The 66,064-nt window shown below is 36.3% G+C and overlaps 1 protein-coding gene and 3 non-coding genes across 5 annotated transcripts; 1 reads left to right on the top strand and 3 right to left on the bottom strand.

Moving 5' to 3' along the window:
• The first annotated feature begins 22,474 nt into the window (after positions 1 to 22,474).
• On the top strand, positions 22,475 to 63,670 carry LOC129273580 (uncharacterized). Of its 2 annotated transcripts, XM_064099034.1 has the most exons (4): positions 22,475 to 22,621; positions 25,108 to 25,189; positions 34,480 to 34,599; positions 57,021 to 63,670. In XM_064099034.1, the coding sequence occupies exon 4, from the start codon at positions 57,077 to 57,079 to the stop codon at positions 58,562 to 58,564; it is 1,488 nt and encodes a 495-aa protein (XP_063955104.1). In that variant the 5' UTR covers positions 22,475 to 22,621; positions 25,108 to 25,189; positions 34,480 to 34,599; positions 57,021 to 57,076; the 3' UTR covers positions 58,565 to 63,670. The 2 variants fall into 2 exon arrangements, with proteins under 2 accessions (XP_063955104.1, XP_063955103.1); XM_064099033.1 differs by lacking the exon at positions 22,475 to 22,621 and having other exon boundaries at positions 24,931 to 25,189.
• TRNAV-CAC (transfer RNA valine (anticodon CAC)) lies at positions 27,477 to 27,549 on the bottom strand. Its single transcript has one exon. It is a non-coding gene; the product is annotated as a tRNA-Val (tRNA).
• Positions 27,736 to 27,808, bottom strand: TRNAV-CAC (transfer RNA valine (anticodon CAC)). The gene has a single exon. It is a non-coding gene; the product is annotated as a tRNA-Val (tRNA).
• On the bottom strand, positions 27,902 to 27,974 carry TRNAV-CAC (transfer RNA valine (anticodon CAC)). Its single transcript has one exon. It is a non-coding gene; the product is annotated as a tRNA-Val (tRNA).
• Positions 63,671 to 66,064: the final 2,394 nt, after the last annotated feature.

The following is a 66,064-nucleotide window of genomic DNA, read 5'->3' as shown; positions in this document are numbered from 1 at the left end:
TGATGTGATGAATATCTCATTTACCATACCTTCAAGGCAATGAGACGTCATGCCATGTAATTTGAGAAAACTCGAAGCTGCGAGATTAAAGGGACTGAAAAGGAACTTCACGTTGAACTGGAAAGTTTCTGGGAATGTCCAACTCTAATTCAGGCGAGCATTCGCCTACAGGTAATGTAGGAATATAAAATGCATTTTATTTTTCCGGTCCGCACGCAAGGCATGTTTACAAGGTTTGTGTCGCCCAGCTCGTTCTCTTCGCTATTCTCGCTAAAAAAAGGCCATGAAAATGGCGTTGCAGCGTGCACGAGTCGGTTAATAATTGTCAGACTCAATTTAAATTGTTCTCAAATGATCAGTAATAAAAGTTCATTTATGCAAATTCTTATTGGTAATCTATGCATATATCAAAAACAAAGTCGGTCCCAAAGCAAAGCCCTGTGGTTCTTTATTGCTGGCCGGGGGCAAAGAGACTAGTTAGTAGTTCCATTCTGAGCATGAGCAGAAGAAGGTAATTTGAACTCAGATGGCATGGTGGCTTAGTGTTCATTGGGATTAGCAGTAACTTTAATGTCTTGATACATTCTTTTGAATTGTGCTTTTCTGGAAATCAACAATACTTCCATTAAGCAATATGTATTTAACAGATGGTCAAGTATATTGTCATTGCAATAAGCCATTGCATTCAAGGTAGAAACGCAACAAATACATTCATAAGTGTTCGTTGATGTGTTATTCTGGTTACTTTGTTCTGCATCCTGCTATGTCAGGCATGCTTACGTTATATATCTTGCATTGAAATTCACCGATCCTAGTAAAAGAAAGGAAAGGTCAACACACTTGCCCATGAGGGAACTCCGAACTGGTCTATTGCACTCAGTGTCCGTAGTTGCACAGATAATTCCTGAACCAGGCAAGTGGCAAACCAACTATACCATAAGTCTGCATAATAAAAGAAGTTTAAAATCTTCCCATTCGATAAAATAAAAGTTTAATCAAACTGGCCATTCCTATCCAACTGAATATTTCATCTTACAAACGCCAAATTATCAATTACCTCGAAATCCACACGAATTCATTGTACAGGCATTTAGAATAATATGTCTCATTAACCATATAGGCCTAGCCTTATTCCATTAAATCTTATTCATCCGATACTCCAAATTAGCACGTTTCTCACGTCAAATATTTATTCAGATATTAATTGCAATTCATTACTCTTCTTTTACTCAGCTGCTATATATTGCATCGATCCATACCTGCATTGCACCTCCTTGATCAGTATTGAATAAAACATGTCACGAATTACTTTAATGAGGCCGCCATCGAATTCAAGCTTATAAGGCGGTCACCTATACTAACTTACATCCATGTTTTGTGCTCTAAAAGAAAACTGACTCACACGTACGCGCGTGAGTGTGTGTGTGTATGTGTGGGGTGAGGGCGGGTGCGTGTATGAAGGTGCAGTGGCCGAGTTGTTTAAGGCTCCTGACGAAACCACTGATCTCCAGTGGGGTTCGATACCCGGCCACCGCTCCGAAGACCTTTTACTGATCAGTACAGCTCTTTTATCCAACATTCAAATAAATTGAAATGTTATATTAGCATTCTTTGTTATATGTATGCGTTTGTGAAAAAAAAGTATTTATCTGTCAGGGTGTTTTTTTTTTTAAACAGAATCGTGAAAATATATATGTAATTTAGCGAATTCCATCCAATTTTTTCTTGAATGCCTCGGGTTTCTTCATCGGTATAGTACACGCTGCATCGTCATGACCGTCGAACTGCAGTTCGATGGAATAACGAACTTTCACACAAATACGTGGTCCGATTACTCGGTCGGTTAAGATTTCATGTTTACCGAAACATGTCATTATGCAGCAAGGAACGGTGTTGAGTAGAAATGGGAGACTGGGTGAACGCCTGGGAAAGAACAAACAGGAATGAAAGATTTGTCTTTCGTATAGGATGTGTATGTAGTATCAAGTGTCTCTGTATAATGAACCGTGCTCCCAGCCGCTATAAAAGGTTGGAATACCTTTCCAGCATAGAATTCACAAAATATATTCATTGTTTTTCCTATTTACTGGGTAAGATAATATGAAAATTAATATTCTTTTGTGAAAAATTCAAGATGTCTAGGAAGATTGTCAATTTACGATCTGAGAATGGTCAATGGGAACACTGAAATTCATTAACTAGACGCTTTTGGTAATAGAATAAAACTCTATAGTGTACTCCAGTGGTGCACAGTACAGGGACCCAGTATTTCCCATTAAACTATTTTGGCTTATAAACACGTACACTGAAATCTCAATGCACGTTCATAGATTCCATTGAAACTATGAATTACTACAATGATTGCAGAATGCACAGAATCTGAAAGAATAGTCCAGGATAGAAGAGGCATAACCTTGTTTTTTTTATATATACAATATTTTTTGATGGTTTCTTGTCAATTCGAGGGTGCTGATTACGAATCTGAATGATGCCACTCGTGTAACCTTGAGCATTTTCCGCAAATTGGCAAAATCCAATATGGCCGCCAAAATATGCAAATTACCCATGAAAATCATAAAATTGTCCGCACATTGGCTGTGAAATGCATGAAATTGTAAGGCAGGAGTGAAATACTCTCTGAAAAAAATAACTTTTAACAAAATATTTATTTTCCTGATATTCAAAATGGCCGCCATAGGCCATTATATACCCTATTATGTATACAATATGAATAGGAAAAACTAATTTTCATAAAAATGAGCACTAAACTGCAAAAAAATCAATGTATGAACGAAGTAATATATGCAAATCATCATTACTAACGAGATATATCATTTATAATGTCATATATGGGTACATTGCTGTATTTTGATATCTCAAATAGCCGCCATTGGCCCAAACACTATTGCGTACAATGGCAATGGGTGCCAAAAAATTCACAATAGTGATCACTAAAATGCTTATTATGAAGATTAAACAGGTGGAATACTGACTATAAACATAATTATTAACGAAATGTATTATTAATATGCCATGTATGTGATGAATGTTGTATTTTGATATTCAAAATGGCTGCCAAAGGCCCTAAAAGTATTATGCACAATGAGAAATGGGAGAAAAGAAATCACAAGAGTGAGTGCTAATATATATATATATGTAAATATAAATTAATTGGATACTGTCTAAAAACGTATTTTCCTAACGAAATATATCACTCAGGTTTCATGTTTGTGTTAAATACTGTATTTCGACTTTCAAAATGGCCGACATCGACATTAACTGTATTATGTACAATGCAAAGTGGGAAACCAATATTCACAGGGGTGAGCACCATAAATGCACGTAATAGTGATCTATTAGTAAAATATTGTCTGAAAGCATAATTTCCATTAAGATATAATTTATCCTGCCATTTAGGTGATAAATACGGTTATTTTCAAGTCAAAATGGCCGCTACAGTCCCTTACGGTATTATGCACAATATGAATGGGAACAAATCATTTCAACAGAATTTGGCTTTGCTTGGTCAAATGGTGATGTATAAGTGGAATGTTGTCTGAAAACATGATCATATCACATGTAATTTAGGTGATAAATACTGTATTTCAACATTCAAAATGGCTGCCATATGCCCTTTTTGTGAACATTATTTGTCTCCACCCAAATTGTATATTATACGATAAGTGCCTATGGTGGCCATTTTCAATTTAAAAATGCAGCATTTATCACCTTAATTACACAACATTATGATATATCTCGTTAGAAACCATAGTTATAGACAATAATTCACCCTTACATCACAATGATATGCAATATTTAGAGTCAAGCAAAGCCAAATTCTGTCAAATTTATATGTCCCATGTTACAATGTACACAATACTTTTAGGCCTATGGCAGCCATTTTTTATTTCAAAGTAAAGCATTTATTACCTCCACCATGTCCACGACCAGTATGTGATGTGTCTAGTTAGAAATAATGTTTAAGACACTATCTTTACTCGTACATCACAGTTATATGCATTTTATGACACTCACTCTTGTGAAAATTAGTTTTCCTGTTCGCATGTTACACACTTTAGTTAGGGCTTGTAGAGGTTATTTTGAATGTCAAAATACAGTATTTATCACCTATATGGAAGAAGAAATGCGATGATTAAAAAAAAATGTTTTCAAATAACGTTTTACTCTTACAACAGGATTATATGGATGTCATAGTCAAGCAAATCCAAATTCTTACAAAATTATATGTCCCAATTTACATTGTAGATAATACTGTTAGGGCCTATAGGGGCCATTTTGAATTTCATAATACAGTATTTATCTCATGCATGACAAAATAAATGATATGTCTTGCAATAAAACATGTTATCGGACAATATTTTACTCGTAGATCACAATTACATGCATTTTATCTTTCTTACTCGTGTGAAAATTAGTTTCTCCATTCGCATTGTACATGATGAATATAGGGACTATGGCGGCCATTTTGAATTTCAAAATACAGCATTTATCACATAAATGGCATATTTACAATTATGTTTTAGTCAGTATTCCACTCATTTATCTTAATAATATGCATTTTAATGCTCAATCTTGTCATTGTTTTTTTGCCCCGGCCATTGCCATTGTACGCAATACTATTTGGGCCAGTGGCGGCTATTTTAGATATCAAAATACAGCAATGTTCCCATATATGACATTATAAATGATATATCTCGTTAGTAATGATGATTTGCATATATTACTCCGTTCATACATCGCGATTTTTTGCAGTTTAGTGCTCATTTTTGTGAAAATTAGTTTTCCCTATTCATATTGTACATAATACGGTATACAATGGCCTATGGCGGCCATTTTGAATATCAGGAAAATAAATATTTTGCTAAAAGTTATTTTTTCAGAGAGTATTTCACTCCTGCCACACAATTTCATGCATTTCACAGCCAATGTGCGGACAATTTTATGATTTTCCATGGGCAATTTGCCTATTTTGGCGGCCATATTGGATTTTGCCAATTTGCGGAAAATGCTCAAGTTTACACGAGTGGCATTATCCAGATTCGTAATCAGCACCCTCGAATTGACAAGAAACCATCAAAAAATATTGTATATATAAAAAAACAAGGTTTGGTCAATTTTCTATGGGGCCTATCCTGGACTAATACGGTGAATAACCCTGGATCACTGCTGCATTTATCTGTGTATTTGTTATTATTGTGTAAGAACACCCCTGCTTAATAACAAAAGTGAATATTAATTCAGATCGGGAGCAAGATCCTTGGGTACCAACCGTAGGTAATAAAGTTCGATCGAACTATCAATATTGATCCTGTTGTTGTGTTGTTCTTGTTCTTTACCACATGTGCTCCCTCCAATTTGATTTAATTATATTTTTAATGGAATAGACTTTTCATCTTGTCACCAGGCAAAAGAGCCCATTTTAACAAAGACACCCCCCCCCCTCCGCTACTTTATAATACATATTAGACGGAAGTATTTAAATACTATCTGAACATGTTATATTTTTCATTTGCTTTCATGTTTAAGGTTTAAAATCAGGTTTATAAAAGTTCAGGTTAATTTGTTTCCCTTAACCCCATTTTTGCCATCGCTCCTGAGTTATCTTCATTTTAGATTATTTTTGTTATGTTATTTTTTTCTCCCCAGCGAAGGGGTAAACAGCGAACCCATGAATCCCCCGAGTCACAATCCTGGAAGTAGACTATCTGTAATCGTCAAGAGAAGTCATTTGACGATAATTGCGATTTGCAATTGATATCATTGCCAGTAGCATCCAGATACTTCTTTATATTAGGGTTCACTGCCATTAAGGAATATATTTGCTTCTATTTCTCTATCTCTCTCTCCCTCTCTCTCTCTTTCCCTTCCCCCCCTCTCTCTCTCCCCCCCCCCCCCCCCCCCCCCTCTGTCTGTCTCTTTCTTTTTCCCTCTCTCGTTCCATTTCTTGATTAAATGGGACAATCATTGGTTTGTAATCGATATTCTATCCTTTCCAATATCCAGGGAAATAAACATTTTGATCCAGCACAGTTCTTCACCCTCCTAAGCATGCTACTTCAAATATTGCACGTTTAACTGTATTTCTTTTCGAAGGAGTAAAAGTATATGGGAAAATGACAGTCATTTGTTAGATCAAAACGAAGAAGTAAAGGGAGAAAATGAAAAGAGAGAGAGACAAATCCTAAATTAAAAAAATACAAAACATAAGGGGGTGCTCCCCCCCCCCCTTAATAAAAAGAAATAACGTCCAAGAAACAAAAGAGAGAAGGGTGAAATATGATATTTCTTTATGTTATGTTCAAATTTGGATTTTTGTCATAAAAAATGTTGAAATTTTTACTCACTCGATTTGCCTTCTCGCAACGTTTATAGATTCTGCCCGATGCGCCATATTTGTCCCCCTCAATTTTTTTTTTGCTTCTACTTTTAAATAGTTTCTTATATTTTGTATTATGATTATGTACACTGTAAAAATATTGGGTAAAATTATAACCAGCACGATGGTAATTATGTGTCCAACCAATTTTTGACAGTATTTTACCCAATGCGGGAAGCATATTAACCAGTAAGGTTAAAAAATAAGCAGCAATTACTTAAGAATGGGCAACATTTTCATCACACTGAATGAATAAAAATTACCCTCATGGATCATTTTTACCCAATAATCTTTTAGAGTGTACTTTTTAAATTTGAGAATGAAAATATAAATGAAAATTGAATTTGAGTGAATTGCTTTAAGCGAGAATGGTTGCTTGGACAATTTTTTTTTCAACAAAGAACGATCTGAAGCCCGTTTCATAAAACTTGTTATAATGACAAATTGCAATATTAGGTCAAAGCTACGAAAATCATTAAATTTGATTAGCTGATTGTAAACTTGTGTACGAAATCTTTTATTTTTCTAATAATATAAAGAAAAATATTCTTTAAGAAAAGGACCCACGTTGTCCTACCAAAATGACATAGGTAGATAAATCTATATCACTGCTCATATATGACGAACAAACCGGCGAAATTAAGTTGCAAAATTAATGAACAATAGTGACAGAAACAAAGCAATAGACTTTTCAATCGTTCGAATCACTGGTTTGAGTTATGTCTGTAGATTATTATTTGTGTTGCAATGAATTTCACATGAAAATCATGTGCATATGTGCAAAATCATTTTTTTTTGGAACACGATGTAGTAGTACCGGTGAAAGAAGTAACATTGACACCAGTATGTAAAGATTAGCTCTAACTATAATCCCAATTATGATGCTCATTATTAGTATTATAATTGTTATTATGATTATTGTAATCTTTATCATCATGATTCCCATCACACACTATACATATATATATATCTATTTTGTTATGATTAATACTGAGAAAAAAAAATCATAATTTAGATATGAATATCAGATGCTTTAATCTTGAAATATAATACAACAAAAACCACCTTCGGGAAGGTAAAGTATGCTTTTATTATTCCATTTGTTATATAAACTTCCGTTATCTTCATCTACGAAGTTGGACATCTCGTGGACACGCAACATCTTCTCTCAATCTCAATGATGATCTACCTTGTGATAATGGAAATGTCATTCGAAATCAGATGATTTGCAATCTCACTCATGGAAAAAAAAAATCGTTGGAGGTCAGTTCAGCAAACATAATTACTTTTAGTGTAAAAACATATTTCTGCAAATTTCATCAACTCTTTTGAGAAGTCAGCGCGATTTGCAGCGATAAAAAAAAACAACCTGATATGAGTAGTCGCCGTATTTGGGGAGGGACCCTATTATCAATTTACTTTGACAAACATCCAGGGGCAGATCCAGGATTTTCCAAAAGGGGGGGCACATTTTTCCGAGGAAAATTTTGACAAACCAAAAAAAAATGTTTTCAACCAAAAATTAAAAGGAAAATGTCTTTACTTTCAAAGGGGGTGGGCACACTTTTGTTTCAACGGCATTTTTACATTACAAATTTTAATTTTGCTTCTCTTTTTTTGTGTGCATGAGTGACAAGAGTGACAAGGTTTTTTTTTGTCTCGCCTGCACAGCAGAGCGAGACTATAGGCGCCGCTTTTCGGACGGCAGCGGCGGCGGTTGTGCCGTCAACATTAAATCTTAACCTAAGGTTAAGTTTTTGAAATGACGTCATAACTTAGAAAGAATATAGTTCATGAAACTTGGACATAGGGGTAATCAAATATTACTCAACATCCTGCCTTGGTTTCAGGTCACATGACAATGTCAAAAGTCATTTAGGGTCAACGAACTATGGGAATGTTTGGGGGTAATTGTTGATTTTCCATCGTAACTTTGAATTTTTATGGAGCTAGTTCATAAAACTTGGACATAAGAGTATTCAAGTATCACTAAACATCCTGTGCGAGGTTCAGGTCACATGACTAAGTTAAAAGGTAATTTAAGGTCGATGAACTTTGGCCACATTGTGGGTAATAGTTGAATTGCCATCATAACTTTGAAAGTTTTTGGATAGAGTTAATGAAATGTGGACATAGGGGTAATCCAGTATCATTGCTCATCTTTCCATAAGTCGTAGGTCACTTGATCAAGGTCAATTGTCATTTAGGGCCAATGAACGTATATATTATGAACGGTGTATTTCGTGGATATTTAATTAATAGTAATATTTCAAAGTCAGCACTGCTGCTACATTGAATCACGAAATGCAGGCGAGACTGCCAGAGGCACTCCACTTGTTTCTTCTTATTTTTCTCATAATTAGATAATGACTGAATGCTATAAAGGAAAAGAGTCTTGTTGTGTAATTGTTCATTTGCCTATTCTCTCGTTTTCAGAGAGTTTTGCAGAGATAGAGAGTTGTGGTTGTTGTGGGCGCGAGGGGGCTGGAGGGGAAAGATACAGTTTGTGCTGAGATGTGTGGATGCGTTTTTTTTTTCTTATTCTTATTTTCCTCTATTTCATTTAATTTTTTTAAATCTTTTTTTAAGTGAAAGAGAACAAGGAAAGACCAATTATGATCATCTTTATGTATATATAAATCTATCGTTCTTTGAATTCACGGGTATACGTCGACCGTCTCACTATGGTGTGCGAGGGAAGGCCTTGGAGTGGTTCAGGAGTTACTTATTCAACAGACAACAATACGTGTTTGTTAAAGATCATAACTCCAATTTAAAATATGTTAACTGTGGAGTCCCTCAGGGTAGCTTATTAGGCCCACTTCTTTTCACAATTTATATAAATGATTTCTGTAGATCATCCAAAATATTGTCCCTTATCTTGTTTGCAGATGATTCGACCTTATTTTTTTCTCATCAGAATCCACAAACTTTAGTTGATGTTATCAATTCTGAACTTATTAATGTTACTGAATGGATAAGAGCCAATCGATTATCTTTGAACCTTAACAAAACAAAATACATGTTATTTAGTAATTCCATAGACAAGTTACCGATGAACATTATGTTTGATAATACCTTATTACAAATGGTACCTTACACCAAATTTCTTGGTATAACAGTTGACAGTAAACTTTCTTGGAAAAATCATATTGAAAATATATCCAAAATAATTTCACGAAATATAGGTATTATTAATAGGCTAAAATTTTGCATTCCCTCCACATCACTAATCATGCTCTACTCATCCTTAATCTTGCCTTATTTAAACTACGGGATTCTTATTTGGGGTGATACCCATCAATACTTATTAGACAAATTGTTGCTTTTGCAAAAGAAAGCACTTCGTGTTATTTATAGTACATGTTTCCGTTCTCATACGGACCCACTTTTTCTAGAAAGTAAACTGTTGAAAGTCAAAGACCTGTATTTACTACAGTTAGGGCACTTCATGTATAGTTATAATAATAATGCACTTCCCCATATTTTTGATGCCATGTTCCCTAAAAATCAATTTTATCATAACTACCCCACGAGACACTCTGACGAACTTCACATTCCACTTTACAGAACTTTACTGGCCAAAAATACATTCCTTTTCAACGGTCCTAAATTCTGGAACTCACTAGCTAATAATATTAAAGACAGTGTCTCCTTAAATTCATTCAAACATAAACTCAAACTTATCCTGCTTAATTCCTATAATTCTTCGCAACGGAACTAACACTTCATTATCTTGATTTTAATCATTACATTTTTCACTTTTATTGTTTTATCTTTTTTCATCTGATATTGTCCAGTTATATCATCTTTTGTCATTTCACCAGATCAAGCTGGTTCGTGGTCAGCCCTTTCCCATTCTTAGTATTCCTCCTTTTATAAAGTAGTTATCTTGTCTTGTACTGTCCTGTCTTTTGTTTTGTCTTGTCTTCTATGTCTTGTCATCCCCTCTCTCTCTTTCTGTTTTTTTTTTCTTTCTTTCCTTTCTTCTGTCTTGCGCAACACATCCTTTACTACGAAGACCTCTTTGTGTGAAAAGCTTTGCATTAGTTCAGTAATTATATTTGCATCCGTATGATTTCTTTTGTTCTCTTTTTCTTTCCTGTAATACATATAATTATGTACGCATATCAGAATAAGTCTACTATACTTTTTTCATTTCCAAGGGGGATCCACACTTTACAAGCTTTGCTTTTTAGTGGATCCCCCTCATTTCCATTTATGCTCTATATTATACTGTTTTTTTCTGTTTTGTTTTTTTTACGAAGTAAGAATGCCCTTCTGTAAAATTGTACTTGATTTGTATTACTTTATATTACTTTGTATTATGTTTTTTGAATGGAAATGAAATAAAAAGAATTGAATTGAATTGATATGTCAAAACTTAAACTTTCTCAGAAATTTTGTTACAGTGCTCATCTCTTCTTCCATGTTCATGGTATCCCATGATATATCAAGAAGATTCGAAAATACATAAACACATGCAAATTCATGGTTGATTAAAGATTGCGTTATCATAACCGCCATCATATAGATAGAAGGGTTACAAAGTGTTATATCTTATCGTAGGTCCATGGTTAAATGAACTTGTAAGAATAGAGGCATATTTACCAACTATCTCTTCGATTATAGTTTAGGTCTTATGCGATATTTGTTTCTCGGACGATCTTTTGTGATCTTTTCTGACATAAAATTACAAATAGGCCTAGTTCAAGCATGAGACATTGCAGTTATAGTTAGTTTGAAGACGCAGTAATATCAATGCGCGAACGAATATCTTACTCATGGCGTGGTATATGTGACGTCCAATAACGTCTTTTCAGCATGTTTGATAGGGTGTGAGGATGGCAGATCGGAAATATCCTGATGTAATTAGTGATTGCTAGTGATTTACACAAATATGTTCTCAGTCGTTTCAAGGACGAAGATTGGCACCTCTCAAGAACGAAAGTGACAGTTATGATTAATAATAATAATAATAATAATAAACAGTTCTTGTATAGCGCATATCAAAGGACTTGGATATTATTACCCCAGCTGTAGCTTGGCAGCCGTAATTACTAAGATTACAGCGCACACGCATTTCAAGGAATAAATTCCTGCCAGGTACCCATTCACCTCACCTGGGTTGAGTGCAGCACAATGTGGATAAATTTCTTGCCGAAGGAAATTACGCCATGGCTGGGATTCGAACCCACAACCCTCTGTTTCAAAGTCCGGAGACTAATCCACTGGGCCACAACGCTCCACTCCATTAAGAAAGTAAAAGGAACAAAATCAAAGTGTTATATCATAAGGAGCAAAATGAGGATGACATATTCACTGGTAAGCATGGTGAGAGATGACATGAGAATAGAAAAAGTGAAGAGCGTATGAAAAAAGAGCAAGTCGAAAAGGCCAAATGACCACAGGTGCAGGAAGCGCCGGAGGAGGGTGATGGGCAGGGGAAAAACTTGTATTTGTGCATACGGGGCCAAATATGCAATACTGTTTTCATAAAAATGTGGAAGCATATGGCATTAAGACCTTATATTATTCAAATGATTCGGAAATGTGGAGGGACCTTCATGTTAATACACAGTGTTGATAGCGGAGAGGGCAGTTTTCCTTCTTAAAATATAATGTTAATTGTTAATGAAATTGAAATCTTATTTTCTGGAAAAGTGTGTGCTGCGAAGTTCAAATTCTTTGTAAAAAAGGGACTCCTAAGTGCAAAACCCATAGAGAGCACTCGCTCTTTACACGACTTCATGCTAGCTCTATCGCATTATAAGAAGGGTGTAAATCATTGATTTTGTTTTCGATTACTTCACAATGAAGATAATCAGCGCTTCCAAGATTTCAGTCCTCAGGCTGCTTCAACCAAGTAAACACACTTTTTTTCCTCACTTTACTCTGGTTGGTTCAATCACCAGGAACTACGCCATTATGGACCGGATGGTGGAGAGATAAAGACTACCTGCTGTTTCCATGGCAACCGTGCAAGGATGAAGAAAGGGAGAGAGAGAGACGAGAGCGGCATCCTCCAGCAAGATCTCATTCATTATATGAATTCAATCGGCAAGAGAGGAGGCCCATACCGTGGACGGAGGGTGGCGGTTATACGGCTTGTTTTGCAAGACGAAAGTTGAGGCAGAGCGCTGATAACAATCGTAAGTTCTTTTCATTCCATTCAGAGATCTTCCAAACATTGCCACCTTTTATTGTTATGTCATGGGAATTAATTTCATCTGAATGGTTGTCAGATCAGAGGATGGGGACGTGCGACATGGTTACCCAGTGTTGGATGTTGTCACATCGACCTTAAACCGATCAAAGCCATTATACGTTATTACCCGGTGAAAGACTAATTAATGTTTTTACTCTTGAGATGGGCGATCAAATCTTACATTATTTTAACAGAAAAATATACAAGTACACTCATTGTAATTCAATTGTTTTAGCATATCACAGTATGTTGAGACACTCCGGCCCAATCGCATCCATCTATTTATTTCTATAATAGCACACTTCCATCAATATCTATTATCGTATTTGGGCATTGTGGCATTACAAGAAATTTTGATCGATCGATGACCAATTTGCAGGGCCCGCTTGATAATCAGCAAACAGTCATAGAGGTTACCCTGGGTATGAATAAGAGTGATTATTATTGTTAGTTTTATTACTAGAAACATTTCAATGAATACACTCTGTCAGTGGGTCAAAGGGAATATGTGACCGAATGATAAAATGGACAATATTGTTTTGTCATCACTCACTGGTCTGACTGGCTTCCTATGGGGGCTCGTGCCCTTATATGCTAGAGCTCCTGTGAGTTCTGAGCTGACCGGGCTTCATGGGCGGAAATCCCAGGGGGACGTGTCCCTCCTACTCAAAATAGTAGGGGGAACACGTATGTATTTTGGACGAGATGAACCTTACTTATTGGGTGTTAACCTTTTTTTTTTCAATTTCAATTGGTCGAAATGACCTTACATTTGGGGTGATAACCCTTTTTTTTTTTTGCTTGTCAAATTTTCCAGCCCCTGGTCCCCCTACCTTTGGAGACAGATTTCCGCCCTTGCCGAGCTTAAATTGTCGTTGTACAGAGCAGCAAGTAAAAGGGCACCAGCCCCTACCAGGATGTAGCTAGGAATTCCGGTGGGTGATGCAAAACTGTTCTTTTTAAAATTATATACTCGGTTGTATTAATTGTTGTTAAATTTTTTTACTTCGTTTACATTTATATTTGTAGTTGTTTCTTTATATCCAAAGGATTTGTTGCTGGGCTAGCGCCAAGATAGTCTCTAGACGGTGTGTGCGCTCAATAAGATATCAAAATTATTATTATTAATTTCAAGAATGCTGGTAGATTCTAACGAGTAAATTGGTTCATTTTGAAACATTTGTGTCGGTTGGACATACTTTTCCTTTATCACAAGGCACTTTATTTACTTTGATCATGTTGACAATATTGATCAAGATTATAGGGCATGAAATTAAACGGGAAGAAAAATAAATTATATTTGATTAAAAATATCAAACAAAGTAACTTCAAATTATTATTATTATTTTTTTAATCGGGTGAAAGAAATCACACAGAACAATTTGAATTGTGATACCCTTTCTTTCCGTGCTTATTGTCAGGAGAAGCGCTACAGAGTTTAAAAGAGAGACACGGGTCGTAACTCTATATTTACCATGCTATTTGATTTAAATTTAAAGAAATGACGTTGGATTTATAGGTCCCCTACCCCCTTCAAAAGACCTTGATATCTCCCTTTGTGTTAGCATTATGATGAACACCGTCATTTCGATCAATGTGTCACAAAACGGAGTTCCAAAGTAACACCCACCCCATCCATATATTATAACAGATGACTCCATATCCTATAAAGCATGTGTGTATGTGGATGATGGTGAGTGTGTGAGAGAGAGAGTGGATAGGGGTGTGTTGGTGTGGGGGGGGGGTAGATGAAAAGAAATAAGCTGATTAGCTCCATTGCTTTATACCATCTTCGTTATTGCAAGATCCACCGTAGCAGGTTCATTACTGTGCACCACATCTGATTCTGTAAAGCAAAAAAAGACTTAGTTTGTATATTGTATGTTTCTTATAGCGGTTTAAATTTAAATCATTATGGGTCTAATGCTTTCATTTCATCTCAATGCAAATAGATGCTTTTTTTGAAAAACGAAAAATTTTCTAATCAATACAATTTCAGAGTGAAAAACCGCGGACTATTATTACACTATATCTTAGCCATCAGAAATAAAAATGGTTTTCTAGATAACGTGGTTTTGCGTCATCAGATCGCTTGATTTATTTCATTTTAAAACACCCAATAATCCCCATGACAATAGATGATTAAAGCGTGTGTAATGCTCTCATGCTTTTTATCATGTTTACTGAAACATTTTTTAATGCTAGCGGAGTGGAATAACAGTGCTATTGCCGAATCTTCTGGTAGTATGTCCTTGAAATAAGGGCAAGGTTTCAGTACATTTATATCATTATTGTTTGAATGAATAATGATGAAACGATCTTCTTATTACTTAAAACTTTGGCACGCAAAGTTGCAAGCTTTTTTATGAGCATTACAGTCATTTCATAATTCTTGCCATGGTGGGTGTTTCAAAAAGTTGTTTGTGCCTTGTACGTTACGAGCGACTTTATGAACGGCTTATGATCCTTTCTTATGGTAAATGATATAAATCTTGATTGATTTAGCTCCTAAAAAAGGAATTACCAGTCGTTCGTAAAGTCTCTCATAACTTACGAACAACTTGATAAATACCAAGGTTAATGTTCCTCACCAGTAAGAAAAGTATTTACCGATGCAACTCAATATTGTAAAACAGATATCAACCCATACTCCTGTGGTCCGTGTCCAAAGATTTAAGAGAATTTAATTTTAAACATGAAACGCAATCATTCTGAATCTAATGTATTTAATGAACACAGTTATGATGATTTTATTAACTAAATATTGTTTAGTGGTTTAATATCTACCGTAGACGGAATGTTAGATCGATTTGTAAAGTTGGACAATCGAAAATAATTTAGCTCAACGAAGGGTGTGAAGATATTAATGGTGTAGAGATTGTTTGCGGGCGGGTGTCTCTGGAAGAGGGATTTTATCCTTCATCATTTTCTCATTAACGAAATACACTCAGCATTTCATCCGGAAATCATTTTATGTGGTTTCTGAATTTTTTTATTTGTATTTTTATCGGTTTAAAAAGACATCTTTATTTCATAATTCTTTTTTTTTCTCTCTCTTTCTCTCTCTCTCTATCACGCACACTCTCACACACGCCCATACGCTTACCTCACACACGCACACACGTACAATCTCTCCCTCTCACCATGGCAACGCTTTGTACTTCTCTTTCCCCCGCATTTCTAACAACTATAAGACTCTGAATTGTAAGGCGCTATGAAATAGGTCGATGTGAGCAATTTTATCTCCATCGAAGGACATGCATGCTTTTCAAGCTTTTAGAATACTGAACTTCATTGATTGTGTTGATATTTCTTTTTGGCAAAAATAAAACTATTACCGCTTGCTAGCATGCTTTTATGAAACGCTGATCGGGTAAACTAACATTAAATATGAGATGTAGCTGCTGTGATCTTCTGTCCTCGTCTCTTCTTTTCTGGCATCATTTCTTAGATAATCCTGTTTTTTCAACTTCCTACTTCCATACAATTGTATACAGTGCGTCCAAGAAAAAGGGTAAATTGGGATTCACCGGGAAGGGGGGGGGGGGAGGGTGCCTAGCATAGACCAGCGATATTATGGTATTTCATTTACATCAGCATAAACTTCATACTTTCTTCTTGTATCTATTATATATATATATATATATATATATATAATATCAAATATAAAAATAAAATTTTACATGAAGATTAGCAAAAAGGGTTTACAAAAATCAATATCCCAAGCAAGTTAAGATGAAATCTTGTCATAATTCGTAAAGATTATATACATATATAATGACCATTCATATGAAAGAATGGCTCATTAACATTTCCTCAGTGTGATCTTTCATTCAATCTATATATACAGATTCATACGTGCGCTTCTGCGCAAATTGTTTCTCCGGGGGGGGGGTCAGAAAGATTTAAGTACGACTACGCACGCAACTAGACATTTAAGTGCGATTCTAAGTCAAACTTGAACATTATTTTGTGAAACACCCCTAGATCTTCTCTTTGCTGTTTGCAACCTTAAAATGCGAATGATTGATTACTTTGAGATTTATAACACATTTCATTATCTCTTGAAACGGGGGAGGGGGCTGTTTCTTAAAGCTTTTTCGTAAGTTGCACATAACTTTACGCATGACTGGTGATCCTTTCTTGTGGTTCATGATATATCCCTATGAATCTGACTTACCACGTAAGAACAGGTTCCAGTCGAGCGAAAAAGGAAGCGGAAAAACAGGCCTGGTATTTTGTTTTATTATTATTTCTGGGACACACTGTATCATCATTCTTCTTAGTATATACTCAGAGCCACAAACTATACCTGAGGGATGAGTTGATATCAACCAGTATAGGTCTATGAGTTAGGTAAACACTTAACGATTACTCTATCAATCTCATCACGATATACATCCCAAGGGCATTCCTTTTTTACCCATAAGATGGAAGAGTAGAGATGAGGCGCCTAATGGCTAATAACGCACTTCAAATCCGAAATGAAAACTCAACATGCCGCAATAGAATGGGGAGACTTCAGACAGGAGGTGGAGCCCTACTGCTTGGAAAGAACACAGTATCACAGAGTATGTGCAACAGTGTGGTCACAGTGTGGCACACAAAGTGAAATCACCTTCACGCGGGTAAATTTTGTCATTTCAACAGTGTGAATCACATTTTCACATATAGTCCACCATGTGAACACGTTGTGAACAGTCACACCCTCGAGGTGTCCACAGTGTGAAAATATCTTCACACTGTTGAATTTGAACAGTGTAAATGATATTTTCCCATTATTTAGTGCACTATGTGAACACACTGTGTGGCATTGTGTTATTTCCAGCAAGGAGGTTTACGATGTTCCTTTCTCAGCATGGTAACATATTTGATATTTCCATGTATTTTCAATGTTCTGCCATACACTTACAGTTATGTGCTTCATTGTACATTATCAGTGATTGTATATTTCATGTCACAGGACCCAGATGAGAAATTCCATGTTTGTTAATATGGACAATATTAATACCTTACATTATTTGTTTTATACATTTTCATCGATTTTCTAAAGGCTAGGATGAATATACTAGATATTTTGGCAACGTGTGACTTTAGTTCACTTTGTATTACCTTGCATGTTTTTACTTACTTTATTTAAGTTTTTAACTTACATTATATTTTTTTCACTTTTATTCTAAAGTAATTATTTTCCTTTAGTAGTGAGTCAAGTTCTTAGACTTGATTAGTAGATTGATAAAGGTGTTTGTCTGCAAGAATATCATTCTCTTCCAAACAGGCAAAGTGAGAGTAAATTGTTTTCTTGAAAACCTGGCAATTCTTCTTCTTGCTGCGTGCATAAATGCATCCATGCGATGATCAATTTCTTGCAAATCTTGCTCGAGGCATTGAATCTATTTCTCTAAAGGAAATGCTCTCTTCTTGCTTTTCTTTTCTCTTCAGGAAAAAAATGTTCTATTCAAATTTCCAGTTTATCATCGATCAACGAGCTCACTTCAATAGCTCACTTCAAGATTACTTCGTTTCCAACACGTTCTCGTTTTTTTACAGCTTCACGCGTTTAAAGTAGAAAATGAGGAAAACTGTTTTGAATAAACATTGGCAATGTGAATGCATTTAGAAAATCAAATTATTGCTTTAGGTGTTCCTACGAACGCGTAAATATTCATACAATCATGTTTTATAAAGAATAACTTATAAACAAGAATGCTGAACCCCTTTCCCTGACAGGGTTGAAGGAATTATAGTCTGTACTTTCTTTGTGTATTGACCCTTCCAGACATGAATAAGAAGATAAGGGCGATGATGATGATGATGATGATGATGATAATTATGATTATCATTATTTTCATTATCATTATCATTATCATTATTATTATTAGTTTTGTTATTATCATTACTATTATTACGATGATGATGATTGTTATTATTATTATCATTATTATTAATATTATGACTATTACGACGATTAGTATGCTTTTATGGTAGTTGCCATTATGGAAAAGTTTCAATAGTTGTAACCCTTTATGAAATAGGCCACTGAACTTGTAATGACACTTGTTACTTATACAATCTAGCAGTCAGCAAATGTAGCATCTCAGCGGGCACAATTATAAAGAGCAAGATTGTATGCGATCCATTATTTAAATCAGAGATAGCGGGATCCATTATTGTTCTTTTGTATCGTGTTTCTCCTTTATTATAGCCCTATACCACATGTCCTTTACAGCTCTGATCGATCAATGAATGAATAGCAAAGTGAAAGGTCCACTCCCTGAAGGCATGAAATCGATTTTACACTTGGTCCTGTTGTGATCGATGTTTTGGGAAACTGTGTCTGTCATCTAGCTTAGATCACATGATTTGATGTGCCACATCAGAACACCCATCATCGATATATGTAGACTTCAGCTTATGGGAAATAGATGATAAGGATACTGGTTGATACTGATGGATTTATTTATTTCAGTGAAAAAGAGGTCATTCATTCTTTAGGCCTATGTCGTATTTCTAAAATTGATTTTTCAGCGGACCTGAAGTGAGTCTAAATCACCTTTCCTTTATTTTGTGTTCATCTAAGAGAAATTTGATTTCGATTTCCTAATCTTTATTTAGATGATTAATTTGCACAATATATTGCAAATGTGAATGGTTTATTTTCTCTGTACAAAATATTATTAAGAAAAAGGAAAGCAACTCAAGGCATATACTGTAAGAAATATTGTGGATTTTTTACCTTGTACTTTAATATTGTATGTTTTTACATTTTGATCTGAATAAAAGCCAAAAATATTTTTCTTTTTAATTGGGCACTCCTATTTCATAGTTCACAATATGATAATCATAATTATTATTGATACTCATGTTGTAGCGAATGTCCTTATTAGTCATTACGTTGCCCATGTTTTTTTTTTTCAAGATACTTTTTTGTTGCTTCATATGTCCGATATGTTGTCCCGAATGTATTTTCATGTAGGTTGCCGACGTCTATTGTCCCGAATTTCTTTTTACTTCGCTAGCAGAGAGCAACGTTATTGCCGAGTTTTGTTTTCAATATGATTTGTTGTTGTTGTTGTTGTTTTTGCTTTTATATTTCCGATAAAATGTCCGGAATTACCTTTTTTCTATTTCATTACCAATGGTTGTTTCACGAAGTTCTTTGTTGCTGTAACGTTTTTGATACGTTTTGTCCCAAAGGAACTTTTATGTACGTTGCCGACGTCTATTGTCTCGGAGTGCTTTTTCCTTCGCTGGCAAATTGCAACGCTTTTAAGAATTGTTATTCTGAAGAGTTTTCTATCTGGAATTCTGTTTGCTTCCTTCGGTTCTTCTCTCTTTTCAAATAACATCCGAAAGCAATAAATATCCAATCTGCAAGTGACATGAGTGAAGTAAAACCCGGTTTCTATCTGAAATGTACATTTTCAGCACTTTTAGCAATTCTCACCAAAGGTTAAGTGTATGTCAAGTAGAGCCAAGGGTATAACTTAACCGCTATTGACCGAAACAGCTGGCATGGTTGAATAGGTTGGCTCTCCTCACTTCAAGAAGGCATCAAACGGAAAACCGTCATCATCCAACATTGTAAAGACTCATTCTCTGCCTATTTTTTTGTCGAAGCATTCCCATCGGCCCCTTTTCTGCTTTAATGCTCATCATCACATCCTAAACACTAACTTGAAGCACCAACCAAGTCACCCAGAATTTTAAAAAGAAACCTACATAATATTCCTTCATAATTATCTGGGCCAACATTTGCTGACATTGTTTAAGAGCTCAAAATGAAATCTAATGGTCCAACTAAAATAGGGTTTAAACCATTTATAACAGAAAGAAATGTAATAGTGGCACGAAGAAGTTTTAAGTGTCATGTCACGCGACATCGTTGACGTGTTCAATTCCGATGACGTCACAATCGATAATTGGGGGAGTTGAAAGAAGAATATCAGGTTTCTCGCAGGATATTTTTCTCTTTACATCGCCACGTTCGCATGTTGATTAAATGGCTGTCTGGAGAGGCATATATTATATAATTTCTAGTCTATGCAACATTTATTGCTCCTTAGATTAGATTTTCAGAAATGAGTCTATGAAAAGTTTAAAATGCTATTTTTTGGAATTTGATATCTGAAAGATCAACAGGAGATGAGGCGCCACAAGTGTGGGGGAGGGGGCGATCGCCCCATTATGTTTTTAATAAGTTGAATAGAGGAGAAAAGGAAAAAGGGTGGAAACGGATGAGAACAGAAAGAATAGCATAGAAAAGAGAAGTGTAGGTTGTATCACCTTCCCCGTCAAAATACAATGACACTGTCCCTGATCGGCAGAAAAATTTGACCAACGCTTTTTCGAAAACGCAAGGCAAGACAAAAAGGTTTGCAGATTCTAAGAAAAATTGATCTGCTTACTTCACTTTATATATATAAACACCGTTCTCCCTAATGTCCCAAGAAAAAACTTAAATGTACATTACCATCAGTCAGGAAAAATAATTCTTCCGATCCTTGGCCTGTTGGCACATTTCGCTAAAAATAAGTGGGATCGTACGAATATTCAAACCTGAAAGGGTGACCGAGGAAAGTATGGCTCAATCCGGTCGAGGAGCATAGCCGAGAAAGTTGTAATCAATTACATGACTCCTGATCGAGTGCGTGATCAGACGCCCCACACCCACACACACACACACGCGCGCGCACACACACAAAGGGGACACACGGTTGATGCTGATGATGAGAAGCAGGAGAAGGAGGATGAAACTTGAAATAATCTAACAATACAATAAACGAGGATTTTCAATGTTTTAACATTGCTCTCTCTCTCTTCCTTAGGTGTACACTATAACCCACACGTATACACACCTGTCACCCAGCCACCTTCGGACCCCTCCTAATAATATGGGTCTCATTTACATGGTCCCATTCCCCCCACTGACTACATACGGCAGCTCATATAAGATATGATAATTTCAAGAGTAAACTAATACTTCAAACACGTTCCTTTCACAACGACATGATCAAATTCCACATTTCCTGGCGTCTTCTATGAAGTGCCTTTGCAGCATCATTCTCTCTGTTACAAAGCGCGCTAGCTTCGATAGCTGTAGGCCCTAAACACATCAATCTATTCCAAGTCCCTTGTCACCGTTTTGAGATTATAAGGTACAAAAATGTATTTAAAACCCCCGAATGTGCAACTTCTTGAAGTATATCTCATATAAGATAGATCAGATAGGGCAATGTTAAGATGAATATCCGGATCAGATGGCAAATGATAGCACTGCAATCATTTTCAACGAGCACTAGACTACTCGACCCTACACTCCATTTAATGCAATTCAATCTTCAATACTAATTAGATATTAAAAAAAAAAAGAATTCACATCGGGGTTGCATGAAAATATAAACGAATATGAATCACGCCTTCCTTTATGAATCCACATCAAAGTATGTGCTATTCCAGGTTGTTGATTGGTCTTTGTTTAAAGATATGAACATGACGTTATTTATTTAAACAAAAAAACACATGCAATGCTCGCACAATCAATCAATTCCTTTAAGATTATTCAAGTACACTTCGGCAATTCATCGAATTTCCAGATTCATATGGGGGTATTGTTGTTTTTCCATTATCCTCATTACTCGATAACCCGACAAATACCTAAAAAGTATTACTAAAATAAATGGGAGACTGGTCGAACCTCGAAGGAAATTGATCCTTAGAGAGCGATTTTCTTGTCAGCTCATGAGAGCGTTGTTTGTAGCAAACAATGTCGTCGCGATACTGTTTGCTCCCAGTCCGATGTCTAAGACTTAAGTGAGTCCTAGATGTCACTCTTACCCTCTGGCAAACTTTACCTTTCAAATTGATCCAGTGTTTGTTTGTCGAGCTGTAACAGCTCAAAGTATTATGCTCATAACCACTTTGTTATGTTCTATTCAATGATTTGACTACTTGACTACGAATATACTAAGCCTGCCATGAGTAACGAAGTGTTCCTGTAGAGCTTCCCATTCCAAGCAAGTATTTTTGTGGAGATTTTCTGAGTTTCTTGATACGAATTTATTGTAAAAACATTTCCTGATTGATTGGATTGGATATAGTGTATTTCCGCATTTCATAAAAATATTAATTATTTTCCAATAATTGATATGTACATGGTTTAGATTTCAATAAACAAATTATAATATAAGTGAACAATAATTGGAAATCAAATTACATATTACCACTTCTTTTTAATGAGGGTAACCGAGGTTAAACATTAAGTCATAACGGAAATACAAAAGCTTAAAATTGATTAAAGCCTCGAAAGAAACGATGAAAGACGAAATGCGATAGAGGAGAAAGAATTAATTCATTTATTGACAATATTCCTGGACTAGCGAGATCGACCTGTATAGGAATTTACTACATGTTGCTATAGCCTCTCTCTCTTCCAGCACGTCCACAGACCATGCATGTTGAGGGAGCACATCACTAATTATTTCTCCAAAGGTTTAAGTATAAAAAGTCAGAATTAATAGAATAAAGACACATTTCATACCCTTAATTTGTAAATCATCAAATATCCTTACTTTCTTATGAAGATAATTGTGTTTTTAGCGGTTTTTTTTAATGGGTAGTGGATATGCATCCCAGATTACTCAGAAACCTGACTGCAGAAACAGTGATGATAAGCATTTTTGGGACTTCTGGTACAAATGGTACTCCTTTCATCATGTTCACAGTACTTTGTAATTTTCTCAAATCATTTTCATGAGATGAAGAATTCTACATATGACGTCGTTCAGGGTACGCTTCATGGGAGAGGCGGTGATTCCTAATAAGACTGAAATTAGTGGTGTGCAACCTGAACTATCTCCTTGGACTCATCCACTCGATCGTCTCGTCTATCATTTGGTTTCCCTCAAGAGCTGTTCAAGGCCAACCACACCAACGTAGTTGAATAAAGGACACGTGCTTTCTTGTCATTATCATTGCCTTGTCAGCATTGACAAGTTGACTTTCTCCGACGGTTACCATAGTAACACTCAGTGGTCAGTGCCTCTCAGCCAATTAAAACCAAGGATTTCACTGAAATTGTCAACACTGACAATTCACTCAGTGCTGACAACTTTCATGAAACACCCCAGGTTTCTGAGAAAGAATAGTAGAATCTTATAATCCGTCCGTGTATCTGACATGTTCACACACCATGTCATATTAGATATCGATTTGATAAACTTTGAGAGACAGCTGGGTGACTGATGAATATAATTCAAGATGCATGTATCCAGTTATCCTTATCATTGTGAAATACATATCTGTAAACCATCATGGATCGTCTCTCCCCTTTCTTCCCCCTTCCCTTCCCTCTTTTTCCGTTTCTTTCATTATTGGTAATGGTAGAAAAAATATTAGAATCATTCGACTTTAAGTGAAAGGCAAAACCACACGCTTCCTCAGTGCCCATGGTGCGACAAATAATTTACAAAAATCCCTGAATATATAGTCAGAGATGACCTGTCCTAGTCAAATGCGACTAAAAGAGTCGGACATTACTAAATTACCTGTTGCGCCCGAGCTGACTCTTTATCATCTTAAATAACCCAATTATGATTTACCAAGTCGATGACCATTATGCATTTCACTTCGAATAAATCAAGAAAAACGAAACAATTTAGGGGGGTTTATATGTCCAATCAGGACTTGTTTTTGTTCGGTTTTGATAAATTTTGGGCACTAATTCAGGGATATTCATTAACACATAAGCAACAAACAAGCATAACTCAATTTGACAGTCCGTGTGTCTTATGATAACTTGTTGATCTTAAAAGGGCTCCAAGCAAAAGTTTTGAAAATTAAGGATCGCGGTACGGTGGTTCTGACTTTCTTCTTTCAAAGAGAGCGTCGTAGGTTATTCAAATATTTTCCACATGAAATTAATTCAGACGTATTACAATTTATTTGGAACGGAATAGTCTGTGGTATAGGCAGGTATTGTGCACTCTATGTAATTCTGCGATTGGTTACTATATCATGAACTTAACCAGTGCCTTTATCTTCAGCCTTTTGAAGCAACACTCACTCGAAGAAGAAAAACTGTCAGTTTAGACTATTGATTAACTGTTGGTTAAACCTCCATTCATTAACATGCATTTTTCTTTTAATTAAAACTTTCGGTAGGTTTGTATGTTAACCAATCTGTTTTTCTGAGAGTGTCTTCTCGAAGTAACATTGATTAACAATTTAGTTCGCGCGCGCTGGTGAATATTACAAGAGCGAGTGTCTATTTGCTCGCCCATCTTTACGCAAACAAAATACGGACATCCACTCCATCGTCGAAACCCATTACGGTTGCTATACACAGCACCATCAGTCGCGGCGTCTATATTTTATTAAGAAACAGTATGCGATGGTTGGATCATTAGTTATAAGGGCTATCTATAATTAGCATGTTGATTTAGGTCAGTCACCATTTGACTTTTGTTTTTGTTTTTGCTGTTGTTTTGGTAATTTTAATCAGGGACAACTGATGTGGACGACCGAGAGTTTTGCCTTGCTGATGTACTCAACGCAATATCCAGCTGATTCAGCATGTAGTTTTGGTAAGCATAATTATGATTCTTATGATATTTTTTCTGCAGTGGTTTGATAAAAGTTTTAATTCTAGTTCCTTTCATGCATACAATATACTTTATTAATCGATAATCGTACAAAATGTACTAATTGTTTTTAAGTGTCTCACTGCTCGTTATATTTTTTATGTCGGAATTGTGCGTCTGAAGTATTGAATGACACTACAGATGCACAACCCTGTTTCCATTTTGAAGAGTCTTTTTCAAGTACAAATTATGACGTCACAAAAAATATATTTACTGCTCCACTTTTCTTTTATACATGGCGTCTTATGAACTCAAAAGCTCCTCATCCAAATTTGTCGTAAATGTGCATATATTTACATAAATCAATAAGTTTTGGGCTCAGTGGTGTATTATCTTTAACAAATTAAAAATAGTAGGCCCTATGTGGAAGCTACTGATATACATGTATATAAACAAACAAAAAAACATATTGATAACCCCGTTGACATGAGCTAAGATCTGCCTTGATACCTATTTAAACAAAATAAGCAAACAAGACGACGTGCTGGAAGACTATTCAATTAGTGATGAAGTCACACGTAAAGAATCTTATCTTTATTCAATCCGTACGATCATGACAAATACCAACATTGCTTATCAAATTTTATTGGTTAAAAAACCACTCAATGTTGACCTACAAGTTACAGTTGAAAGAGACAGACCTGGGTTTTTTTCTGTAAGATAGATAGGGGAAAGGCAACTTAGCGTCATGTTTAATGTAAACAGTTTCCTTTATCTTTTCGTTTCATTTTGTTTTACATCTGTATCCATACCCTATATAATATACGTTTATTGCTAAAGGAAATGTGTACCCTTATTTATTTGGGGTATGGGACAAAATTATGCTTTTGTGCAGTGTAATGCTTTTATTCACTACCATACAGTCTGGTTATTGTGAGTGTGTATTGACATCGTTTAACGCTTTGAGGGGGGCAAATTGCGGTTCTATCATTTATACGTCGGGCATCAATGCCAACAGACATGATTTTTTAATATGGCAGCCTTTTATTAAGATATTGGTACAATGATAAATGACTGGCTCATGGGGGAACGTGTAGACCAATGCCACTTCCGAATTGCATATTTTGCCTTCTATCGGCAACGCCAAAACTGCGGAGCAAGCACCCCATCCCCTAAACTAACACCAATTGGCTCAACGAATGAAATATACCCTGACATTTTTTTTATTAGATTTATTCTCGGTCAAGAAAAAAAAATGCTACATATGGAAAGGAAAGGTGATATAAATAAGTGGCCATATCAGACCGATAAAAGTACATGATTGGTGTTGTGTGTGTGTGTGTGTTTCTTTTAATAATGATTATAAGGATAATACTCCACTTTTTCATTGCGCTTAAAATTCGAACGACGTTTCTTAATACCTCTGCAATCTTTTGTCAATTTTTCGTCACTAATGTGATTATTCAAACAGATAGTATTGTTTTTGCATTATGTCTAAATCCAGTGGCGTACCGTGGGTCACGACATTTTGGGGGCACCATCACAAATTTGAGTCACTCAGTGGGCGCGCGAAGCGCGCTCGGTGGCCAGGTATACTGACCTAATAGAGACATTTTAAGGACCGTGCCATAAACGGACGTGTATCTCACTGATCATATAATCCGAGCACGAAGCAAAGAGCAAATTGATTTTTTTTTTCAGACCTAAAAAGCGACATTATAAGCAGATTTTTGCAAATTGTGATATGTACCTGTCTCACTAAACAAACAATGCGAGCGCGAGCTGAAACTTTTGTATATATTGACCCCAAACATGCAGGGACATTTCAAGGACTGTCTCTTTTGGAATTCATGAAGAGCAGACATATCTCACCAATCAACTAATACGAACGTATGCACGGACTGGAAATGTTTCAAAAGGGGGCAATCACTTTAAATAGTCATGAAAAGAAGCATATGCCAATACTTAGTATAATATATATACTGTATTATAACATAACATAATATAATATGATATAATGTCTTCTTCCCCCACTACGTTTCTTTTTCTTCTTTCCCCCCATTTTTTGCCAGCCGATGGGGGGATACGTGCCTCCCGTACCCCCCCCCCCCGTTGTTACGCCACTGTCCAAATCAGAACAAGAAGTTTGACATTTGCATTAGACTACATTTCTACGTTTGTCAGGAGTCATCTTACTGATAAAATGAGAGGACAAGTGAATGTTATGTATAACAGTATTTTTTATTCGAGAATCAAACAGACATCTAACAAAATATATATTTTATTATGTTGTTTCCGCCCGGGTTTGAACCGGGGACCTTGCGCGTGTGAGGCGCACATGATAACCACTACACTACGGAAACAATGTTTATATATTGACACTTTATCACTCACTATTCACTTCTTAGTGCCTTGATTACCATACTAATAGATTTGAAGAATCCAAACACTGTTAGCACCTAGGGAATTTCATCAAATAATATTCCAAAGGCTTATAATCCAAAGAACATAATGTATGATTAAAAATATTTAAAAGAAATTTAAAATTTTGTTTCCGCCCGGGTTCGAACCGGGGACCTTGCGCGTGTGAGGCGCACGTGATAACCACTTCACTACGGAAACACTGTTAGCACCTAAGCAAATTCATCAAATAATATTGCAAAGGCTTATAATCCAACAGACGTACTGTATGAGCAAAAAAATAAAATAAAAGTTTGTTTCCGCCCGGGTTCGAACCGGGGACCTTCCGCGTGTGAGGCGCACGTGATAACCACTACACTACGGAAACAATTTAGATATATTTGCACTTTATCACTCACTATTCACTTTTTAGTGCCTTGATTACCATACTAATAATAGATTTGAAGGCTCTGTGTGAGTACAGGTTGGTCATTAAAACGCACTCGGATCTTAGAAAAGTGTTTTTAAATCAATATGACTGGCGAGTGGTAACAAAAAGAAGATTGATATTATTTTCATTTTGACACTTATATATAATTCTCATTATTATTGTTATTATTTATTATCGTTATTATTGTTAGAATTAATATTTTCCCTATTATTATTATCATCTTGAGTGGTATTATTGCTATTATTATTGTAATTACTGTTATCAATTTTTATAATAATGCAATTATTCTTTTTTCTTCTTTTTATTATTATCATTCTTATTATTACTATCCTTTATATTATCATCATCACAATCATTACTATTATCGTTATCATTACTTCTATCATTATTATTTGATTACTATTAATATCATAAACATCATAATCATTCCAAAACGTTCACAAAGTGGTGTTTGGTACCTTAAGCACACACAAACCACAAGCATCCGATCACTAAGAAAAATAACAACGATTTTCAAAAGAGATTTCAGTGTATTTTCACTTTGTGATTAAACAACTTACTTATATGTAAATAATCGATAAGTAATCTAAAACTCGGGAATTATTAGTTTTGATTATGTAGAACTAGATTGGATTGATATTTTCATCTGAAACATTGGAGGGATGTCTATTTAATAATGTATTCCACCCACGACTTGAATGTTGTAATACGTGTCGAGTTGCAAGAAGGAATAAGATTTCATGATTGCAGAAAAAAAATGTTCCTCTGGGTATATCCTAGATAATGAAGGTTTCAGGCTTTAATATCATTGATGAGATTGAAATATGATAACGACCGCTATCTTGCCTGGCCTCGCTGATAATAAACCATTAATTTGATGGAAAAAGCATGCCCTTTTCACTCTTACATATGAATCCTGTCTTTCCATCCATTAAAACCCAAAGATAATGGCAATATTCTACATCAAAAATCATTAATCAGAACTTGAAGCGAATTATAAAATTAATCTGATAACTAGCCAATTTGAATGTTACATGTAAAAAAAATAATAATAATCTCCGATACTGGCGGATCCACGAGAGCACAGCCGGCTTGTCCCCCCCCCCCCCCCCTCCCTCCCTTGAGAGGCACAATTAAAATTTGTAATGCAAAAATGCCGCTAAAAGATAAGTGTGCCCCTCTTTTGAAAGTGAGGACCTTTCTCTCTATTTTTGGCTTGTCAATTTTTTTTGTGAACGAAATGTAATTTTTGGTTGAAAACCTTTTTTTTTTTTTGAGGGGGGGGGGGGGCTTGTCAAATTTTTCCTCGGGAAAATGTGCCCCACTTTGCAATTCCTGGATCCGCCCTTGGTCTCCGACATTAAGCTCGAAGTCTGCACATTCATGCTGTTAGAATTATTTCTTTAAAACAGATGTGATTGAGATGTTCTTTTATTTTTGTTTTAGGTGGTTTTTATGTATTTAGGCGGCAGATGGGACATACATGGTTCCTATGTAATTCACGTATTAACTCCTTTGTAGTGTGCCCATTACTACTCACGCCCCCACCCCCTCTCCCTCGTGCACTCTCTTATCTCTCGCCATCTCATTATTCAGTCAGATGATACAACGTGTATCCAGTATGGCTTCTTGTTGACGACAGTAGTGTTCTTGTTTTCTTATACCTTTATATCTTGACGTAACCATGCACACTTATACATCATGGATTTTTTAAAAGAAATATGCTTCATTATTTCGTAATCCATAGGTTATATTCAGTAGAAGGTTTTTACTAATCGCTCAGATCTTCGATCGAGGTTATGTTCTTGCTCTTAAAGATGTTCAAACTTCAAGGCATAAACTAATGAGACAACCACGTAGAAACACATAGGCGGCGCCAGCAATGGGTTGGGCTGAGGGCGAACGTCCTTTATGTTTTTTTTCGAGTAGTGAAAAAAGGGGATAAGGAAGAAAAAGAAGGAGAAAGGGAGGAAAGAAGAATAGGTCTATAAAAAAAGACCGCGTTACTCTGGGCCGCGTTACTTTGCAATAATAATAACCCAGTTCAATTGTAAAAAAATGACGTCATTATAGGTCATCTTGCCTCCGGAGGCCTCCATATCAAAATGCCATGGCGTCGCCCTCTTCTATTCAATATGTATGATCGTCTAATTTGCTTTGTAATCATAAAGCTATCGTTGCTGTTCTTGAGCAAAAAGTGATAATTTCAATTTTATGTAAGACACTAAGTATAATTGTCCACATTTTCAACCCAATGCGACACGATTTGACGAAAATGAGAAACATCAACATTAATTAACTAGACACTACACGCAATAAAAAAACAAGTTGGTAAAATCGTACGCCGATGGTACCCGATTGCACGAAGACCCCTATTTCCGACTGAGATGGTGCTGTCATCATTAACCTTTACCTTCATCAGAATGCATTCAGTCTCATTAGACTACCATTATCATGATTATCTTACCAATTTACCACTCGAAGTAGGAGCTCATATTGAAGCGATACTTCCTGCGTATATTTCTCATTTTCGATAAATTTCATGAAATACGAGGCTTGTCATGTTGTACACTGAGTGCTCGTCCAACTCTTATCGTGCGGGTGTCGGGTCAAAACAGGAGGGGACCATTTATTATGGGTCTTCTTTATCACTTCAATAGGCGCCGCGGCAGCATTAAAACGCCACCAATGTAACATGTATAAGCGCAATAATACTTTTAAAAACCTGAAACATCGATGTGAATAATTGTTTGGAGAAAATGGAGAATTATAGCCGGACACCATGGGTTATCTATCACCATAAATGCCATCATGGTTTAGACGTGATTTAATTTACCATGTTTTTGTCGCCTGCTTAGCAGAATAAAACTATTATAGGCGCCGCGTTTACGACGGCGCGCCGTCGTAAAAGCGCCGCGGCGGCGTCGTCAACATCAAATCTTAACCAAACATGCCAAAGGTCAAGGTTTGAAATGTCATAATAACTTGGGAAGTTTATGGACCTAGTTCATGAAACTCAGACATAATAAGTATTAAGTATTATTAAATATCCTGCCAGAGTTTGAGGTCACATAATTAAGGTCAAAGGTCATTTATGGTCATTGAACTTAGACCGTGTTTGGGAAATCAACATCAAAATCTCTACCTAAGGTCATGTTTTTGAAAGGTCACCATAGCTTCGAAAGTATATAGACCTAGTTCATAAAACTTAGCAATGAGGATAACCAAGTGTTACTAAACATCCTGCCGGAGTTTCAGGTCACATGACCAGGTTCAAAGGTCATTTCAATGAACTTAGATTATGTTGGGGGATTCAAAACGAAATCTTAACCTAGGTTAAGTTTTTTAAATGTCATACATGTAACTCTGAAAGTATATGTATATATCTAGTTCATGAAACCTTGACATAAGAGTATTCAAACATCCGTGAACATCCTGCATAAGTTTCAGGTAACATGACCAAGGTCAATGAACTTTGGTCATGTAGGGGGTATTTGTTGAATTGCCATTATAACTGAAAGTTTATGGATCTATTACATGAAATGTGGACAGAAGGGTAATCAAGTATCACTGATCGTATTGCACAAGTGATCACGCGATTATGGCCAAATGTCATTTAGGGTCAATGAACATAGTATTTATCGTCATATGAATGGTGTTTTTTGTGAATGATTATTTTATGGTCATTTTCAAAGTCAGCACTGCTGCTATATTGAATCATGTAATGCCGGCGAGACTGCCAGATGCTCTCCACTTGTACTACAAGGTCTGGAAAGTCGAATTCATACATGTTTTAAAAATGAATCGGGATAGAAAATGAATGTTAGAATAGGGAAAGTAAAGAAAACCCAAATGGATTAAGAAAAATTAACATTGTTTGCGAAGAAAATCTTTTAAAAAAAAGAAACAAGAGCTGTTTGCTGGGTTTCGCTAGGAACGGGCATGCCAAAGCGAAAGAACTAGAGAGATTTCATCGGGTCTAATATATCGTAGACGTGAAAATCGAAAAGTCCCTCAAATGCTGGGCTATATACAGTGACCAACACATCGTACCAGAATCTCATCCCATTCATCTCCTGGGTGGAGAGTGGCAAAGTGTAGAGTGTCCATTAGTCTTGTCAAAAATCTATATATATCCCGTAAAAATTTCCGATGATAAATTATAAAATCTTATGTGCCGTTATCGAAAATAGTTAATTCCTAGCCTTTCCAAGTTTTTTTATTTGGAAGTTTGTGATTTCCTAAACCCCTTGGATTACTCCATCTTATATCGCTCCAAATAGACTACAACAATTTATCTAGAATAATAAAGAAAATGAAGAAAAGAAATGACGAATAGCATAAAATCATTTTTCAAAAAACAATAATCGCGTGAATTTAAGTCTCATCCATCAAAAGGTTGTATGAATTCATATACATATTTGTATTCAAAAGGGGATTGCAAACTTGTATCGCTTGGAGATGTGAACATGTGACTACATTGTCACGTTGTATGAGCTTTAGAGACCTTTGAAAATTAACGAAGACGCCTAAATGCCGTTATCAACACAATTTTCAGAGAAAAAACGAATTCGTATAACTCTAAATAAATTCGCTGTGTCATTTATACCGATGATGACAACTTTGCCAGGTTTATTGCGTTACTCTTCTTCTAATTCGATATTTCTTGAACATATTATGAATGAACAATTACAATAAGCGATAGGACTTGAAAGAACCATCGAACAATGTAGGCCTATTAACTTGCATCACTTGGGATTTGTCATGAATTTGTCATTAAACGTGTTCAATCACATGATACCCTGATCATCGTGAACGTGCCATACTACATGGACAATTACATGACTTGTGAGGATACCAATTCAACCATGGTTTCAGTTCCTCTTATCGATATTTGCAGTAGACTTTGACGACTTTTTTCCGGAGTCTTAATGCCCAATTATACGTAATGTCAGTCACATGAACGTCATTGGAAACAACGTAATATTTTGTCTGACTAAGTCGGTTTTGCTGCGGTTCCCGGGAAAACCAAATCCAATTGAAACAACGTAATATGTTTGGTCGGTCTGGAGTTGGCTTCGCCGTTATTGCAGTGGGATACATCGACGAAATCCGAATCCAAACCGACCGATCGTATGTCGTTGGAAATAACGCAATACATTTGGTCAGACTAAGTCGGTTTCGATCCGGTTCCCAGGAAAACTAGGCGAGTCCAAACCAACCGATGGTATGTCATTGGAAACTATGTTTGGTCGGTCTGGAGTCAGTTTCGCCGTTGTAGGATAATCAGTAGGATAATCAAATCCAAACCGACAGATCGTAGGTCGTTGGAAATAACGCAATATACATGTATTTGGTCCGACTAAGTCCCCATGCATAATTATAGTCAACCAACTAGTCGTTTTATCTTGGCTGCTTGGCATACGATACCATACATATACAACCATTCTGACGCAACGACCGGTCGACTATACTCTAGTTTAAGAACATTCCGACGCGGAAAAAGTTTAAACCTAATACGATACGAGAACTCTCAAGTCCGTCTGAAAGCAGAGGCAAATCGTCATGGTGGTTTGTGCATCGTTTTGCACTGTGGTGTACACCAAGGAAACACTTAAGGTCCACAATTATGTCCAACGTAATATTTACGAGTAGCTTTATGAAAATACACTTTTTATGTTATATAATAATGGGTATTCTTTATCTCATTATGTCAATTTGTAATTCTAGATTCTATGGCCCGTATTCTGAACTCGGGTTTAAATCAAACCCTGGTTTAAAATTGTGGTTTAATTATGAAGAGCCAGTCGGGGCACAAATCTCTAACAGTACACATCAAATTTATTGACTCATATGACACCCAAATTATTCATAATTGTCTGGGGATGATAAATGAAGTATTTTTTAAGTATTTTTCTTCATCATGAGAGCAAAATAGTAAACATAAGAAATATACATTAGACATTTTAGATACAGAATTTTTTTTATTTTTGGCTCCAATAATTTTAGCACAGAGTTAGATCGTGGTCTAAGTTAAACCTGACTTCAGAATACGGGCCTATATATCTAACTAAAAATGTCTGAAGCATTAATGAATATATTCGACTGATCATCTGACTTATGAAAATGTTTGTGAAATGCGAAATGGCAGCATGTGCCTGTCAGAATGACAAGTTTATCTATAAATATTCCGTAACAAATACACGTGTGAGTTGTTAAATGTTTATGACGCATATATATGACGCATAATAGTGCTTTCTACATATCCACATATAGGTCTCATGTTGAAGAAAGACTAAATGGAAGAGTTCAAAAGGAAAAAGGTCAAAATAAGGCTTTTGCAAGGCTATGTTACTCATTAGATCTGTTTGTGTCTCAGTTTCAACAATTTTCACCGATTTTAATGATTAATTTTACTGGTTTGTTTTTGTACCTTCTGTAGTAGCGAAATCAAAGTCCATGTAGCGATGGCTCATTCTCTGGAACACCAAATGCTTCTTCGAAAGGTAAACAGATGCAACAAGATGGCAGAATGGATTGAATAAAAATGAAAGCGGAATTTGTAAGTGTCCCTGGAAGATTTTGATCTTAATTTCTACTTGGTCCGTGGTTTCTATAGGAAAATAAGCCTCTAACAATGAAATAACATAAAGACAAAATAAACAAAAGTGAAATGATAAGAATAGGAATAAAACTAGAACTGCAATCGTTTCATTACGATGTGCATGCATTGACGTGTCTGATCTAGAGGTCAAGTCCACCTCATAAAAATGTTGATTTGATTCAATAGGGAAAAAGCAGACAAGCACAATGCTGAAAATTTCATCGAAATCGGATGTAAAAAAAGAAAGTTATGACATTTCAAAGTTTCGCTTATTTCTAACAAAATAGTTATATGAACGAGCCAGTTACATGCAAATGAGAGAGATGATGATGTCACTCACTCAAAATGGTGCATGCACTGTCATGCATGAATGATTTTAGAAAATGAAATAAGAGGTACACAATAATGCATCATGGACAACATGTCTACCAAATCGGAATGAATTTGGATGAGGAGCGGAGGCAGGGAGGACTAAGAAAAATTACATGTTAATCAAAGTGGATTTTGGTATATTTTGCCCTCCATAGGAAGTTACATTCTCGAGTCAAACAGATTTCGTCCATTTTTAGACCATGGCCGCTCAACAAAGAGAGAGAAGGGAGAGAAAGACACAGAGAGAGTGATATGAATAAGTATACAAATATCCCTGACAGTTCATAAACGTACCTCAGTGTAAAGTACATAGCAGAACGATGTGCATGCATAATACGTTATGCCATAGACATTGTGTACAATTTTGTTGTTGATAATGTGTGCATTGTGAGCAGTATACCATGTGTTCAGATTGGCTTATCTTGAAATTTTCTGTTGTAACCTATGTCGTATTTGGTATCAGTGGAAAGACCATTCCAATGCGGTGACATTGATACCACTTTTATTTGTGCGCAGGCAATAGACCGGAAGTAAATGCCATGTAAAGAAAGACATTAAAAATGACAGTTTTTCACAATAATTTTACGCTGACGTGAGCTCTATGTCAGTTTCTGTCACAAAAAGGTTGACGAACGGTTAAAGTATATATCAATACTCATATCTGCCAAGTTAGAAAGGATAAGCTTCAATAATAAGGAAATAAGAGCAAGTTGAAGTTGTGCTGGCATTATAGTGCATTTTGCGTATTTTGCTGATTTTCGGGAGCATTTGTCAGATATTTCGTCAGTGGTAAGGTATATATTTTTCTAATTGGCATGAAAGGGGATATCTTGAACACCCTAAATCTAAAAAAGGGTACGGGTTTGGCCATGCATGACGCAATGAGGAGCATTCAAACGTAAGCGTTTTTGAAACTTTAGAGGGCGCTATTTCAATACCGGAAAGTCAATGATGCATGAAAACTAACTCGTAAGTAAAATATGTTGCCTGTATCAATTCCTGAAAATATTAGCTCGAATTGAATAAAAACAAGAAAGTTATGGCCATTTTACGTTTTTTTGACTTTACATTTCAATAAATATGAAGTTTTTGAAGGAAGGCTATTTCGGATTTGAATTTAGGGCATGAAGATGGCATTTTGAAGGTCAGTTTATACGTCGCAGATGATGGAGCAACTCTTTGACTATCTATAGCAATTTGTTAGAAGTTTGTAGCATGCAGGATGCGGGAGTTAGGACGAGATTAGTAATGGTATGCAAATGGACTTTAAATTTACAAAATGGCGCCTTGATGGTCATGCATGAGTGATTTTGGAAAATGGAGCCTTGATTGTCATGCATGAGTGATTTTGGAAAATGGAAGACGATGTGCACAACTAGGGATGCTGGACAACATGTCTACAAAGTTTGGATGAATTTGGACGAGGGACGGAGCCAGGGTAGAGCTAACAAAAACCATGTGTTAAACAAATGGGATTTTGTGGAAGAAGCAGAAGAAGAAGACGACGGAATAGGAATACGGAACAAGAACAATGCATTGTCGCCATTGGGCGTCAATGCAAAGAAGACTAGAACTGCAATCGTTTCCGAACGATGTGCATGCATTGACGCGTCTGATTGAAAGGTCAAGTCCACCTCAGAAAAATCTTGATTGGAATCAATAGGGAAAAAATCAGACAAGCACAATGCTGAAAATTTCATCAAAATCGGATGTAAAATAAGAAAGTTATGACATTTCAAAGTTTCGCTTATTTTTAACAAAAGAGTTATATGAACGAGCCAGTTACATCCAAATGAGAGAGATGATGATGTCACTCTCAAAATGGCGCATGCAATATCATGCATGAATGATTTTACAAAATGAAATAAGAGGTACACAATAATGCATCATGGACAACATGTCTACCAAATCGGAATGAATTTGGATGAGGAGAGGAGGCAGGGGAGGACTAACAAAAATTACATGTTAATCAAAGTGGATTTTGGTACATTGTACCCTCCAGGGGAAGTTACATTCTCGAGTCAAACAGATTTCGTCCATTTTTAGACCATATGGCCGCTCAACAAAGAGAGAAAAGGGAGACAAAGACACAGAGAGAGTGTTATGAATAAGCATACAAATTTCCCTGACAGTCATTAACGTAACTCAGTGTAAAGTACATAGCAGAACGATGTGCACGCATAATACGTTATGCCATTGACATTGTGTACAATTCTGTTGTTGATAATGTGTGCGTTGTGAGTAGTATACCATGTGTTCAGATTGGCTTATCTTGAAATTTTCTGTTGTAACCTATGTCGTATTTGGTATCACTGGAAAGAGCATTCCCATGCGGTGACATTGATACCCCTTTTAATTGTGCGCAAGCAATAGATCGGAAGTAAATGCCATATAAAGAAAGACATTAAAAATGACAGTTTTGCACAATAATTTTAAACTGACGTCAGATTTTTGTCAGTTTCTGTCACAAAAGGTTAACGAACGGTTAAAGTATATATCAATACTCATATCTGCCAAGTTAGAAAGGATAAGCTTCAATAATAAGGAAATAAGAGCTAGTTGAAGTTGTGCTGGCATTATAGTGCATTTTTGCGTATTTTGCTGATATTCGGGAGCATTTTTCAGATATTTCGTCAGTTGTAAGGTATATATTTTTCTAAATGGCATGAAAGGGCATATCTTGAACACCCTAAATCTAAAAAAGGGTACGGGTTTGGCCATGCATGACGCAATGAGGAGCATTCAAAGGTAAGTGTTTTTGAAACTTTAGAGGGCGCTATTTCAATAACAGAAAATCAATGATGCGTATAAACTATACCGTGTGTATGATATGGTACCAGTTTCAATTCCTGAGAATATAGGCTCAAAATGAATAAAAACAAGAAAGTTATGGCTATTTTACGATTTTTTGACTTTACATTTCAATAAATATGACGTTTTTGAAGGAAGGCTATTTCGGATTTGAATTTAGAGCATGAAGATGGCATTTTGAAGGTCAGGTTATACGTCGCAGATGATGAAGCAATTCTTTGACTATCTATAGCAATTTGTTAGAAGTCTGTAGCATGCAGGATGGGGGAGTTAGGACGAGATTAGTAATGGTATAAAAATGGACTTGAAATTTACAAAATGGCGCCTGGATGGTCATGCATGAGTGATTTTGGAAAAAAGAAGACGAGGTGCACAACTATAAATGCTGGACAACATGTCTACCAAGTTTGGATGAATTTGGATGAGGGACGGAGCCAGGGCAGAGCTAACAAACACCATGTGTTAAACAAATGGGATTTTGTGGAAGAAGCAGAAGAAGAAGACTAGAACTGCAATCGTTTCAGAACGATGTGCATGCATTGACGCGTCTGATTGAAAGGTCAAGTCCACCTCAGAAAAATGTTGATTTGAATCAATAGGGAAAAATGAGACAAGCACAAAGCTGAAAATTTCATCAAAATCGGATGTAAAATAAGAAAGTTATGACATTTCAAAGTTTCGCTTATTTTTAACAAAATAGTTATATGAACGAGCCAGTTGCATCCAAATGAGAGAGATGATGATGTCACTCACTCAAAATGGCGCATGCACTGTCATGTATGAATGATTTTAGAAAATGAAATAAGAGGTACACAATAATGCATCATGGACAACATGTCTGCCAAATGAATTTGGATGAGGAGCGGAGGCAGGGGAGGAATTAAAAAAAATTACATGTTAATCAAAGTGGATTTAGGACATTATGCCCTCCATAGGAAGTTGCATTCTCGAGTCAAACAGATTTCGTCCATTTTTTGACCATGGCCGCTCAACAAAGAGAGAGAAGGGAGAGAAAGACACAGAGAGAGTGATATGAATAAGCATACAAATATCCCTGACAGTTCATAAACGTAACTCAGTGTAAAGTACATAGCAGAACGATGTGCATGCATAATACGTTATGCCATAGACATTAAGTACAATTTTATTGTTGATAATATGTGCATTGTGAGCAGTATACCATGTGTTCAGATTGGCTTATCTTGAAATTTTCTGTTGTAACCTATGTCGTATTTGGTATCGGTGGAAAGAGCATTCCAATGCGGTGACATTGATACCACTTTTATTTGTGCACTGGCAATAGACCGGAAGTAAATGCCATATAAAGAAAGACATTAAAAATGACAGTTTTTCACAATAATTTTAAGCTGACGTGAGCTCTATGTCAGTTTCTGTCACAAAAGGTTGACGAACGGTTAAAGTATATATCAATACTCATATCTGCCAAGTTAGAAAGGATAAGCATCAATAATAAGGAAATAAGAGCAAGTTGAAGTTGTGCTGGCATTATAGTGCATTTTTGCGTATTTTGCTGATTTTCGGGAGCATTTTTCAGATATTTCGTCAGTGGTAAGGTATATATTTTTCTAAATGGCATGAAAGGGCATATCTTGAACACCCTAAATCTAAAAAAGGGTACGGGTTTGGCCATGCATGACGCATTGAGGAGCATTCAAACGTAAGCGTTTTTGAAACTTTAGAGGGCGCTATTTCAATACCGGAAGGTCAATGATGCGTGAAAACTTACTTGTAAGTATAATATGTTGCCTGTAATAATTCCTGAAAATATAAGCTCGAATTGAATAAAAACAAGAAAGTTATGGCCATTTTAGGATTTTTTGACTTTACATTTCAATAAATATGAAGTTTTTGAAGGAAGGCTATTTCGGATTTGAATTTAGGGCATGAAGATGGCATTTTGAAGGTTAGGTTATACGTCGCAAATGATGGAGCAACTCTTTGACTATCTATAGCCATTTGTTAGAAGTTTGTAGCATGCAGGATGCGGGAGTTAGGACGAGATTAGTAATGGTATGCAAATGGACTTGAAATTTACAAAATGGCGCCTTGATGGTCATGCATGAGTGATTTTGGAAAATGGAAGACGAGGTGCACAACTAGGGATGCTGGACAACATGTCTACAAAGTTTGGATGAATTTCGATGAGGGACGGAGCCAGGGTAGAGCTAACAAAAACCATGTGTTAAACAAATGGGATTTTGTGGAAGAAGCAGAAGAAGAAGAAGACGACGGAATAGGAATACGGAACAAGAACAATGCATTGTCGCCAGTGGGCGTCAATGCAACTAGAACTGCAATCGTTTCATTACGATGTGCATGCATTGACGTGTCTGATTTAGAGGTCAAGTCCACCTCATAGAAATTTTGATTTGAATCAATAGGGAAAAATCAGACAAGCACAATGCTGAAAATTTCATCAAAATCGGATGTAAAAAAAGAAAGTTATGACATTTCAAAGTTTCGCTTATTTTCAACAAAAGAGTTATATGAACGAGCCAGTTACATCCAAATGAGAGAGATGATGATGTCACTCACTCAAAATGGTGCATGCACTGTCATGCATGAATGATTTTAGAAAATGAAATAAGAGGTACACAATAATGCATCATGGACAACATGTCTACCAAATCGGAATGAATTTGGATGAGGAGCGGAGGCAGGGGAAGACTAACAAAAATTACATGTTAATCAAAGTGGATTTTGGTACATTTTGCCCTCCATAGGAAGTTACATTCTCAAGTCAAAAGGATTTCGTCCATTGGGCCATTTTTAGACCATATGGCCGCTCAAAAAAAGAGAGAGAAGGGAGAGAAAGACACAGAGAGTAATATGAATACGCATACACATTTCCCTGACAGTTCATTAACGTAACTCAGTGTAAAGTACATAGCAGAACGATGTGCATGCATAATACGTTATGCCATAGACATTGTGTACAATTCTGTTGTTGATAATGTGTGCACTGTGAGTAGTAAACCATGTGTTCAGATTGGCTTATCTTGAAATTTTCTGTTGTAACCTATGTCGTATTTGGTATCACTGGATAGAGCATTCCAATGCGGTGACATTGATACCACTTTTATTTTTGCGCAAGCAATAGACCGGAAGTTAATGCCATATAAAGAAAGACATTAAAAATGACAGTTTTGCACAATAATTTTAAGCTGACGTGAGCTCTATGTCAGTTTCTGTCACAAAAGGTTAACGAACGGTTGAAGTATATATCAATACTCATATCTGCCAAGTTAGAAAGGATAAGCTTCAATAATAAGGAAATAAGAGCAAGTTGAAGTTGTGCTGGCATTATAGTGCATTTTTGCGTATTTTGCTGATTTTCGGGAGCATTTTTCAGATATTTCGTCAGCTGTAAGGTATATATTTTTCTAAATGGCATGAATGGGCATATCTTGAACACCCTAAATCTAAAAAAGGGTACGGGTTTGGCCATGCATGACGCAATGAGGAGCATTCAAAGATAAGCGTTTTTGAAACTTTAGAGGGCGCTATTTCAGTAACGGAAATTTAGTGATGCGTGAAAACTAATTCCTATGTATGATATGGTACCAGTATCAATTCCTGAAAATATGAGCTCGAAACGAATAAAAACAAGAAACTTATGGCCATTTTACGATTTTTTTACTTTACATTTCAATAAATATGACGTTTTTGAAGGAAGGCTATTTCGGATTTGAATTTAGGGCATGAAGATGGCATTTTGAAGGTCAGGTTATACGTCGCAAATGATGGGGCAACTCTTTGACTATCTATAGCAATTTGTTAGAAGTCTGTAGAATGCAGGATGCGGGAGTTAGGACGAGATTAGTAATGGTATGCAAATGGACTTGAAATTTACAAAATGGCGCCTAGATGGTCATGCATGAGTGATTTTGAAAAAAGGAAGACGAGGGGCACAACTAGGGATGCTGGATAACATGTCTACCAAGTTTGGATGAATTTGGATGAGGGACGGAGCCAGGGCAGAGCTAACAAACACCATGTGTTAAACAAATGGGATTTTGTGGAAGAAGAAGAAGAAGAAGAAGAAGAAGAAGAAGAAGACTAGAACTGCAATCGTTTCATTACGATGTGCATGCATTGACGTGTCTGATTTAAAGGTCAAGTCCACCTCAGAAAAATGTTGATTTGAATCAATAGGGAAAAATCAGACAAGCACAATGCTGAAAACTACATCAAAATCGGATGTAAAATAAGAAATTTATGACATTTCAAAGTTTCACTTATTTTTAACAAAATAGTTATATGAACGAGCCAGTTACATCCAAATGAGAGAGTTGATGATGTCACTCACTCACTATTTTGTAAAGGGAATGGTCAATGATGCGTACAACACATGTGGATTATGTGGAATGATACAATAAGCATACCCTGAAAATATGAGACCGAAATGAATGAGAACAAGGAACTTATGACCATTTTAACATTTCTTTAGTTTGCAATAGAGGGCGCTATTTCTAAATGTAATTGTCACTGATGCGTAAAAAGAATATGGATTATGAAGGATGATATCATAAGCCAGCCCTGAAAATAAAAGACCAAAATGAATGATAACAAAGTTATTGTCATTTTATTATTTGTTGACTTTGAAATAGAGGGCGCTATTTGTAAATTGAACTGTCACTGATGCGTAGAAATTTGTTGAATTGTGAAGGGTGATACCATTAGTAAACCATAAATATATAAGACGGAAGTGAATAAAAACAAGAAAGTTATGGCCATTTTACGATTTTCCTAATTTGCATTTCAATAAATATGAACATTTTGAACGTAGACTATCTTGGATTTGATTTTAGGGCAAGAAGACGGCACTTTGAAGGGCCAATCGTGTTTTTTATATGAAAGAGCAACTCTTAAACAATTTACTGCAATTTGTTAGAAGTCGGTAGCACGCAGGATGCGGGAGTTAGGACGAGATTAGTAATGGTATGCAAATGGACTTGAAATTGACAAAATGGCGCCTGCACTGTCATGCATGAATGATTTTAGAAAATGAAATAGTAGGTACACAATAATGCATCATGGACAACATGTCTACCATATAATGAATTTGGATGAGGAGCGGAGGCAGGGGAGGACTAACAAAAATTACATGTTAATCAAATTGGATTTTGGTACATTTTGCCCTCCATACCATTTTAGACCATATGGCCGCTCATACCCATGAGACCCATGCCATAGACATTGTGTACAATTCTGTTGTTGATAATGTGTGCATTGTGAGCAGTATACCATGTGTTCAGATTGACTTATCTTGAAATTTTCTGTTGTAACCTATGTCGTATTTGGTATCACTGGAAAGAACATTCCAATGCGGTGACATTGATACCACTTTTATTTGTGCGCAAGCAATAGACCGGAAGTAAATGCCATATAAAGAAAGACATGACAAATGAAGGTTTTGCACAATAATTTTAAGCTGACGTCAGATTTTTGTCAGTTTCTGTTACAAAAGGTTGACGAACGGTTGAAGTATATATCAATACTCATATCTGCCAAGTTAGAAAGGATAAGCTTCAATAATAAGGAAATAAGAGCAAGTTGAAGTTGTGCTGGCATTATAGTGCATTTTTGCGTATTTTGCTGATTTTCGGGAGCATTTTTCAGATATTTCGTCAGTGGTAAGGTATATATTTTTCTAAATGGCATGAAAGGGCATATCTTAAACATCCTAAATCTAAAAAAGGGTACGGGTTTGGCCATGCATGACGAAATGAGGAGCACTCAAAGGTAAGCGTTTTTGAAACTTTAGAGGGCGCTTTTTCAATACCGGAAGAGCAATGATGCGTGAAAACTCACTCGTATGTATGATATGTTACCAGTATCAAATCCTAAAAATATAAGCTCGAATTGAATAAAAAAAATGAAAGTTATGGCCATTTTACGATTTTTTTACTTTACATTTCAATAAATATGAAGTTTTTGAAGGAAGGCTATTTCGAATTTGAATTTAGGCATGAAGATTGAATTTTGAAGGTCAGGTTCTACATTGCAGATGATGGAGCAACTCTTTGACTATCTATAGCAATTGGTTAGAAGTCGGTAGCACGCAGGATGCGGGAGTTAGGACGAGATTAGTAATGGTATGCAAATGGACTTGAAATTGACAAAATGGCGCCTGCACTGTCATGCATGAATGATTTTAGAAAATGAAATAGTAGGTACACAATAATGCATCATGGACAACATGTCTACCATATAATGAATTTGGATGAGGAGCGGAGGCAGGGGAGGACTAACAAAAATTACATGTTAATCAAATTGGATTTTGGTACATTTTGCCCTCCATACCATTTTAGACCATATGGCCGCTCATACCCATGAGACCCATGCCATAGACATTGTGTACAATTCTGTTGTTGATAATGTGTGCATTGTGAGCAGTATACCATGTGTTCAGATTGACTTATCTTGAAATTTTCTGTTGTAACCTATGTCGTATTTGGTATCACTGGAAAGAACATTCCAATGCGGTGACATTGATACCACTTTTATTTGTGCGCAAGCAATAGACCGGAAGTAAATGCCATATAAAGAAAGACATGACAAATGAAGGTTTTGCACAATAATTTTAAGCTGACGTCAGATTTTTGTCAGTTTCTGTTACAAAAGGTTGACGAACGGTTGAAGTATATATCAATACTCATATCTGCCAAGTTAGAAAGGATAAGCTTCAATAATAAGGAAATAAGAGCAAGTTGAAGTTGTGCTGGCATTATAGTGCATTTTTGCGTATTTTGCTGATTTTCGGGAGCATTTTTCAGATATTTCGTCAGTGGTAAGGTATATATTTTTCTAAATGGCATGAAAGGGCATATCTTAAACATCCTAAATCTAAAAAAGGGTACGGGTTTGGCCATGCATGACGAAATGAGGAGCACTCAAAGGTAAGCGTTTTTGAAACTTTAGAGGGCGCTTTTTCAATACCGGAAGAGCAATGATGCGTGAAAACTCACTCGTATGTATGATATGTTACCAGTATCAAATCCTAAAAATATAAGCTCGAATTGAATAAAAAAAATGAAAGTTATGGCCATTTTACGATTTTTTTACTTTACATTTCAATAAATATGAAGTTTTTGAAGGAAGGCTATTTCGAATTTGAATTTAGGCATGAAGATTGAATTTTGAAGGTCAGGTTCTACATTGCAGATGATGGAGCAACTCTTTGACTATCTATAGCAATTGGTTAGAAGTCTGTAGCATGCAGGATGCGGGAGTTAGGACGAGATTAGTAATGGTATGCAAATGGACTTGAAATTTACAAAATGGCGCCTGGATGGTCATGCATGAGTGATTTTGGAAAATGGAAGACGAGGTGCACAACTAGGGATGCTGGACAACATGTCTACAAAGTTTGGATGAATTTGGATGAGGGACGGAGCCAGGGTAGAGCTAACAAAAACCATGTGTTAAACAAATGGGATTTTGTGGAAGAAGAAGAAGAAGACGACGGAATAGGAATACGGAACAAGAACAATGCATTGTCGCCATTGGGCGTCAATGCAAAGACGACGGAATAGGAATACGGAACAAGAACAATGCATTGTCGCCAGTGGGCGTCAATGCAACTAGAACTGCAATCGTTTCATTACGATGTGCATGCATTGACGTGTCTGATTTAGAGGTCAAGTCCACCTCATAAAAATGTTGATTTGAATCAATAGGGAAAAATCAGAGAAGCACAATGCTGAAAATTTCATCAAAATCGGATGTAAAAAAAGAAAGTTATGACATTTCAAAGTTTCGCTTATTTTTAACAAAAGAGTTATATGAACGAGCCAGTTACATCCAAATGAGAGAGATGATGATGTCACTCACTCAAAATGGTGCATGCACTGTCATGCATGACGCGTCTGATTGGAAGGTCAAGTCTACCTCAGAAAAATGTTGATTTGAATCAATAGGGAAAAATCAGACAAGCGCAATGCTGAAAATTTCATCAAAATCGGATTTAAAATAAGAAAGTTATGACATTTCAAAGTTTCGCTTATTTCTAACAAAATAGTTTTAATTATGAACGAGCCAGTTACATGCAAATGAGAGAGATGATGATGTCACTCACTCAAAATGGTGCATGCACTGTCATGCATGAATGATTTTAGAAAATGAAAAAAGAGGTACACAATAATGCATCATGGACAACATGTCTACCAAATCGGAATGATATGGATAAGCATACACATTTCCCTGACAGTTCATTAACGTAACTCAGTGTAAAGTACATAGCAGAACGATGTGCATGCATAATACGTTATGCCATAGACATTGTGTACAATTCTGTTGTTGATAATGTGTGCATTCTGAGTAGTATACCATGTGTTCAGATTGGCTTATCTTGAAATTTTCTGTTGTAACCTATGTCATATTTGGTATCACTGGAAAGAGCATTCAAATGCGGTGACATTGATACCCCTTTTATTTGTGCTCAAGCAATAGACCGGAAGTAAATGCCATATAAAGAAAAACATTAAAAATGAAGGTTTTGCACAATAATTTTAAGCTGACGTCAGATTTTTGTCAGTTTCTGTTACAAAAGGTTGACGAACGGTTGAAGTATATATCAATACTCATATCTGCCAAGTTAGAAAGGATAAGCTTCAATAATAAGGAAATAAGAGCAAGTTGAAGTTGTGCTGGCATTATAGTGCATTTTTGCGTATTTTGCTGATTTTCGGGAGCATTTTTCAGATATTTTGTCAGCGGTAAGGTATATATTTTTCTAAATGGCATGAAAGAGCATATCTTGAACACCCTAAATCTAAAAAAGGGTACGGGTTTGGCCATGCATGACGAAATGAGGAGCATTCAAAGATAAGCGTTTTTGAAACTTTAGAGGGCGCTATTTCAGTAACGGAAATTCAGTGATGCGTGAAAACTAAGTCGTAAGTATGATATGGTACCAGTATCAATTCCTAAAAATATGAGCTCGAAATGAATAAAAACAATAAAGTTATGGCCATTTTACGATTTTTTTTACTTTACATTTCAATAAATGTGACGTTTTTGAAGGAAGGCTATTTCGGATTTGAATTTAGGGCATGAAGATGGCATTTTGAAGGTCAGTTTATACGTCGCAGATGATGGAGCAACTCTTTGACTATCTATAGCAATTTGTTAGAAGTTTGTAGCATGCAGGATGCGGGAGTTAGGACGAGATTAGTAATGGTATGCAAATGGACTTGAAATTTACAAAATGGCGCCTGGATGGTCATGCATGAGTGATTTTGGAAAAAGGAAGACAAGGGGCACAACTAGGGATGCTGGACAACATGTCTACAAAGTTTGGATGAATTTGGATGAGGGACAGAGCCAGGGCAGAGCTAACAAAAACCATGTGTTAAACAAATGGGATTTTGTGGAAGAAGAAGAAGAAGAAGACTAGAACTGCAATCGTTTCATTACGATGTGCATGCATTGACGTGTCTGATTTAGAGGTCAAGTCCACCTCATAAAAATGTTGATTTGAATCAATAGGGAAAAATCAGACAAGCACAATGCTGAAAATTTCATCAAAATCGGATGTAAAAAAAGAAAGTTATGACATTTCAAAGTTTCGCTTATTTTTAACAAAAGAGTTATATGAACGAGCCAGTTACATCCAAATGAGAGAGATGATGATGTCACTCACTCAAAATGGTGCATGCACTGTCATGCATGAATGATTTTAGAAAATGAAATAAGAGGTACACAATAATGCATCATGGACAACATGTCTACAAAATCGGAATGAATTTGGATGAGGAGCGGAGGCAGGGGAGGACTAACAAAAATTACATGTTAATCAAAGTGGATTTTGGTACATTTTGCCCTCCATAGGAAGTTACATTCTCAAGTCAAAAGGATTTCGTCCATTGGGCCATTTTTAGACCATATGGCCGCTCAAAAAAAGAGAGAGAAGGGAGAGAAAGACACAGAGAGTAATATGAATGAGCATACACATATCCCTGACAGTTCATTAACGAACTCAGTGTAAAGTACATAGCAGAACGATATGCATGCATAATACGTTATGCCATAGACATTGTGTACAATTCTGTTGTTGATAATGTGTGCATTGTGAGAAGTATACCAGGTGTTCAGATTGGCTTATCTTGAAATTTTCTGTTGTAACCTATGTCGTATTTGGTATCACTGGATAGGGCATTCCAATGCGGTGACATTGATACCACTTTTATATTTGCGTAAGCAATAGACCGGAAGTAAATGCCATATAAAGAAAGACATTAAAAATGACAGTTTTGCACAATAATTTTGAGCTGACGTCAGCTCTATGTCAGTTTCTGTCACAAAAGGTTAACGAACGGTTGAAGTATATATCAATACTCATATCTGCCAAGTTAGAAAGGATAAACTTCAATAATAAGGAAATAAGAGCAAGTTGAAGTTGTGCTGGCATTATAGTGCATTTTTGCGTATTTTGCTGATTTTCGGGAGCATTTTTCAGATATTTCGTCAGTGGTAAGGTATATTTTTTTCTAAATGGCATGAAAGGGCATATCTTGAACACCCTAAATCTAAAAAAGGGTACGGGTTTGGCCATGCATGACGCAATGAGGAGCATTCAAAGATAAGCGTTTTTGAAACTTTAGAGGGCGCTATTTCAGTAACGGAAATTTAGTGATGCGTGAAAACTAATTCCTATGTATGATATGGTACCAGTATCAATTCCTAAAAAAAATGAGCTCGAAATGAATAAAAACAAGAAAGTTATGGCCATTTTACGATTTTTTGACTTTACATTTCAATAAATATGACGTTTTTGAAGGAAGGCTATTTCGGATTTGAATTGAGGGCATGAAGATGGCATTTTGAAGGTCAGGTTATACGTCGCAAATGATGGGGCAACTCTTTGACTATCTATAGCAATTTGTTAGAAGTCTGTAGAATGCAGGATGCGGGAGTTAGGACGAGATTAGTAATGGTATGCAAATGGACTTGAAATTTACAAAATGGCGCCTAGATGGTCATGCATGAGTGATTTTGAAAAAAGGAAGACGAGGGGCACAACTAGGGATGCTGGACAACATGTCTACTAAGTTTGGATGAATTTGGATGAGGGACGGAGCCAGGGCAGAGCTAACAAACACCATGTGTTAAACAAATGGGATTTTGTGGAAGAAGAAGAAGAAGAAGAAGAAGAAGAAGACTAGAACTGCAATCGTTTCCGAACGATGTGCATGCATTGACGCGTCTGATTGAAAGGTCAAGTCCACCTCAGAAAAATATTGATTGGAATCAATAGGGAGAAATCAGACAAGCACAATGCTGAAAATTTCATCAAAATCGGATGTAAAATAAGAAAGTTATGACATTTCAAAGTTTCGCTTATTTTTAACAAAATAGTTATATGAACGAGCCAGTTACATCCAAATGAGAGAGATGATGATGTCACTCACTCAAAATGGTGCATGCACTGTCATGCATGAATGATTTTAGAAAATGAAATAAGAGATACACAATAATGCATCATGGACAACATGTCTACCGAATCGGAATGAATTTGGATGAGGAGCGGAGGCAGGGGAGGACTAACAAAAATAACATGTTAATCAAAGTGGATTTTGGTACATTTTGCCCTCCATAGAAAGTTACATTCTCAAGTCAAAAGGATTTCGTCCATTGGGCCATTTTTAGACCATATGGCCGCTCAAAAAAAAGAGAGAGAAGGGAGAGAAAGACACAGAGAGATTTATATGAATAAGCATACACATTTCCCTGACAGTTCATTAACGTAACTCAGTGTAAAGTACATAGCAGAACGATGTGCATGCATAATACGTTATGCCATAGACATTGTGTACAATTCTGTTGTTGATAATGTGTGCATTTTGAGTAGTATACAATGTGTTCAGATTGGCTTATCTTGAAATTTTCTGTTGTAACCTATGTCGTATTTGGTATCACTGGATAGGGCATTCCAATGCGGTGACATTGATACCACTTTTTTTTATGCGCAAGCAATAGACCGGAAGTAAATGCCATATAAAGAAAGACATTAAAAATGACAGTTTTGCACAATAATTTTGAGCTGACGTCAGCTCTATGTCAGTTTCTGTCACAAAAGGTTAACGAACGGTTGAAGTATATATCAATACTCATATCTGCCAAGTTAGAAAGGATAAACTTCAATAATAAGGAAATAAGAGCAAGTTCAAGTTGTGCTGGCATTATAGTGCATTTTTGCGTATTTTGCTGATTTTCGGGAGCATTTTTCAGATATTTCGTCAGTGGTAAGGTATATTTTTTTCTAAATGGCATGAAAGAGCATATCTTGAACACCCTAAATCTAAAAAAGGGTACGGGTTTGGCCATGCATGACGCAATGAGGAGCATTGAAAGATAAGCATTTTTGAAACTTTAGAGGGCGCTATTTCAGTAACGGAAATTCAGTGATGCGTGAAAACTAATTCCTATGTATGATATTGTACCAGTATCAATTCCTGAAAATATGAGCTCGAAATGAATAAAAACAAGAAAGTTATGGCCATTTTACGATTTTTTGACCTTACATTTCAATAAATATGACGTTTTTGAAGATAGGCTATTTCGGATTTGAATTTAGGGCATTAAGATGGCATTTTGAAGGTCAAGTTATACGTCGCAAATGATGGGGCAACTCTTTGACTATCTATAGCAATTTGTTAGAAGTCTGTAGAATGCAGGATGCGGGAGTTAGGACGAGATTAGTAATGGTATGCAAATGGACTTGAAATTTACAAAATGGCGCCTAGATGGTCATGCATGAGTGATTTTGAAAAAAGGAAGACGAGGGGCACAACTAGGGATGCTGGACAACATGTCTACCAAGTTTGGATGAATTTGGATGAGGGACGGAGCCAGGGCAGAGCTAACAAACACCATGTGTTAAACAAATGGGATTTTGTGGAAGAAGAAGAAGAAGAAGAAGAAGAAGAAGAAGAAGAAGAAGACGACGGAATAGGAATACGGAACAAGAACAATGCATTGTCGCCAGTGGGCGTCAATGCAAAGACGACGGAATAGGAATACGGAACAAGAACAATGCATTGTCGCCGTTGGGCGTCAATGCAAAGAAGACTAGAACTGCAATCGTTTCAGAACGATGTGCATGCATTGACGCGTCTGATTGAAAGGTCAAGTCCACCTCAGAAAAATAGTGATTTGAATCAATAGGGAAAAATCAGACAAACACAATGCTGAAAATTTCATCAAAATCGGATGTAAAATACGAAAGTTATGACATTTCAAAGTTTCGCTTATTTTTAACAAAATAGTTATATGAACGAGCCAGTTACATCCAAATGAGAGAGATGATGATGTCACTCACTCAAAATGGCGCATGCACTGTCATGCATGAATGATTTTACAAAATGAAATAAGAGGTACACAATAATGCATCATGGACAACATGTCTACCAAATCGGAATGAATTTGGATGAGGAGCGGAGGCAGGGGAGGACTAACAAAAATTACATGTTAATCAAAGTGGATTTTGGTACATTTTGCCCTCCATACGAAGTTACATTTCTCGAGTCAAACAGATTTCGTCCATTTTTAGACCACATGGCCACTCAACAAAGAAAGAGAAGGGAGAAAAAGACACAGAGAGAGTGATATGAATAAGCATACACATTTCCCTGACAGTTCATTCACGTAACTCAGTGTAAAGTACATAGCAGAACGATGTGCATGCATAATACGTTATGCCATAGACATTGTGTACAATTCTGTTGTTGATAATGTGTGCATTGTGAGTAGTATACCATGTGTTCAGATTGGCTTATCTTGAAATTTTCTGTTGTAACCTATGTCGTATTTGGTATCACTGGATAGGGCATTCCAATGCGGTGACATTGATACCACTTTTATTTTTGCGCAAGCAATAGACCGGAAGTAAATGCCATATAAAGAAAGACATTAAAAATGACAGTTTTGCACAATAATTTTGAGCTGACGTCAGCTCTATGTCAGTTTCTGTCACAAAAGGTTGGCGAACGGTTGTAGTATATATCAATACTCATATCTGCCAAGTTAGAAAGGATAAACTTCAATATTAAGGAAATAAGAGCAAGTTGAAGTTGTGCTGGCATTATAGTGCATTTTTGCGTATTTTGCTGATTTTCGGGAGCATTTTTCAGATATTTCGTCAGTGGTAAGGTATATTTTTTTCTAAATGGCATGAAAGGGCATATCTTGAACACCCTAAATCTAAAAAAGGGTACGGGTTTGGCCATGCATGACGCAATGAGGAGCATTCAAAGATAAGCGTTTTTGAAACTTTAGAGGGCGCTATTTCAGTAACGGAAATTTAGTGATGCGTGAAAACTAATTCCTATGTATGATATGGTACCAGTATCAATTCCTAAAAAAAATGAGCTCGAAATGAATAAAAACAAGAAAGTTATGGCCATTTTACGATTTTTTGACTTTACATTTCAATAAATATGACGTTTTTGAAGGAAGGCTATTTCGGATTTGAATTGAGGGCATGAAGATGGCATTTTGAAGGTCAGGTTATACGTCGCAAATGATGGGGCAACTCTTTGACTATCTATAGCAATTTGTTAGAAGTCTGTAGAATGCAGGATGCGGGAGTTAGGACGAGATTAGTAATGGTATGCAAATGGACTTGAAATTTACAAAATGGCGCCTAGATGGTCATGCATGAGTGATTTTGAAAAAAGGAAGACGAGGGGCACAACTAGGGATGCTGGACAACATGTCTACCAAGTTTGGATGAATTTGGATGAGGGACGGAGCCAGGGCAGAGCTAACAAACACCATGTGTTAAACAAATGGGATTTTGTGGAAGAAGAAGAAGAAGAAGAAGAAGAAGACGACGGAATAGGAATACGGAAAGAACAATGCATTGTCGCCGTTGGGCGTCAATGCAAAGAAGACTAGAACTGCAATCGTTTCAGAACGATGTGCATGCATTGACGCGTCTGATTGAAAGGTCAAGTCCACCTCAGAAAAATAGTGATTTGAATCAATAGGGAAAAATCAGACAAACACAATGCTGAAAATTTCATCAAAATCGGATGTAAAATACGAAAGTTATGACATTTCAAAGTTTCGCTTATTTTTAACAAAATAGTTATATGAACGAGCCAGTTACATCCAAATGAGAGAGATGATGATGTCACTCACTCAAAATGGCGCATGCACTGTCATGCATGAATGATTTTACAAAATGAAATAAGAGGTACACAATAATGCATCATGGACAACATGTCTACCAAATCGGAATGAATTTGGATGAGGAGCGGAGGCAGGGGAGGACTAACAAAAATTACATGTTAATCAAAGTGGATTTTGGTACATTTTGCCCTCCATACGAAGTTACATTTCTCGAGTCAAACAGATTTCGTCCATTTTTAGACCACATGGCCACTCAACAAAGAAAGAGAAGGGAGAAAAAGACACAGAGAGAGTGATATGAATAAGCATACACATTTCCCTGACAGTTCATTCACGTAACTCAGTGTAAAGTACATAGCAGAACGATGTGCATGCATAATACGTTATGCCATAGACATTGTGTACAATTCTGTTGTTGATAATGTGTGCATTGTGAGTAGTATACCATGTGTTCAGATTGGCTTATCTTGAAATTTTCTGTTGTAACCTATGTCGTATTTGGTATCACTGGATAGGGCATTCCAATGCGGTGACATTGATACCACTTTTATTTTTGCGCAAGCAATAGACCGGAAGTAAATGCCATATAAAGAAAGACATTAAAAATGACAGTTTTGCACAATAATTTTGAGCTGACGTCAGCTCTATGTCAGTTTCTGTCACAAAAGGTTGGCGAACGGTTGTAGTATATATCAATACTCATATCTGCCAAGTTAGAAAGGATAAACTTCAATATTAAGGAAATAAGAGCAAGTTCAAGTTGTGCTGGCATTATAGTGCATTTTTGCGTATTTTGCTGATTTACGGGAGCATTTTTCAGATATTTCGTCAGTGGTAAGGTATATTTTTTTCTAAATGGCATGAAAGGGCATATCTTGAACACCCTAAATCTAAAAAAGGGTACGGGTTTGGCCATGCATGATGCAATGAGGAGCATTCAAAGATAAGCGTTTTTGAAACTTTAGAGGGCGCTATTTCAGTAACGGATATTCAGTGATGCGTGAAAACTCATTCCTATGTATGATATGGTACCAGTATCAATTCCTGAACATATGAGCTCGAAATAAATAAAAACAAGAAAGTTATGGCCATTTTACGATTTTTTTTACTTTACATTTCAATAAATATGACGTTTTTGAAGGAAGGCTATTTCGGATTTGAATTTAGGGCATGAAGATGGCATTTTGAAGGTCAAGTTATACGTCGCAAATGATGGGGCAACTCTTTGACTATCTATAGCAATTTGTTAGAAGTCTGTAGAATGCAGGATGCGGGAGTTAGGACGAGATTAGTAATGGTATGCAAATGGACTTGAAATTTACAAAATGGCGCCTGGATGGTCATGCATGAGCGATTTTGGAAAATAGAAGACGAGGTGCACAACTAGGGATGCTGGAAAACATGTCTACCAAGTTTGGATGAGTTTGGATGAGGGACGGAGCCAGGGCAGAGCTAACAAAAACCATGTGTTAAACAAATGGGATTTTGTGGAAGAAGAAGAAGAAGACGACGGAATAGGAATACGGAACAAGAACAATGCATTGTCGCCAGTGGGCGTCAATGCAAAGAAGAAGACGACGGAATAGGAATACGGAACAAGAACAATGCATTGTCGCCAGTGGGCGTCAATGCAAACAGAATACCTTTCGGCATCCGTACAGCTCATCTTAAAGATGAGGTCACCTTCAGGATAATACGTCTTTCATTACCAATATAACATCATTACTACCAACTCACAATCCCCACATATCAAGTAACCGTGGCAACCATGGCAGGGGAAGCCATCCGGATGATTATCTTAATTGTTTTTCCTTTTTTCCTCGAATTAAATGAATGCAGGCCATGCCTGTCCTTGGCCAATTTGACATGAAGTTATTAGTCGACAACACGGATCGCGATATAGAAGAATGGAAAACTGCCGCGCTGAATAATAAAGGTGGATAATTACACAAACCAGAAACCAAAATAATGACAGAAGTGTTTTGACAAGGACATTTCCCTACCTAGATTTCATACGTCCACGGCCACTTCTTTTGCGTACATTAAATTTCACTGTTTTTAAGAAAATTTCGTATATAAATCATGTCTGGATCCTATACTGCGCCCCAACCATTTATTTTCTTTTGTCTCCCCTTTCAGGGCCCCGTCATACGAAGAGTCACGATTGATCCGATTAATCTCAAATGTATGGAAATCCATCAGTGTCATGTTTTTTCGTTGTTGTTTCACAGGAAATTTGCGCAATGTCGAACAAAGAGAAGCGTCCTAAATTTTCAGGAAAGCAATGAAAGTATTAATATACAGCATATCTAGAAAAAAATGTGAACAAAGAAGCATATTAGATATTGGGGGTGTTGCAAGAAAATATTTGCGATCAATTGCAAATATTCTCTTGCAATTTTATTATTGATAGATCAATGTTAGCTGTAGCAAATCAGATTAAACTTCTTGTTTCAAGTAGCAGATTAGCAATCAATCACTAATTTGCAATTATTTGCAAGACGTATTATTGATTCCGGGCCCCAAAATAGACTTGCAATTGATTGCAAGTTTCTTGCAACATCCCAATTGACGTTGCTGGCTTTCCATAGTTGTGGTTGATCGGATCGGATCAATCGCAACTCTCTGTAAGACGGGGCCCAGATCATTCTCTAGCTTTTCTTCCATCCCCTTCTCCCCCCTCCCTCTCCCTCCACCATCTCTCTCCCCCCCTCCCTCCTCTCTCTCTCTCTCTCTCTCCCTCTCCCTCATCTCTTTCTCATCTCACTCTGTTTTACCTTTCCATTCCTAATCCTTCCTATCCGTTCTCTCACACTCGCATTCATAAATATTTATCCATTTCATTTACAAGTAGAGAACTGGGTGTTGTGCAGGTTGTCAGCTCGAGTTTAGAGTTTCTTCGGCAGATTGAAGATTTTTATTCATTCATTCATTTTTTGATAATACTGACAGGTTATAGCAATAACATGTCAAAATAAATCTGTGTGATATATGGATATATCACTATGATATATTATAGTTTGTAGAGAGACGTGTGGAGGCTTTAACCGATCGCCATTTAGACCGTGATAATTTAATACACGAACGTGTGAAAAATGTGGAATACGTAGAGTGCACAAGTCACAGTCTTGACGAAGATTTCGACGCTTGCCCATCTTCAAGAGTACATGCAAAGTGTAAGAAATAATGAAGCAACAAAATATTAAACAAAGCATTTTGGAAAAAAAAAAAACGACTGAAACAGAAAAATATTATTTTTAATGTAAGCCGAATGGTTTATATTAACAGGATGAATATGAATATCGGCAAGAATACGAAGAATGACAAATAAAATTCAACAAAAGTAAATACAATCAATATCAAATCAAAGTTTACGCAACATGCACAATCAACATACCAGACAAGGCATAGATTAATATTACATCAATGTTTATTGTTTGCTTTACTTAAAATAAGAATTAAATTTCGCAATAAGATTTTTCGGCCAAATGTATATCTATCTTTTCATTATGTTTTAAGAAAATAAAGAGGATGCAGCCATATCATAGCTGAGAAATAAAGTAGAATATTATTTACTGTTATGGGAAAACAATTTGCCAATGATGTGATTTTAGAAGAAAAAAAGACAATTTTGACTTTAGTGTATGCTCATCCATGCATGACCAGTATCAATAATATTTTCACCCGGAACTTCATTAAGTCAATAGGCGTTTATCATAAAATCGTTTGTAACATATGCACAAATTTGCACGCGCTTTGTGACCTGTTCTTAAGTGCCAAATCAGATGTTGGTATCCCTTTCTTTTTTATTGTAATAAGATTCTCAATGCAAAGTTAATATTCATATTTGTCATTAGGAAATATAGATACTTCGATTATGTGAAGACCGGAAAATCTTCTTAAAGCCATTAAACCGGTCGTGCGTAAAGCCGTCATCATCTTACGAACATAATTATCATAACATAACGTGTTATAATGATAGGCCTGCTTTCTTTTATAACTATTGTTTCTACTTTTGTTCTATTTTGTTTTTACAGACATGCTTTTTTACTGAGTTTCATGGCTGATAACTGAAGTCAAGGCGCCACCAACCATGAAATCGTCAAGCAACAACCCAGACAAGAAACAGAAATGGTACGATGATGTACGAACACAGGGCGATCATAACGTCAAGTATCTAAGTAAGATCAAAGATATGAAAGAACAACTTCACAAAGACGGGCAGTCTAGTACGCCCTCTGTTGGTAGGGGTGGTGATCATGGTCGTCATAGGACACATCCAGTGACTCGTCCCAGTCTTACCCGTCATCTCTCTCTTAATCTACCAGTATTCGTCACCAATGCTGACCTGTCAACCGTGCCTCGAGCTGGTAGACTATCTATGTACTCTAAGGCCAACAGACCAGTACCCGCCATACATCCAGTCCAAGGAGTAGGTCTATTGGATGATGCTAATACGAGGAAAGGGACAAAGCGTACTGAATATTACTCCAAGAGGCACAACTCACTTACGTCAATTGATAAAATTTCGCCAGATATAGACAAAGGCCCTCAACCACCCACGCTTAAACGCTTTGCTCGCTCTAAAAAGCCGACACCGTTATCTAACCGCGTTACAAAAGCCTCGTCAGATGAACATTGCATGCATCTAAGGTCGTATAATGTGTCATGCTCACACTCGCAACCTCTGGGTCGACTGCGATCAAGATCAACGTGTAGTGAGAACGAATCTTGTGCACAAACGAGAACTATCAAACAGGCTTTTGGTCGACATAGCTCCGACAAATCAGATTATCGGGGTGCTGCGACCAAAGCAAAGTCATCAGTCAAATACAAACCGACCCGTTCAAGTTCTCAAGATAGAAGTCGCAGGGTAAGTCAAGAACTAGTTCCTGTCAAACGATCAATCAACGTCGATGTACCACATGGAGACTACTACAACCCGGACGCCTCTGGGTACAAAGCTCCTGTCTGTACTCCCCACACGGTCGTGTCCGAAAAATCAGATTTGGGATGTCACTACTCCCAAAGCAGTGACAGTGGTGTGTCTATCAACAGGGGCAGCGCCTCTTCTGCATCCAGTTCTCAATACCAAGATACGGTCGACTCTAACGATTGGTCCGAGATTGGTGTGACACTGTCCCAGATACGTCTGAGTCATTCACAGTCAGAGCCGTCTATCAAGGACATGGCCAACATCATGGCGGTGGCGAGTGGCATCGATGCCGATGTCGAATATCAACAGAATCGTTCGATCTCTTCGACGACTGGGTCGTCACAAGGTAGCGATGATACGATACCCGTCGTACAGATCAACTCCAAGTCGGAAAGTGAGAACGAGAGGCAGATGGATAGTCTGGTGACGATCAACGCACCTTTCATTATGTTTCGTCCTGCCACACCCCGTATGCCAGAGAGAGAAGAGAAGACGTATGACCATGAAGTCGGTCGTGTTCTTGTCACAGCTGCTTCACAGGCCGAGTTACGACGGAAAGAGATGCGAAAACTTGTAGAAGATATTGAAGAATTCAATTCGGCCAATAAGAATCTTTATCGAAAGGTCAAGCCAATTAGCGGCTGAGTTTTGAATCAAGTTAAAACCCGTTTTCTGTATCAACGCGACCAAGAAATTCGTGATACACTTATACATTTCCGTCGAGATGTCATGCCGGTCATGATTCTGTCATTAGGTCGAAGATATCGTCTTTTGTGTACTTTTGCGTTGATATCCACCGATCCATTCGATTTTCATCATTTTCTGACTTGATATAGCACCTACCAATTACCTGTGTTTACAACTCTGTGTATTCAAAGAAGATGATGTTTCCAATATTTCACACTCGGCCCCCAGATGCAGTGTGAACCATTCCCATCCACGTGACTAGAGAATACGTGACATGAAGATAAGTTCAATTGGAAAGCATTGTCACGATATGCTCTGTGGTCTAGTAGTGACTATACTTCGAGATTGCAATGTAATACGAAGATTCAGGTTGGAATGTGTGAGGAAATAGAACATTATATTGACCGATGTCATTGTAGAAATGGTATCCCATGCATGAATAATGTGAGATTCGGAGTTAAGAACTGGAATAGAATAGTGATGTGAAAGAAGGCAGCTTCGTAGGAAACCTTTCTCCTTTTTTCAGTGTGAATATGTCTTGTTATAAAGATGGAAAATGATTTAGTACATTTAATCATTCAGCGTTTAAAGAAGATTTCTCAGTCTTTAGTTATTCGTTTTTGTGTAAAATGATTTAACATAGTGATTGTGGTTCTCATCTTAAAATCATGTCGCAACTTGGTGCATATCTATCAATATATGTATTTGGGGTTTATTTTCTTCAAAATAACGAGACAAGTGCGTTTTCTTCGTTACCCCCACCCCCGTCCACTTCTCATCTTTATCCCCCCTCTCTCTATATATATTTATCTGTATGACATGGATTGCAATCATGTCAAATAATTATTACTATGCTCATAACTGTAGATATACAATCAAGTAGGCCCATATTTCTTGCGTCAAGACCTTGCCAAACCTAAAGTCTGTGTAAAGCATTGTTTAATATTCAATTTCATTGGATCTTCCCCTTTTTTTTATTCCGATCTATCAAACGTGTATTCACCATGATGTTTCATTGATTGATTCTTACTGAAAATTTACATCTTATTCTTACCATATTTTTTGGCGCCCTGATATCATTTTTTTTTCATAACAAACAATCTAATTATAAACCAAAAGGCGACAATGACCTACGCAAAGATTGTATACAGATATGTTCCCCTCATTTCATCGGGGATGTGTTTTTATACCACACAGAAAAAAATGAAATAAGTTATCCAACTGATTCTTTTTGACATTCTTAGTTTAAATTTTACCCACAAATAATATAGCTTAGATCGTACCGCACAATATGTCTTTTATTATTATTATTATGAATTAAAGCTTTCCAAATATATAATTCTTGGATTTACCCCCAAATTAAATTCAGATTTGAAAATAACTGTGTTGTTATCGTTTTACATTTGATTTTTTTTATAATCATTGTAAAAAAATACATGTATATGTTGAAAATTTTATTTATATTACCATGAATTTCACAAGATATTTGTTTTAAAAATGCAGGTAATTTCAAGGTATTTTTATCGTTAAAACACCCCAAACAATTCATTCGTTCAGCATAGTTCATAAATTTCCACAGTGTACACGCTGTGAAGAAGATTGCCACTGAATGTCATTTGTTCGTCGCAGTGTGTTCATACATTTCCACAAAATACACGCTGTGAAGAAGATTGCCACTGTGTGTCATTTGTTCTGCACAGTGTGTTCATATATTTAAACAGTGTACACGCTGTGAAGAAGATTGTCACTGTGTGTCATTTGGTCGGAACAGTGTGCTCATGCATTTCCATAGTGTACACGCTGTAAAAAAGATTGCCACTGTGTGTCATTTGTTCGGCACAGTGTATTCATATATTTAAACAGTGTACACGCTGTGAAGAAGATTGGCAATGTGTGCCATTTGGTCGGCACAGTGTGTTCATATATCTAAACAGTGTACACGCTGTGAAGAATATTGTCGCTGTGTGTCATTTGTTCTGCACAGTGTGTTCATATATCTAAACAGTGTACACGCTGTGAAGAATATTGTCACTGTGTGTCATTTGGTCGGCACAGTGTGCTCATGCATTTCCATAGTGGACACGCTGTAAGGAAGATTGCCACTGTGTGTCATTTGTTCGGCACAATGTGTTCATATATTTAAACAGTGTACACGCTGTGAAGAAGATTGGCAATGTGTGTCATTTGGTCGGCGCATTGTGTTCATACATTTCCATAGTGTACATGCTGTAAAGAAGATTGCCACTGTGTGTCATTTGTTCAGCACAGTGTGTTCATACATTTCCACAAAATACACGCTGTGAAGAAGATCGCCACTGTGTGTCATTTGTTCGGCGCAGTGTTTTCATATATTTAAACAGTGTACACGCTGTGAAGAAGAATGGCACTATTTTGTTGAGCACAGTGTAATGTACCATTTCGGATTTTTAATGATATAATCGTAATAAAGTTACATATATTTTAGGAAAACTCCAGATGGGCAGTGTACTTTTTCGTAGATATTTAATCAAACATGTATTTTGGAACGACAAATCGGAAAGAAACTGTATTATTATATCAAGCATATTTGGTAATATTCATTAATAATTTACGAACCATTACTAAAGTAACAATCAATATAGGTACATGTAGGTATTATGTGTTAGATTTGTACACACGAAAACTTGTGTCAAGGTGCAGCCATGGACTACTAGTATTGTTTGATGTTTGATTATGTCATGTTATGATTACGTGAAAATTACAAAATCAAATTTAAATCAACCCTGTAGTCGGCTAATTAGACAGTATAATGTTAATTGCGATTGACAATAATTTGTATTATGATTGTCCTTTTTCCATAGGTTTTTTTTAATATATGATTTGTGTTTCACAATGAATTCACGGTGTTTCTGAATATACACATTTTCACACTGTGTTCACATAAACATACCACTGCGATAAAATGGGATGTTTTCTCACTCTGCACATGTGATTTGAGTCAATATGTGTGGATGAATTCACAGAGTTGACACACCGTGTTCCACAGTGTAAAACCGTATTCCGATTCGTCTCAATAGAATGGCTATGAGCTTTCTGTGAAACACAGTGATGTCACACTATGTTCCAAAGTGTGGTGGCAGGGTATTCTTTCCCTCAGGGATACAAATTATGACCCTGTCTAACAGATCATGCAATGTGCAATTTATAATATTTGTTGCTTAGAAATTTAATATTATACTGTTCAAAAATTTTTAAAATGTATTTGTTCAAACTCTTAAAAAAGAACAAATACATATAGGTTCGTATACAAATCAGGTTATATAAGGTTTATACATCTTATTTGATTTTGTTTTTATCATGTTTATGGTGAATTCAATACAGATAATCCTTTTAAAACGTTCTTATTAACTGTTTATATGGAATCCCGAAATGTTCTAAAACCCTTTTTATTTCATATAATACTGCGAGCAGTGGTGTGCAGTGGGGGGGCTTGGGGGCGCCTCAAAAAATCACGACCAAGAAAAAAATAGAAAAGGAAAGAGAGAAGGGTGAAATAGGATATTATTTTCATAAAGTTTTGTCAAAATCAATCACAAAATTGGATTTTTGAAATAAGAATGTCACAGTTTTTGCTCGCTCTCTTCGCTCGCTCGCAACTTTTTTTTTTATATACTTTTGCCTGATACGTTATATCTCACCCCTCAAATTTGTTGGTTTCTTGTGCCACTGATTGCGAGACTATTTAAATAACGTTCATGTATTTTTGCTTTAAGTTAGATTAAGAAAATCACTGGCTTTCATTCAATATTGTTCTCTATTTTGTTTACATTTCCAAGTCAGGTGATGATCGTAAAAACACAAGATGTATTCCATGTTTAGATAAAAAATAGCTATAATTAAGTAAACTTCTTATACATCTTGTCACCCCAAATCACGTTGTAAATATAATTATGTCATCGTAATGGTCAGTGTAGTATATTTTATCTATACAATATAGTATGCTTAATAACGTGAATGTTGATGAGCAGTTATATAATGAATCATGTAGTAAAAACTAATCTAGTGTCATTATCAGCGGTGGATAATGATGTATTGTTGAAATACTCCCTGGTGATTTATAAAGCGTTACTCTGAATATTGCTCAAATTGCGATGTTTTTTGTTTTAAACTGGGAATGTGCAATAACAAATTTGCTTTTAAAAAGACAATCACGTGAACTATGTTTTTTAGTTTCCATTTGCCACCGTTGTTCTGCTTCTCTTGCCTTCCGGTCTGATGCAATCTTATATCTTGGTAAATGTTTTCATTTATCAGTTATTGTTGCTTTATAATTATGTTGAAAGATAAATTGTCGGCGTATGATATTATAATCCGGCATGACGTGCATCGACCTATTATGGCATCGACTGAAGTTCGCCTCTTATCTGCAAACGTTAGCACCTTGTTTCCCACTGGCTTTGTACACCAAATTTCTGAGAGCTTTGTCGCAACATGGACCTATGTGGTCAGTGCGGGTAGTATAGGTCCATGGTCGCAATCATTCAGACAGCTGCAGAATACTGAAGTGAAGGTGAATAAAATATTAATAGTAGAAATCAATGTAATATGGCTATACAGTAATTGTACCACTTTGAAGGACCATCAGATTGAAAATCTGTCAACATAGCAAACGAGAATAAAAGAGGACAGTTATCATCATCATTAATTTTGCGGTCAAAACGACGATGTCACTGTCATGACAACACTGTCAATTGAAGACGCATTGCCTTCAGCTGTCATGCGAAGACACTAGAGAATCATTAATTCGCTGACCTCCGTTGGATTCTGAAAGCACTGGGATTACAGTTACATCAAACTGATCAGTGATGCCAGCAAATTGTTGTCTGATGCTCCCAGTAAAATTCCATTCTTCATCCATGTCATATTTATTGTCGGTTTACTGTATATAAACGATGTACGTAACTACGATTTATGGATGTTGTAACTTTTTAGTCGTTAGCTATCAAAGTAACATATTCGGTAATGTATTCACTGATAATTTATTGTGATAATAATTATGAAGAAATACAAAATCCAAAACAGTTATGCTTGTTTCCTTTTGTCATGCTTATTTCGTTTTTTGATGTCACAGATACGGTGATTCCGGGATTATTTCAATTGTGATGTTTTGCTTGACATTTATCATTACTTTGAGCAGATATGCGTCTCAATGATAATTCCTATAATATAAAAAATCATATACGAAAATGTTTGTTGTAGAATATAATGATCCAACAACAGCTGTGGAAAAAAAACCTTCTATTTGGTTGAAATGCTGTGAAAATTATGTCTTTACGTATGAAGGAGATTTGTTAACATCGATTGATTTCCGATTTTCATCTACAAGAGGACCTTTAATATCTGTTCATTCTTAAGTGAACGCTGGGGGCCAGCGTTTCATCAACATTTTTGTCCGACAATTGTCAGGTCTGACAACTTTCCTTGAATTTGATTGGCAGAGAAGCACTATTACTATGGTAATTGTCTGATGAAATGGGACTTGTCGGACGGTATAGATCTGATAACTTGTCGGATGTTGACGAAGCGGCTCCCCTGATCTTCTTTGTCCAGGATGTAAAATAAAGTTTGTTTCACATTCCACAATGAAAAAATTGCACATTTTGAAGCAGCAGTGTGAATATACCCGTGATCAATCGACTGCGCTAAATAAATTCAATTTCTATATGTTTCATTCATGATTGAAGACTAGCAATGTCTAATAAGTCAACATAATTTAACAGTGAAAGCTTGACTAGATATTTTATTCAAACAAATTACAAGAAAAAAGTAGGAAGCCCATGCGCCCTGAACAAAAGGTATCAAATTACTTATATTACATATAAGCAATATCTTTTATCAAGCTGTATTTCTGCATTCGTCTTTGCCCTCTTTCGGATTTATACTCGATGGAAAACTTGTGAAAAAACGCTTGCTTATAGCATGGATCCTACTAGAACTAGTAGGATCCATGCTTATAGGAAAAATCCAGACGAATTCCTCGCTGCTCGTATTCCTTTTCACGTATACGTCAGGCAGGATCTCATTGATAAAAATGATCCTAAGCCAAGCAAAATAAATAGAGAATTATCATGATAATAAATTGGCCCAAAATTTGACACGATAATTATCAATGCAAAGATGAAATTATTTCAAAGGAGTATTTAATTCACTGAGACTAGTTCTTTCCTTGTACCCATTTTCTTCATTTTTTACCCAAAGCAGTTTGTGCCACTTATGAAGATAAAATGCCAGTGTTCGACCAATCATTGTTATTGCTTATGGTGTCATCATCGTAGTTTTTAAATTGTTTATTAAATTTCAAACTATCCCCCATCTTGCTTTCAATTATCATACAATATTCAGATATATTAATTCTCAAACAGATTCAAAGCCACGCTTACGAAAAAATCATACTAGAATAATAATAATATGGTGCAAATTTTAACGGCACAGTATTATTTTCATTATGCAAAAATATAAATTAGTTGGCTTACACTCATTCCAATTTTCCTCATAATTATTCTCTCTCTTTGATATGGGCAAACAACGCCTTTTAATAAAATGCAACCATCGGCATGGCATGTTCTTCGACAGGTCTTTGTTTCCATGGCAACTGCATGAGAAAAAGTTGTGTGATCAGACACACAATGTGGACTCTCTTCATCTTTCTCCCCCCCCCCACTCTCTCTCTCCCCTCTATCTTCCTGTATTTCCCCTCCCCCTCCTCCTCTTCTCTTTCTCAAATACACAATTGAGAAGATCTATATCATTGTCTGTACTTCATGACATGTAATTAAGTATCATTCAGACATGTTTTAAGATATTCTTGAGGTTTTAATTGCGAGGTTATACTGGAGGTGATATCAATAACACGACCATGCAGCTTTCCATTATATACTGTTATTACTCTCTTTAAAGGACAAGTCCACCCCAACAAAAAAATTATTCGAATAAAAAGAGAAAAATCCAACAAGCATAACACTGAAAATTTCATCAAAATCGGATGTAAAATAAGAAAGTTATGACATTTTAAAGTTTCGCTTAATTTCACTAAACATTTATATTATCATCCTTGTCGGTATGCAAATGAGGAGACTGATGGCATAACTCACTCACTATTTCTTTTGTATTTTATTATGTGAAATATGAAATATTCCAATTATCTCCGTTGTCGTGTGAAACAACGATTAATTCCTCCCTGAACATGTGCAATTAGCATTGTTTAATACTTATATGGTTCAATCAATTATTTGGTCCTTATTGTCAAATCTGTAAAAAATGAAATATTGTATAATTCAAACAATAAAAAAACAAAAGAAATAGTGAGTGAGTGACATCATCGACTGTCTCATTTTGCATGTCACTGAGTTGTGCATATCACTGTTTTGTGAAAAATAAACGAAACTTTAAAATGTCATAACTTTCTTATTTTACATCCGA

Source organism: Lytechinus pictus, chromosome 1, assembly GCF_037042905.1.
Source record: "Lytechinus pictus isolate F3 Inbred chromosome 1, Lp3.0, whole genome shotgun sequence".
Classification (NCBI taxonomy): Eukaryota; Metazoa; Echinodermata; class Echinoidea; order Temnopleuroida; family Toxopneustidae; genus Lytechinus; species Lytechinus pictus.
Note: the sequence above shows the minus strand (reverse complement) of the source record. Positions and strands in the feature narration are given on the sequence as shown.

What these genes read in the sequence shown, in the direction of transcription:
- LOC129273580 (XM_064099034.1), top strand. Translation starts at nt 57,077, where the DNA reads ATGAAATCGTCAAGCAACAACCCAGACAAGAAACAGAAATGGTACGAT.